Source organism: Somniosus microcephalus, chromosome 15, assembly GCF_052327205.1.
Source record: "Somniosus microcephalus isolate GS21.2 chromosome 15, FLI_Smic_1.0, whole genome shotgun sequence".
Classification (NCBI taxonomy): Eukaryota; Metazoa; Chordata; class Chondrichthyes; order Squaliformes; family Somniosidae; genus Somniosus; species Somniosus microcephalus.
In genome coordinates, this window is record NC_141001.1 from 53,345,677 (window position 1) to 53,416,179 (window position 70,503).

The following is a 70,503-nucleotide window of genomic DNA, read 5'->3' on the forward strand; positions in this document are numbered from 1 at the left end:
TACATACAATACATTTTTCCTGCACGCTTGGATACAGCATAAGAGACTAACAGAGAAATAGGAATAGGAGTAAGCCATTTAGCCCCTCGTGCCTGTTCTGCTATTCAATGAGATCATGGCTGATCTGTGACCTAACTCCATATACCCCCTTTGCCCCATATCCCTTAATACCTTTGGTTAACAAAAATCTATCAATCTCAAATTTAAAATGATCAATTGACCTAGCATCAATTGCCATTTGCGGAAGAGTTCCAAACTTCTACCACCCTTTGTGTGTGGAAATGTTTCCTAACTTCACTCCTGAAAGGCCTGACTCTAATTTTGTACTCTAACAGGAGTACAGTAATTTGCACAGAGTATAATTGATAACCACGGTGTTATATAGAGAAGTGAGTTACACATGAAATATTGGATACATGAAAGAGTTATGCAGAAAATAATGGCCCATATTTTGCACTGGGTAATGATCGCGAACTGTCAGCATTTGCCATCATTACCCCTCTGAAACTGACCGCAACTTCAGGGTTTAGTGGGGCATCTAAACACGGAAATGCTGACGTTGCGGTCAGTCATTCACTGCTCCGACACAGGCTGTGCTGTGAACCGCCCACCAACACGCCCCTCCCCCCACCCATAGCCAGCAATCAGCGGAACTGGTGAAAACTAGAGCTTTTCTGCGCTAATATTGCTGTTACAATCGCAAGATCTCCGTGGACAGTTTTCTTCGAGGTCAGCAGCAATCACCGTCGCATCGCCGCTGACCGCAAATTACGGGTCATTAGATAATTGGGAGCAAGTTACACAGGAAATAATGGACACATGCGAGTTACATAGAAAGTAATAAATAATTGGCAGTGAATTAAACAGAAAATAATGGATACATGAGTTACATAGAAAGTAATAAATTGACAGTGACTTACGTAAGCCCTGAAATTATACCATGGGATGGTAGCACTTGACACATAAATTTGTTGTCTGAAATTATCCTCTCTACTATTTTACAAAAATGTTAAACCTCTTAAAGTAAATGGAATAGAAACATAGAAGATAGGAGCAGGAGTAGGCCATTCGGCCCGTCGAGCCTGCTCTGCCATTTAATGAGATCATGGCTGATCATCCAAATTCAGTACCCTGTCCCTGCTTTATCCCTTTATCCCTTGATCCGTTTAGCCTCAAGAAATATATCCAACTCCTTCTTGAATATATTTAATGAATTGGCCTCTACTGCCTTCTGTGGCAGAGAATTCCACAGGTTCACCGCTCTCTGGGTGAAGAAATTCCTCCTCATCTCAGTCCTAAATGGCTTACCCCTTATCCTTAGACTGTGACCCCTGGTTCTGGACTCCCCTGCCATTGGAAACATCCTTCCTGCATCTTGTCTGTCTAGTCCTGTTAGAATTTTATAAGTTTCAATGAGATCCCCTCTCATTCTTCTAAACTCTAGCGAATATAAGTCTAATCGACCCAATCTCTCCTCATACGTCATTCCTGCCATCCCAGGTATCAGTCTGGTGAATCTTAGCTGCAGTCTCTCCATGGCAAGAATATCCTTCCTCAGATAAGGTGACCAAAACTCCCCATAAAATAGCAAAGAGGGGAAATAATGGCAAACAGGTTAACATACATATGCTGCATCAAATGGTTGCAAGAGAGTGCCTGCCAGGCAGATGGTGTCTGCTTGTTCATTTTTTTAATATAGTGTTCCCCATTTGTTTCCAGAATCATTGTAGTTTGCTGCGTCCTACATAACATCAAAATGAAGAAAGGCCTGTTGCTCCTAGAACCTGAAGATGATGATAATGAAGACAGGGTTGGGGGGAAGGACCTCCTTTATCACAACATGAAGAGGGTGCACAGAAAGGAGAGGACTTCGAACAGGACAGCCAGAAGCCAGAGAAAGGAGAACACAACTTATAGTCCAGTGCTTTTGATGAATAAAATTGGCTCACCAAATAAGATCACTTCACACCTGCCTGCTCTCCCTTCTCACAATGTTCTTTACTGTCAAAGAGTTCAGCCTAATTCAGAAGGCAAAAATCTACTTTCCCCTTGCCATCATCCAGGAAAGCAAGAAAACACAGAAATGAACTCAGAACTCTGTGTGGTCAAACATTATTTACTTTGCACTGAAACATTTAGCAAAATATACCAACAAAAGCATTCAGTATCTATAATTATTTTTTACCACCATGTCTTCTCTTTGTGCCAGCTAACCTATTTGCTGTTGCTCTGAATTTATTACTCCTAGGAGATGCACCCTGAGTGAGATGAGGTTGAATGATGCGCGGCTAAGAAGATACCCTTGGAACCCTAAGAGACCTGAAATGACTCTGGTCTCAGTGAGGCTGCTATTGCAGGGAGATCAGCTGCTGGCAGCCTTTCTTTTGCAATGGCAAGTGGTACTAGTATCCATATCTGAAGCTCTCTCATGTGCAGGCATTGGAGGAATTCTTAAGGAGGCAGATTCATTACCATTCTCTCGAGAGACCGCAACATCTGTAACCACTCCTTGCAGCCCTCTGGTGTTGGGCATATGCTTTGAGCTGCTATTGGTGAGTGTCATCAAATAGTCCCAATAAGTGTTGGTGCCCTGTGAAAGTGATCAATGTATCTATTGCAGCACTGTTCACTCTCTCCAGGGTTTTGATGGTCATGAGAAACTTTCTGCAATGTGTTGCCATATGAATACCTCCCACTTATCCATCATCTCAATTATAGGCATGGAAACCACCTCAACAACCTGCACAAGAGATCATGATCACTGTTTTGAAGACTGGGCCCCTGAGATCTGGGTCTCTAGGGTCCTCAGCCAAAGGTGATCATTTCTCTCATCTCCATGACACTCTTCCCCTATTCCATTCCCGGTCCTCATGTCCACTAGTGCTCATTGCCTCATCTGATGAAAATCCTTCTCACTCACGAACTACTTCCTTCTAAGTGGGTGTCTGTGTTGGTGCTTGTGCAAATAAGATGCCATGACAGAGCTGGTGAAGGAGCAGCAACTGTGGCTCGCCACATGCCAATATATTGCAATCTGGAAGTGCCTGGGTGATCATTGAAGTAGCCAGCCCCTTCCTACAAGGCACTGCCTATGATGTGAGACACAAAAGAGCTTGTTTACCTGTGCAAACTGGCATACCATCTTGAAGGCGCAACCTGTGGTGAGCATTTTCCAGCTTTTACCAACCTTCTCTTGACATCTGACTTCCAACCTTGCCATCTCCCACAGCCTCTCCTGCTTGTCTGCCTCTGATTTCCAGTGCCTCCTGCTCAGGCAGGTTTTCAGCGATGGTGCTCCTCCTATAGTTGCATTTCTCTGGTGCTGATTATGCTTTTTTTGTGGGAAATGAAGACATTGTTAATGACATGAGAGTGGCATGGATATCTTCCCCTATATGTGTGCATGCATGTCATGAGGACAAGAGTTGAAGGTGTATTGCCCTTTAAATGAAGTATCCTTGAAGACTAACAGTAGCACTTGTGGCAGGCTATGTGCGTTAACAGAGTGGTTTTGAATACAGATTGTGCTTGAGTATTTGCAGAGACTACCTTTGCATAAGTGAGTTTCCCTGATACCTAAATGCTGAGAGAGTTAGAATAGAATTGGTAAGGAGCTGAGTGAGATCCCTATCAGTGGTACAGGATATGAATTGGCAATAGAGTCTTGACTTACCTTGGCCACCCTTGTGAGATCATTCAACCTCTTTCTGCATCATGTGGCAGTTCTTAGGGTGGTGGATGTTGCACTAACTGCCTCTGCCCCTACAAACAGCCTGAACATTTCATGGGACTTCCTGCCCTCAGTGCCCAACCATCAAGCTATTCTGACTCTGACCTCAGGCAGCAATACCTCCCCGGATACATTGCAGAATCTGGAAGCCCTTCTCGCTGCAGACCCCTCACCACCAAGGCTCTGCTCCTTGAGACATTCGTGCACTTACATAAGAACATAAGAAATAGGAGCAGGAGTAGGCCAATCGGCCCCTCGAGCCTGCTCCGCCATTCAATAAGATCATGGCTGATCTGATCCTAACCGCCAATCCACTATCACAGAACCATCTCCTGAATCTAACAGAATTAGACACACGAAATAGGAGCAGGATCAGGCTACACGGCCCCTGGGCCCGCTCCGCTACCCACAGGGCCATGTCCGATCCGAACCTAGACTCATGTCCAAATTCCTGCCCACTCCCCGTAACCCTTAATTCCCTTTACTTCTAGGAAACTGTCTATTTCTGTTTTAAATTTATGTAATGATGTAGCTTCTACAGCTTTTTGGGGCAGCATATTCCATGGACCTACCACCCTCTGAGTGAAGTAGTTCCTCCTCATCTCAGTTTTGAAAGAGCAGCCCCTTATTCTAGGACTATGCCCCCTAGTTCTAGTTTCACCCACCATCGGGAACATCTTCCCCGCATCCACCTGATCCAACCCCTTCACAATCTTATATGTTTCAATAAGATCGCCTCTCATTCTTCTGAACTCCAATGAGTAGAGTCCCAATCTACTCAACCTCTCCTCATATGTCCATCCCCTCATCCCCGGGATTAACCGAGTGAACCTTCTTCGTACTGACTCGAGAGCAAGTATGTCCTTTCTTAAGTATGGACACCAAAACTGTACGCAGTATTCCAGGTGCGGTCTCACCAATACCTTGTACAACTGAAGCAATACCGCCCTATTTTTATATTCTATCCCCCTAGCAATGAAAGCCAACATTCCATTGGCCTTCTTAATCACTTGCTGCACCTGCATACTAACCTTTTGAGTTTCGTACACCAGGACCCCCAGATCCCTTTGTACTTCAGTACTTTCCAGTTTCTTGCCATTAAGGTAATAACTTGCTCTACGATTTTTCCTGCCAAAGTGCATAACCTCACACTTTCCAGTATTGTATTCCATCTGCCAAATCTCTGCCCACTTAGCCTGTCATAGAGTCATAGAGTCATAGAGTTATACAGCACGGATAGAGGCCCTTCGGCCCATCGTGTCTGCGCCGGCCATCAAGCCCTGTCTAATCTAATCCCATATTCCAGCATTTGATCCGTAGCCTTGTATGCTGTGGCATTTCAAGTGCTCATCCAAATGCTTCTTAAATGTTGTGAGGGTTCCTGCCTCCACAACCCTTTCAGGCAGTGAGTTCCAGACTCCAACCACCCTCTGGGTGAAAAAGTTCTTTCTCAAATCCCCTCTAAACCTCTCGCCCTTTACCTTGAATCTATGCCCCCTAGTTATTGACCCCTCTACTAAGGGAAAAAGCTCCTCAGCATCCATCCTATCTATGCCCCTCATAATTTTGTACACCTCAATCATGTCCCCCCTCAGCCTCCTCTGCTCCAAGGAAAACAAACCCAATCTGCCCAGTCTCTCTTCATAGCTGAAGCGCTCCAGCCCTGGTAACATCCTGGTGAACCTCCTCTGCACCCTCTCCAACGCGATCACATCCTTCCTGTAGTGTGGCGACAGAACTGCACACAGTATTCCAGCTGTGGCCTAACCAGTGTTTTATACAGCTCCATCATAACCTCCTTGCTCTTATATTCAATGCCTCGGCTAATGAAGGCAAGTATCCCATATGCCTTTTTTACCACCTTATCCACCTGTTCCGCCGCCTTCAGGGATCTGTGTACTTGCACACCCAGATCCCTCTGACCCTCCGTCTTGCCTAGGGTCTTACCATTCATTGTGTATTCCCTTGCCTTGTTAGTCCCCCCAAAGTGCATCACCTCGCACTTTTCCGGGTTAAATTCCATTTGCCACTGTTCCGCCCATCTGACCAACCCATCTATATCGTCCTGCAGACTGAGGCTACCCTCCTCGCTATTTACCACCCTACCAATTTTTGTATCATCCGCGAACTTACTGATCATACCTTTTACATTCATATCCAAGTCATTAATGTAGACCACAAACAGCAAGGGACCCAGCACCGATCCCTGTGGTACCCCACTGGCCACAGGCTTCCAGTCACAAAAACAACCTTCGACCATCACCCTCTGCCTTCTGCCACTAAGCCAGTTTTGTATCCAATGTGCCAAGGCACCCTGGATTCCATGGGCTCTTACCTTCTTGACCAGTCTCCTGTGCGGGACTTTATCGAAGGCCTTACTGAAATCCATGTATACCACATCCACTGCGTTACCCTCATCCACACACCTAGTCACCCCCTCAAAAAATTCAATCAAATTAGTCAGACATGATCTTCCCTTGACAAAGCCATGTTGACTATCCCTGATTAATCCTTGCCTCTCCAAGTGGAGACAAATTTTGTCCCTCAGAATTTTTTCCAATAATTTTCCTACCACTGATGTTAGGCTCACTGGCCTGTAGTTCCCCGGTTTTTCCCTACTTCCCTTCTTGAATAATGGTACTACATTAGCGGTTCTCCAGTCCTCTGGCACATCCCCTGTGGCCAGAGAGGTCCTGAATATATGTGTTAGAGCCCCCGCAATCTCTTCCTTTGCCTCACACAGCAGCCTGGGATACATTTCATCCGGGCCTGGGGATTTATCCATTTTTAGGCCAGCTAAAACTGCCAATACCTCCTCCCTCTCGATGTTAATATGTTCGAGCATATCACAGTCCCCCCGCCCTATTTCTATGTCTACATCGTCCTTCTCCATAGTGAAAACAGATGCAAAAAATTCATTCAGAACCCCTCCTACATCTTCCGGCTCCACACACAGATTGCCACTTTTGTCCCTAATGGGCCCTATTTTTCCCTAGTTATCCTCTTACCCTTAATATACTTATAAAACATCTTAGGATTTTCCTTTATTTTGCTCGCCAGTGTTATTTCATGGCCCCTCCTTGATCTCCTAATTTCTTTTTTAAGTAGCCCCCTGCACTTTTTGTACTCCTCTAGGGCTTCCTCCGTCTTTAGCCTTTTGTATCTGCCAAAAGCCCTCCTTTTTTTCCTAATCCATTCTCGTATATCCCCTGACATCCAAGGTTCCCTGTGGTTTTTGGAACCACCCTTGACCTTTACGGGAATATGCTGCCATTGTAAGATCTCAATCTCCCTTCTGAAAGCCTCCCATTGCTCCGATGCGGATTTTCCTACAAGTAGCTGATCCCAGTCCATTTTGGCCAGATCCTGCCTTATCCTATTAAAATCGGCCTTCCCCCAATTTAGAACCTTTATTTCCGGCCCATCCATGTCCTTTTCCATGACCACCTTAAATCTTACCATATTATGGTCACTGTCACCAAAGTGCTCACCTACTAGCACTTTTTCCACTTGGCCAGCCACATTCCCTAGAATTAGGTCCAGTACCGCCCCCTCTCTTGTAGGACTTTCTACATGCTGGCTCAAAAAGCTCTCCTGGATGCACTTTAAGAATTCTACACCCTCTGAGCCTTTCACACTCTGACTATCCCAGTTAATATTGGGGAAGTTGAAATCCCCCATTATTATTACCCTATTATTTGCACATTTCTCTGAGATTTGCCTACATATCTGTTCCTCTATCTCCCCCTGACTGTTTGGAGGCCTATAGTACACTCCCAGCAAAGTGCTTGCCCCCTTTTTGTTTTTAAGCTCCACCCATATGGCCTCATTAGAGGAACCTGCTAATATATCATCCCTCCTTACTGCAGTAATTGACTCCTTAATTAATATTGCGACACCCCCTCCTCTTATACCTCCCCCTCTGTCTCGCCTGAAGATTCTGTACCCCGGAATATTGAGCTGCCAGTCTTGCCCCTTCCTCAACCATGTCTCCGTGATAGCAACAATATCATACTCCCATTTGTTTATCAACACCTTCAGTTCATCCACCTTATTTGCAAGACTCCTTGCATTAAAATAGATGCCATCCAGCCTTGCCCTTATATGTTTGCCCTGTCTACCAAGCTGACTTGTTTTTTTCTCTATAATTGGCAGCACATCACCCCCTATTTCAGCTCCCCTCTGTATCCCATCCCCCTGCCAAGTTAGTTTAAACCCCCCCCAACAGTGCTAGCAAACCTCCCCGCAAGGATATTTGTCCCGCTCTGGTTCAGGTGCAACCCGTCCAACTTGTACAAGTCCCACCTTTCCCAGAAGCAGGCCCAGTGATCCAGGAAAGTAAAACCCTCCCCCCTACACCAACTCCTTAGCCACGCATTCATCTGCTCTATCCTCCCATTCCTATACTCACTAGCACGTGGCACTGGGAGTAATCCAGAGATTACAACCTTTGAGGTCCTGCTCTTTAATCTGTTACCTAGCTCCCTAAATTCTAGATGCAGGACCTCATCTCCCTTCCTTCCTATGTCGTTGGTCCCAATGTGGACCACGACCTCTGCCTGCTCACCCTCCCCCTTAAGAATGCCCTGCAGCCGCTCAGTGACATCCCTGACCCTGGCCCCAGGGAGGCAACAAACCATCCTGGAGTCACTTTTGCGGCCACAGAAACGCCTATCTGTTCCCCTTACGATAGAATCCCCTACCACTATTGCTCTCCCACTCTTTTTCCTCCCTTCCTGAGCAGCAGAAGCTTCCCTGGTGCCAGGAAGCTGGCTGCTGCTGCCTTCCCCTGGTAAGTCATACCCCTCAACAGTATCCAACTTGGTATACTTGTTTGAAAGGGGGATGTCCGCAGGGGTTCCCTGCACTACCTGCCTGCCTTTGTTGCTCTGCCTGATGGTCACCCCCTGTGCAGCCCTACCCTGAGGCGTGAACAACTCGCTAAACGAGCTATCCACGAGCCTCTCAGCATCGCTTATGCTCCAAAATTCATCCACCCGCAGCTCGAGCGCCGTAATGCGGTCTACAAGTAGCTGCAGCTGGATGCATTTCCCGCACACATGGTCGTCAGGGACACTGGCAGCGTCCCTGACTTCCCATATGGAGCAAGAGGAGCAGAACACGGGTCTGAACTCTCCTGCCATGACTTACTCCTTTAATTAATTTAAAAATTTATTCAATACCCCAGTTACAAGTATGCTCTAGGGCGCTTTATTTACCAACTGTCCCCACTACACCAGAGACCCAAGAAATTTAACACCACAGAAGTCAAGCTTGTATTGAAAAGAGAGAAATACTCACCAACCAATCAACCAATGTCGATGTCCCCTTGCAGGTTTTTTATGTCCTCCTCACTCACTACTTTCCCTCCCATCTTAGTATCATCTGCAAACTTTGATATGTTACACTTGGTCCCCTCCTCCAAATCGTTAATATAGATTGTAAAGAGTTGGGGACCCAGCACTGACCCCTGTGGAACACCACTAGTTACTGATTGCCAGTCTGAGAATTAACCATTTATCCCAACTCTCTGCCTTCTGTTAGATAGCCAATCCTCTATCCATGCCAGAATATTACCCCCAATCCCGTGATTTTTTATCTTAAATAATAATCTTTTGTGTGGCACCTTGTCAAATGCCTTTTGGAAGTCTAAATACACTACGTCCACTGGTTCCCCTTTATCCACCCTATACGTTACTTCCTCAAAGAACTCCAGCAAATTTGTCAAACATGACTTCCCCTTCATAAAACCATGCTGACTTTGTCCTATTAAATTATGATTATCCAAATGTCCTGTTACTGTCTCCTTAATAATGGACTGCAAAATTTTACCTACCACAGATGTTAGGCTAACCGGTCTATAGTTTCCAGCCTTCTGTCTACTGCCCTTTTTAAATAAGGGTGTTACATTAGCAGTTTTCCAGTCTGCCGGGACCTTTGCCGAGTCCAGGGAGTTTTGGAAAATTATTACCAATGCATCCACAATCCCTACTGCCACTTCCCTCAAGACCCTAGGGTGTAAGCCATCAGGTCCAGGTGATTTATCCGCCTTGAGTCCCATTATTTTACCGAGTACCACTTCCTTAGTGATTTTGATCGTGTTTAGCTCCTCCCCCCCTTTAGCCCCCTGTTTGTCCAGTGTTGGGATATTCTTAGTGTCTTCTACTGTAAAGACTGATGTAAAATATTCATTCAGTGTTTTTGCCATCTCCATATTTCCCACCATTAATTTCCCGGTCTCATCCTCTAAGGGACCAACATTTACTTTAGCCACCCTTTTTCTTTTTATATAACTATAAAAACTCTTACTATCTGTTTTTATATTTTTTGCTAATTTACTTTCATAATCTATCTTCCCTTTCTTAATCAATCTTTTTGTTATTTTTTGCTGTCTTTTAAAGTTTTCCCAATCCTCTATCCTCCCACTAGATTTGGCCACCTTATATGCCCTTGTTTTTAGTCGAATACTATCCTTAATTTCTTTACTTAGCCACGGATGGCTGTCTTTTCTTTTACACCCTTTTCTTAGTGGAATATTTTTTTTTTGGAAGTTGTAAAATAACTCCTTAAATGTACACCACTGATCATGTATCGTCTTACCCTTTAATCTATTTTCCCAATCCACTCTACTCAATTCCGCTCTCATACCTTCATAGTCTCCTTTATTCAAGCTTAGCACGCTTGTTTGAGATCCAACCTTCTCACCCTCTAATTGAATATGGAATTCAACCATGTTATGGTCACTCATTCCAAGGGGATCCTTTACTAGGACATTTTTAATTAATCCCATCTCGTTACACAGGGCCAGATCTAAGGTTGCTTGCCCCCTGGTCGGTTCAGTTACATACTGCTCAAGAAACCCATCCCTAATACACTCAATGAACTCATCCTCAAGGCAGCCCTGCCCAATTTGATTTGTCCAATTAATATGATAGTTAAAATCCCCCATAATTATAGATGTTCCCTTATTACAAGCCTCAACTATTTCCTGATTGATACTCCATCCAACAGAGTTGCCACTGTTCGGAGGCCTATAGACTACGCCCACTAGTGTTTTTTTCCCCTTATTATTCCTTACCTCCACCCAAACTGTTTCATTATCCTGATCTTTTGACCCAATATCATTTCTCTGTATTACAGTGATTCCTTCCTTTATTAACATAGCCACCCCACCTCCCCTTCCTTCCTGCCTGTCCTTCCTGATCGTTAAATAACCTGGTATGTTTAATTCCCAGGCATTGTCACCCTGCAGCCATGTTTCTGTAATGGCCACAAGATCATACCCATATGTAGTTATTTGTGCCATTAACTTGTCTATTTTGTTACGAATGCTACGTGCATTCAGATAGAGAACTTTCAAAGATGTTTTGTGACACTTAGTTCCTGCTTTTGCCCTTTTTATTACTTTACCTTTTACTCCATACCTTCTGCCCCTTCCTGACATGCTCTGGTTTTTAATTTCCCCACTGCTACCTAAGTCTATGACCTTCTCTGTTGTCATTTTTATTATTTGCTCTCTAGGAATCTCCCCCCCACTAGTTAGTTTAAAGCCCTCTCTACAGCCCTAGTTATATGATCCGCCAGGACTCTAGTCCCAGCACTGGCCAAGTGAAGCCCGTCCCAACGGAACAGCTCCCTCCTGCCCCAGTACTGGTGCCAGTGTCCCAGGAAGCAAAACCCATTTCTCCCACACCAGTCTTTGAGCCACGCATTTAACTCTCTAATTTTATTTGTCCTAGCCAAATTCGCTCGTGGCTCAGGTAATAATCCAGAGATTATTACCCTTGTGGTTCTGCTTTTTAATTTGGCCCCTAGCTGCTCAAACTCCCTCAGCAGAACCTCCTTCCTTGTCCTATCTATGTCGTTGGTACCAACATGGACCACGACAACTGGATCCTCCCCCTCCCACTCCAAGTTTCTCTCCAGTCCAGAGGAGATGTCCTTAACCCTGGCACCGGGCAGGCAACACAGCCTTCGGGACTCTCGCTCTCGGCTGCAAAGAACTCTATCTATCCCCCTAACGATACTATCCCCTACCACTACAACATTTCTTTTAACTCCCCCCACTTGAATGGCCCCCTGCTCCACGGTGCTGTGGCCAGGTTGCTCATCCTCCCTGCAGTCCCTGCTCCCGTCCCCACAGGGAGTAAGAGCCTCGAACCTGTTGGACAAGTGCAAGGGCTGCGGCTCCTCCAACACTACCTCCTGGATCCCTGTACCTGCCTCACTTCTAGTCACACGATCCTGACCCTGGCCACGGACTACATCTGAATTAATTAATCTAATTGGTGTGACTACCTCGTGATACACAGAGTCCAGGTAACTCTCCCCCTCCCTGATGTGTCTCAGTGTTTGAAGCTCGGACTCCAGCTCTTCAACACGGAGCTGGAGTTCCTCGAGCAGCCAACACTTACTGCAAATGTGATCACTGTGAGCATCAATGGTGTTCACCAGCTCCCACATATTGCAGCAGCAACACATCGCCTGATCTCCCATTCTATGTGATTAATTAAATTTATTAATATTATTCTTAAATATCCTCTGCCTCAACTCTAGATGGTGAATATCACACCTTAGAAACTATAAACCAAAGAGATTTAAGCTTAAAAGGGAGAAATACTTACCAACCAATCACTTACCTGCTTTCTGGTGACGTCACACTTGGATTACTTTTTACCTCTCTCCTTTCAGACTAGAGACTGGAGACTGGTACGCCTTACCTGGTCTCTGGGGACTTTTATAGCCCCGCTCTGACACTCGAGTTTCCCGCCGACGCTGTGAGGCCTTACCTGGTCTCTGGGGACTTTTATAGCCCCGCTCTGACACTCGAGTTTCCCGCCGACGCTGTGAGGCCTTACCTGGTCTCTGGGACTTTTATAGCCCCGCTCTGCCGCTTGAGATTCCCGCCGACGCTGTGAGGTCTTACCTGCTCTCTGGGACTTTTATTGCCCCGCTCTGCCGCTAAGGATTCCCGCCGACATTGTGAGGCCTTACCTGGTCTCTGGGACTTTTATAGCCCCGCTCTGCCGCTCAGGATTCCCACCGATACTGTGAGGCCTTACCTGGTCTCTGGGACTTTTATAGCCCCGCTCTGCCGCTCGAGATTCCCGCCGACTCTGTGAGGCCTTACCTGGTCTCTGGGACTTTTATAGCCCCGCTCTGACACTCGAGTTTCCCGCCGACGCTGTGAGGCCTTACCTGGTCTCTGGGACTTTTATAGCCCCGCTCTGCCGCTCGAGATTCCCGCCGACTCTGTGAGGCCTTACCTGGTCTCTGGGACTTCTATAGCCCCGCTCTGCCGCTCGAGATTCCCGCCGACACTGAGGCCTTACCTGGTCTCTGGGACTTTTATAGCCCCGCTGCTGCCGCTCAGGATTCCCGCCGACGCTGTGAGGCCTTACCTGGTCTCTGGTGCTTTTATAGCCCCGCTCTGACACTCGAGTTTCCCGCCGACGCTGTGAGGCCTTACCTGGTCTCTGGTGCTTTTATAGCCCCGCTCTGCCGCTCGAGTTTCCCGCCGACGCTGTGAGGTCTTACCTGGTCTCTGGGACTTTTATAGCCCCGCTCTGCCGCTCGAGATTCCCGCCGACGCTGTGAGGCCTTACCTGGTCTCTGGGACTTTTATAGCCCCGCTCTGCCGCTTGAGATTCCCGCCGACGCTGTGAGGCCTTACCTGGTCTCTGGGACTTTTATAGCCCCGCTCTGCCGCTCAGGATTCCCACCGACGCTGTGAGGCCTTACCTGGGTCTCTGGGACTTTTATAGCCCCGCTCTGCCGCTCGAGATTCCTGCCGACGCTGTGAGGCCTTACCTGGTCTCTGGAGCCTTTTACAGCCCCGCTCTGCCGCTCGAGATTCCCGCCGACGCTGTGAGGCCTTACCTGGTCTCTGGGACTTTTATAGCCCCGCTCTGCCGCTCGAGATTCCCGCCGACGCTGTGAGGCCTTACCTGGTCTCTGGGACCTTTATAGCCCTGCTCTGCCGCTCGAGATTCCCGCCGACGCTGTGAGGCCTTACCTGGTCTCTGGGACTTTTATAGCCCCGCTCTGCCGCTCAGGATTCCCGCCGACGCTGTGAGGCCTTACCTGGGTCTCTGGGACTTTTATAGCCCCGCTCTGCCGCTCGAGATTCCCGCCGACGCTGTGAGGCCTTACCTGGTCTCTGGAGCCTTTTACAGCCCCGCTCTGCCGCTCGAGATTCCCGCCGACGCTGTGAGGCCTTACCTGGTCTCTGGAGCCTTTTACAGCCCCGCTCTGCCGCTCGAGATTCCCGCCGACGCTGTGAGGCCTTACCTGGTCTCTGGGACCTTTATAGCCCTGCTCTGCCGCTCAGGATTCCCGCCGACGCTGTGAGGCCTTACCTGGTCTCTGGGGCCTTTTATAGCCCCGCTCTGCCGCTCGAGATTCCCGCCGACGCTGTGAGGCCTTACCTGGTCTCTGGAGCCTTTTACAGCCCCGCTCTGCCGCTCGAGATTCCCGCCGATGCTGTGAGGCCTTACCTGGTCTCTGGAGCCTTTTAGAGCCCCGCTCTGCCGCTCGAGATTCCCGCCGACGCTGTGAGGCCTTACCTGGTCTCTGGAGCCTTTTACAGCCCCGCTCTGCCGCTCGAGATTCCCGCCAACGTTGTGAGGCCTTACCTGGTCTCTGGAGCCTTTTATAGCCCCGCTCTGCCGCTCAGGATTCCCGCCGACGCCTGTGCTTCCTGCTGCCAAAAAAACTGAAGTCCCCTTTTAACTGACTGCCAGTGACAGTAAGCCAATAAGGTGTGGTAAACCACTGTATTGTATATTGCCACCTCTGGGTGGCGCTGTGTATGGAGGCATGCCTCAGCTGACTCCACCCACCACTGTGTGGGTTTCGTTCAGACTTGTTCAGTCACTCACGAAGAAGCATGGTCTCTTCTTAGCTAATAAAAGCCTTATTCATCTCTTCTTTCGACTCATCATCTCTTCTTCGACTCATCACCTTTTATGAAGTAATTGATAAGCGTATCAATTTTATTAGCTAAAAGTTAAATGGCGACACCTGAGGAGCAACAACAGCAACGGATACAGCAGACATTGCTGAGAGCCCTCAGACCACCACGCCTGGACCTCGACCCTCAAGATGTGGGTGCATCAGCCAAGTTTGAACACTGGCTGAGCTGCTTTGAATCCTTCCTCGCAATCTCACAGGTTACAGAGGAGGATCACAAACTGAAAATTTTGACCGCCCAGGTGAGCCATCAAGTATATATGCTAATCCGGGACTCTAATACGTACGTGGCGGCCCTCGACCTACTAAAAGGGCAATATACGCGCCCAGTGAACACAATTTACGCCCGACACCTCTTGGGATCCCGCAGGCAGCAACCGGGAGAATCGGTAGGGGCATTTGCACGGGCGCTACTGGCACTCTGCAGAGACTGCGATTGTAAAGCGGTAATGGCTGTGGAGCACGCGCAGGGACTCGCCTGTGATGCCTTCGTCAGGGGCCTCCAGTCAGACCACACCCGGCAGAGACTGCTAGAAAGCAAGGAACCCGACCTGAAGACGGCCATTGCCCTTGCGCTCTCGTTAGAGGAGGCCCACCGAAACCTCGAGGCATACCCCCGTAACGGCGCCGAGACATGGCAATCGAAACCGTGGGACACGGGACCGCCGCCCCCGGCACCAACCGCTGCAGCGACCCAACCGAGACAGCAGCCTCCGGTAAGAACTGCTTCGATGCCCAGTAACCAGGCCCAAAAATGCTATTTCTGTGGCCAGTTAAAACATCCCAGAGCGCACTGCCCAGCTAAGACAGCTACCTGCTCGGGCTGCGGGAAGAAAGGCCATTACGCTAACGCCTGCAAGGGGAAGCCAGCCAGCAGCGCAGCGTGCGGGCCGTGGGAGCAGCCATCTTATCCGCCATTTTGTGTACCCCCGGCCGCATGGCATCCGCCGCCATCGTATCCAACGCACTCAACCGCCATTTCGTCACCGGAACCGACCACCGTCTCGGCGGATGACTATAGTGACTCACTAAGCCACATACTGGCCTCCGTGACGCTGGATCAAGGCCACCCTCACCAACTATCCAGCTCCATGATGGATATCGCGGTAAACGGCCGCGCCACCAGTTGCCTGATCGACAGCGGGAGCACAGAGAGTTTCGTCCACCCCGACACGGTACGTAGCCACTCCCTCACGATTCTGCCAACGCACCATCGCATTTCTATGGCGTCCAAGTCCCAGTCAATGGACATCAGCGGCTACTGTGTGGTGACCCTGTCAGTAGGGGGCACTGAATATCAAAAATTTAAACTGCTAGTCCTGCCCCGTCTTTGCGCTGCCGTCCTGCTAGGGTTGGATTTTCAGTGCCACCTTAAGAGTGTCACACTAGCATACGGTGGACCCCTCCCCCCACTCACAGTCTGCAACCAACAACTTTTAAATCGCCCGCTGCAAACCACCTGCAGCCTTTCCACATTAAAAGTCCCCCCCCCCCCTGTTCGCTAACCTCACCCGCGACTGTAAACCCATCGCTACCAAAAGCAGGCGGTACAGTGCCGGGGACAGAGCTTTTATCAGCTCTGAGGTGGAGCGGCTCTTGAAGGAGGGCATTATCGAAGGTAGCACTAGCCCCTGGCGAGCCCAGGTTGTAGTCGTTAAAACCACTGCAAAACGCCGCATGGTAATCGACTACAGCCAAACCATAAACCGGTACACCCAGCTGGACGCGTACCCCCTCCCTCGCATATCTGATATGGTCAATCAGATTGCGCAATACAAAGTATTCTCCACCATCGACCTTAAGTCAGCGTACCACCAGCTGCCCATCCGCCATGAGGACCGCCAGTATACTGCCTTCGAGGCAAACGGCCGCCTCTACCACTTCCTTAGGGTCCCCTTCGGCGTCACCAACGGGGTTTCGGTCTTCCAAAGGGAGATGGACCGAATGGTTGACCAGAACGCGCTGCGGGCAACCTTCCCCTATTTGGATAACGTCACCATCTGCGGCCACGACCAGCAGGACCACGACGTTAATCTAGCAAATTTCCTCCGTACGGCCCAACGGCTGAACCTAACGTACAATAAGGAAAAATGTATGTTTCACACCAAGCGCCTGGCCATCCTCGGCTGCGTGGTGGAGAACGGAGTCATCGGGCCCGACCCCGACAGAATGCGCCCCCTAATGGAGCTACCCCTTCCCCACTGCCAAAAAGCACTGAAGAGATGCCTGGGGTTTTTCTCCTACTACGCCCAGTGGGTGCCCCTCTATGCAGACAAAGCCAGGCCCCTCATCAAAGCCACCTCCTTCCCCCTGACACCAGAGGCGTGTGCAGCCTTCACTCTTATCAAGAACGATATCGCGAAGGCCGCAATGCACGCGGTGGATGAGTCCATCCCCTTCCAAGTGGAGAGCGATGCCTCCGACTTCGCCCTAGCCGCGACCCTTAACCAGGCGGGCAGACCCGTGGCCTTTTTCTCAAGGACCCTCCAGGGCCCCGAGACGAGACACTCCTCCGTCGAAAAGGAGGCCCAGGCTATTGTAGAAGCGGTGCGTCACTGGAGGCATTACCTGGCCGGGAAACGATTTACCCTGCTCACTGACCAGCGTTCAGTAGCTTTTATGTTTAATAATAAGCAGAGGGGTAAAATCAAGAACGACAAGATCTTGAGGTGGAGAATCGAACTCTCCACCTACAATTATGATATCTTGTATCGGCCAGGGAAACTCAATGAGCCCCCAGATGCCCTATCACGTGGTACATGCGCCAACGCGCAGAGTGATAGGCTGCAGTCCCTCCACAATGACCTCTGCCACCCGGGGGTCACCAGGTTTTTCCATTTTATCAAATCCCGTAACCTGCCCTACTCCATCGAGGAGGTCAGGACCATGACCAAGAGCTGCCAAATCTGCGCCGAGTGCAAACCGCACTTCTATAGGCCGGACAGAGCAAGCCTGATCAAGGCCACCCGCCCCTTCGAACGCCTGAGCGTCGATTTTAAAGGGCCCCTCCCCTCCGCTGACCGCAATGTGTACTTCCTCAACATAGTTGATGAGTACTCCCGTTTCCCCTTTGCCATCCCTTGCCCAGACATGACCAGTACCACGGTCATCAAGTGTCTGAATGACATCTTCGCTCTGTTCGGGTTCCCCAGCTATATACATAGCGACAGGGGCTCATCGTTCATGAGCGACGAACTTCGGCAGTACCTGCTAACAAGAGGTATCGCCACGAGCAGGACCACCAGTTACAACCCCCGGGGGAACGGCCAGGTGGAAAGGGAGAACGCGACGGTTTGGAAGGCAGTCCTCTTAGCACTAAAATCTAAGGGCCTTCCGACCTCCCGCTGGCAGGAGGTCCTCCCTGCAGCGCTTCACTCCATTCGGTCACTGCTTTGTACTGCCACTAATGCGACCCCTCATGAGAAAATGTTCGTTTTCCCCCGGAAGTCTACATCGGGAACCTCGCTACCGGCATGGTTGACTTCTCCTGGGCCCGTCCTACTGCGGAGGCACGTGAGGACGCATAAAACGGACCCCCTGGTCGAGCGGGTGCACCTCCTACACGCCAACCCCCAGTATGCCTGGGTGACATACCCAGACGGGCGGGAGGACACGGTCTCCATACGAGATCTCGCACCCTCGGGTACCCCTGAATTACCACCGTTATCCCCCTTACCACCGTTATCCCCCTTACCACTGTTATCCCCCACCACCCCTCCCAACCCAACCCCTGCAGACGGCATGCCAAAGCCCCAGGAATCTTCGCCAACCACCCAGACACCAGACCCGACGTCGGATGCTGCAACACCACCGCCGCCACCACGACGATCAGGACGTCAGACAAGGCCTCCTGATAGACTTAACTTGTAGTACCCTTCACCCCGCCGGACTTCACATTAAACAAGGGGTGAATGTGGTAAACCACTGTATTGTATATTGCCACCTCTGGGTGGCGCTGTGTATGGAGGCATGCCTCAGCTGACTCCACCCACCACTGTGTGGGTTTCGTTCAGACTTGTTCAGTCACTCACGAAGAAGCATGGTCTCTTCTTAGCTAATAAAAGCCTTATTCATCTCTTCTTTCGACTCATCATCTCTTCTTCGACTCATCACCTTTTATGAAGTAATTGATAAGCGTATCATAAGGAACGGTATTTTTTGATTAATACTGCTAGAGGCAAGCTTGGAGCTGTTATAGCTGTGCCAGGAATGAGAATTCTAGACGCAGAGGAAATTATATTCACAGACAAAACATATTGGCGATGCAAAGGCCTCACATGTGGGAGTCCTCACATTACAGTTACTGACCTCAGTCACAGGGTGATTAGCCCCCAGAACTTCCCTAACTTCCATGACAATGGTTTCACTTATACCCTCAGCTAAAATGCTATTACATCATGTCCTGCATTCCGTAATCTTTACTCTTGGTTTACACTAACTTACATCAGCTCAGCATCTCAAAACTTGTTTTCTAAGGTATCAGTTTCATGGCCTTACTCCTCTACACCTATGGTGGCCTTAAGACAGTAATACAGATAAGCTTATCTGCAAGGATGTTGAAGCTACACAAATTACAGGCAACTATCCTTATGTCTCTAGCTGTACCAGACATAGAGGCCTTGAATGTCTGAGTTAACTTTTGAACATTTTTGCAGCATGCTATTGCCAGCAGATTCTAGAAAAGCTGCCTGCTTGTTACAACATGAAATCTTTAATATAAAATGGATTCTGTAATATAACCTTCCAACTAGAGTTCCTAACAGTATTCCCACTCCAAACCCACCTGCATTGATAATGAGGGCCCTGGGAGGAAACACTGGTGATAGTTCTGCTCCACTGCTAACCCATCAATCAGAGGAAACTCCAGCCCATTGTATCTTGTTTATGGAACGCTACAGTGGCAGTGTAAGAGAAGCTCCAAGGATATTCATGGTCACTAGTTTGAGAAATCTAGAATAATAATCAGTAACTACAAGGCACCTTGGTCCCCTGAACTCACACAGTCCTCTGCAATATTCTGCCAAGTTTGTTCTTATAATGGTGCTCAGATCAAAGGTTGTTTCAAAGAGTTGGTTAACTAACTTGGCAAAATTCGCATGAAGACATTTTCTCTCTGATATTTTTGCTGTTCTTGACCATGACATGGATATGTTTGCAAATTAATTAATTTTGTAGAAAGTAAATACATGTTTGAGGTAAAAAAACGACTGCAAAAAGGTTTTAAATTATTAAATTAGTACAAAATTCCCAAGTCGAGATCATTTATATGTCTATAGAATATAAGAACAGTTCAACCCAGATCCATGTGGAGCAATTTGTACCTCACCTTTCCAGTCATTAAATTGCATTAACCTGACACCTCCTGCTTAATTAGCATTCCCCTGCAGAATCCTAATGACCTAATCTAAACCAAGTGTTAGCCTCTATCACACAGAATACTTTCTAGTAATACAAAGATATTAATACTAGCTTCTGTATTGCAAAGCTATTTTCCTATTATATTATACATTATCCTACAGAGGGCTTCACTGATCTTATTGGTGTCATGCAGATCAGTGGCCATGAAGAGGCAGTGCCCTGTAGTAGCGCACAACTGGATAGCGAATTAACAATGGTGCTCTTTCACAGGGTGCGGGCCCTCAGAAACAAGATTCTTGATAGAATCCAAGGGGGATATCAAAGTACCAGAAGACAGCAAACATATCCATTATTAAAATTTGCTGATGACACCATTGGGGGGACATAACAAATTGTGATGAGGATTGTGATAGACTGCAGGAAGGTAGAGGTAGGCTAGCAGGATGGGAAACATGTGCAGTAATACATTTTAAAAGTAAGGAAAAGGGAATACGCTTTAAATATAGGGGGGGAAAATTGGGTTGATTTGCGCCTCTCGTTAGCGCCCGGGCACGGCACCGCTATCGAAATTCAGCGGGAGGTTAGTGGCGGTGGTAGCCGGTATCGCCCCATGGCGCTGCGCCACCAGCAATGACGTCATCGCTGTGCGCAGTGTCCCGCTTGCGCCCCCCTGACCTATCGCCGGACGATATGTCCGACAGGGTCAGGGGGCATTTTTGCAGCGGCGGCGGCGCTAGTAAAAGGGGCAGATATTGGGCAGCCATTTTTTTGGGGGCCGACTTCCAGCACCTGCCCCCTTTCCCTTTTTTTCTCGGGGTACTGACCACGATCGCTCCACAAGATGGTCGACCACACCATCTTCCTCCAACGCCTCTCCTCTGTTGTCCAGCTGAATGGGACTGCCCTCACTTGGTTCCACTCTTATCTATCTAATTGTACCCAAAGCATTTCCAGCAATGGCTTTGCTTTCCACGCCTTCATCATTAACTCTGGAGTCCCCCAAGGATCTATCCTTGCCTCCCTCCTACTCCTCGTCTACATTCTGACCTCAGTGACATCATCTAATGTCAAGGTGTCAGGTTCCACACATACACTGATGAAACCCAGCTCTACTTCTTCATTACCTATCTCGATCCCGACTCCGCCTCTGTGTTGCTAGCCTGCTTGTCCAACATCCAGTCATGGATGAGTTGTAATTTCCTCCAGTTAAACATTGGGAAGACCATGGTTCCCTCACCTCCAATTCTATCCCCTTCCCTGGCTACAGTCTCAGACTGGAGCGGCCATTCTCAAATCTTCATCCTATTTGACCCCGAGCTGAACTTCTGACCCCATATCCTTTCCATCACAAAGATCACCTACTTCCACCTTTGTAACATCACCCGTTTCCACTCCTGTCTCAGCTTATCTGCTGCTGAAACCCTCGTCCATGCTTTTGTCACCTCCAGACTCAACTATTTCAATGTTCTCCTGGCTATCCTCCATAAACGAGCTCATCCAAAAGACTGCTGCCCATATCCTAACTTGCACCAAGTCCCACTCACCTATCATCCTTGTGCTCACTGACTTACATTGGCTCCAGATTTCCAAATACTACCAATTTAATAGTCTCATTCTTGTGTTCAAATCCCTCTATGGCCTCGCCCCTTCCTATCTCTGTAACTTCCTCCAGTCATGTAAGAACAGGGTGGGCAATTATTTGGGTTGGAGGTCCCTTAACAAGTTTTGGTGAGGGCCGCACACATAAAATGAATTGTGTTAACAACAGCTACCATTAAAATTTGTAATGGCATTTATTGTATAAAGAACCCTTCATATAATTTCCACACTTAATAAAAATAACAACATGCTAACAAACATGAAGGGGTGGAATATGAGACACTCAGGGCTGGATTTTCTCAGCCCCAAGGAGGCGGATATGGAGGTGGGACTGCCACAAAAGTTGCCCCCAACCCACCTCCATGCCCTCTTGCCAGGAGGCGGGAAGACATCCTGCCCCGGGTCCCGTCTCCTTGGAGGCGGGAAGGGATTAAACATAGAAACATAGAAAAATAGGAAAAGGAGTAGGCCATTCAGCCCTTCGAGCCTTCTCCGCCATTCAATATGATCATGGCTGATCCCCTTCTCAATACCATATTCCTGCTCTCTCCCCATACCCCTTGATGTTTTTTGTGTCTAGAAATCTATCTAGCTCCTGCTTAAATATATTCAGTGACTTGGCCTCCACAGCCTTCAGTAGTAGAGAATTCCATAGGTTCACCGCCCTCTGAGTGAAGAAATTTCTCCTCATCTCAGTCCTAAATGTCCTACCCTGTATCCTGAGACTATGACCTCTCATTCTAGATCCCCCAGCCAAGGGAAACATCCTCCCTGCATCCAGTCTGTCTAGCCCTGTCAGAATGTTATACATTTCAATGAGATCCCCTCTCATTCTTCTAAACGCTAGTGAATACAGGCCTAGTCGACCCAATCTCTCCTCATACGACAGTCCTGCCATCCTAGGAATCAGTCTGGTGAACCTTCACTGCGCTCCCTCTATGGCAAGTATATCCTTTCTTAGGTAAGGAGACCAAAACTGCACACAGTACTTACTCCAGGTGTGGTCTCACCAAGGCTCTGTACAACTGTAGTAAGACATCCTTGCTCCTGTACTCAAATCCGCTTGGCATTTGCCTTCCTAACTGCTTGCTGCACCTGCATGTTTGCTTTCAGTGACTGGTGTACAAGGACACCCAGGTCCCTTTGTACATCAACATTTCCCAATCTATCACCATTTAAATAATATTCTACCTTTCTGTTTTTCCTACCGAAGTGGATAACTTCACATTTATCCACGTTATACTGCATCTGCCATGTATTTGCCCACTCACTCAACTTGTCTAAATCACCTTGAAGCCTCTTTGCATCCTCCTCACAACTCACAATCCCACCTAGTTTCGTGTTGTCCGCAAACTTGGAAATATTACATTTGGTTCCCTCATCTAAATCATTGATATATATTGTGAATAGCTGGGGCCCAAGCACTGATCCCTGTGGTACCCCACTAGTCACCGCCTGCCACCCCGAAAAAGACCCATTTATTCCTACTCTCTGTTTCCTGTCTTAAATACATAAAATGTAGTGTAAAATAATAAAATATTCTGTTACTAAATGAATGATCGATCAATTATATGTTGTACTGAAAGTCTACGTGGTTGTTTGGCAGATCGGCCCGAGTCTGCGGGGCCTCTGACGCGAGAGGTGTTCTCTTTTTATTGTGCTGAGTTCGGGAGCCAGAGGCTTGGCAAGGCCTGAACTACAATCACGTGCCATTACCTGGAGTCCTTGTGCTCCAGGATCCATTCCCGTGTCTAAGACGTCGATGAGAACCGCCCCCCCACCGCCCCCCCTCTCCCGCCCCCGCCATTGTACTCTGGGCACCAGAAGAGCAAAGACACAGTTTCCTCGGTAAAAGAGTTATCGAGATGACCAGTCATAACTCAACTCAAACTAATGTGCAGCTTGAGCTCTGGCTCCTGTTCTATTTTTGTTTCATCCAGCGGGCCAGATAGAATGAATTGGCGGGGCTGTATTTTGCCCACCACTGTGTAAGACCCTCCTTAAAACCTACATCTTTGACTTAGCTTTTAGTCACCCTTTCTAATATCTTTCTTTGGCTTGGTGTCAATTTTTGTGGAATTATGCTTCTGTGCAGAACCTTGGGATATTTCCTTGCATTAAGGGTACTACATAAATGCAAGCTGTTGTTGAGTCAAACTTGCTGTCCAACCAGAGATTTCTGACAAATGATTCTATATTTTCTCTTCTTTTCTAACTACAGTACACTGTTTGAAGTGGCCTTTCACAAATTAAGTAATTAATAAGTGTTTTCGAATAAAGTATTCACTGAAATTTTGCAACACTGTTTCATAATTATTTCTCCGATCTTGACTCATGTAGACTTGACTAGTGGGGTACCGCAGGGATCGGTCCTTGGAGCCCAGCTATTTACAATATATATTAATGATCTAGACAAGGGAACTAGATGTAATATCTCCAAATTTGCAGACGACACAAAGCTGAGTGGGCATGTGTGCTGTGAGGAGGATGCCGAGAAACTCCAGGATGATTTGGACAGGTTGGGTGATTGGGCAAAAGCATGGCAGATGCAATATAACGTGGATATATGTGAGGTTATCCACTTTGGTGGCAAAAACAGGAAGGCAGATTATTATCTGAATGGCAATAGATTGGGAGAAGGGGAAGTGCAACGAGACCTGGGTGTCCTTGTACACGAGTCGCTGAAGGTAAGCATGCAGGTGCAGCAGGCGGTTAAGAAGGCAAATGGTATGTTGGCCTTCGTAGCAAGAGGGTTTGAGTACAGGAACAAGGATGTCTTGCTGCAGTTGTACAGGGCCTTGGTGAGACCACATCTTGAGTATTGTGTGCCGTTTTGGTTGCCTTATCTGAGGAAAGATGTTCTTGCCATGGAAGGAGTTCAGTGAAGATTCACCAGGCTGATAGCTGAGATGTCAGGAATGACGTATGAGGAGAGATTGGGATGATTGGGCTTGTACTCGCTGGAGTTTAGAAGAATGAGAGGGGATCTCATTGAAACTTATAAAATTCTGACAGGACTGGACAGACTAGATGCAGGAAGGCTGTTCCCGATGGTCGGGGAGTCCAGAACCAGGGGTCACAGTCTAAGGATAAGGGGTAGGCCATTTAGGACAGAAATGAGGAGGAATTTCTTCACCCAGAGAGTGGTGAACCTGTGGAATTCTCTACCACAGAAGGCAGTAGAGGCCAATTCATTAAATATATTCAAGAAGGAGTTGGATATATTTCTTAAGGCTAAAGGAATCAATGGGTATGGGGAGAAAGCAGGGACCGGGTACTGAAATTGGATGATCAGCCATGATCACATTGATTGGCGGAGCAGGCTCGAGGGGCCGAATGGCCTACTCCTGCTCCTATCTCCTATGTTTCTATGTTTCTATGTGAAAGCTTTATAAATATGCTGTGCTTCTTTGGCCCATACCATAAACAAAAGTGTTAATTTGTAAATTAACCGAAGCATGGCAGATGCAAAATAACGTGGATAAATGCGAGGTTATCCACTTTGGTGTCAAAAACAGGAAGGCAGATTATTATCTGAATGGCAATAGATTGGGAGAAGGGGAAGTGCAACGAGACCTGGACGTCCTTGTGCACCAGTCGCTGAAGGTAAGCATGCAGGTGCAGCAGGCGGTTAAGAAGGCAAATGCTATGTTGGCCTTCGTAGCAAGAGGGTTTGAGTACAGGAACAAGGATGTCTTGCTGCAGTTGTACAGGGCCTTGGTGAGACCACATCTTGAGTATTGTGTGCAATTTTGGTCGCCTTATCTGAGGAAGGATGTTCTTGCCATGGAAGGAGTGCAGCGAAGATTCACCAGGCTGATACCTGGGATGGCAGGAATGACGTATGAGGAGAGATTGGGTCGATTGGGCTTGTACTCGCTGGAGTTTAGAAGAATGAGAGGGGATCTCATTGAAACTTATAAAATTCTAACAGTACTAGACAGACTAGATGCAGGAAGGATGTTCCCGATGGTCGGGGAGTCCAGAACCAGGGGTCATAGTCTAAGGATAAGGGGTAAGCCATTTAGGACAGAGATGAGGAGGAAGTTCTTCACCCAGAAAGTGGTGAACCTGTGGAATTCTCTACCAAAGAAGACAGTAGAGGCCAATTCATTAAATATATTCAAGAAGGAGTTGGATATATTTCTTAAGGCTAAAGGGATCAAGGGGTATGGGAAGAAGGCAGGAACAGGGTACTGAATTTGGATGATCAGCCATGATCTCATTGAATGGCGGAGCAGGCTCGAGGGGCCGAATGGCCTACTCCTGCTCCTATTTTCTATGTTTCTATGTAAATCACTATCCTTTTTGTCAAACTTTATCGTGGTCCTAAATTGTGAAAATCTTTTTTTCCGTGCTGAGTTTAGGGATGGATGGCTGAATTTTAAACTTTCCGGTGGGTTGAATTTAAACATATTAAGAAATTCTATTTTCTCTGGTTGCTGCGTAGTTTTAGTTTACTCCATGATCCCTTATCGTATGACTAGGCTGAGGCATGTCTTTGCTTTTAAGACAGCTTCAGTGACAAGAAACTGAACAGAATTTGATTTCTGCAACACACTCCTGAAATGTCCAGCAATTGTTTGAATAAACAAATATCCCAGATCTCTGTCATCTGACTGATTCTGTGGACATGAAACAGTATTCAATTCAATTCATTACAGTGACATAAAGGTTCCTCATGACTGTTACTGGCTGCGCTAACCAGATGCAACTTCGCTGACTGCAGGTCATTGGTTGCTTTAATATACTTGCTGATGTAATTGGCTACTTTATACAGCAGGGAGCTGTGATTGGCGTAAGCTTTCGTGAATATGATTGGATATGAATGCCGGTGTTGATTGGAGGAGATTACAATAGCATTTCATTGGCTAACTGTTGCTCCGGATGCGCCTGAATTTTTCCATTGGCTACAGCGGGAGCGTACTTGCCGCTGTCTCGGCGCTCATTGGCCGCCGCATCGTTCCTGGGCTTCGGTATTGGTTTAGCCACGGTGGTCGCTCACCCGACGGGTCTCGGTGCGACCTTGGCGAGCGCGTCCATTGGTTCCGCCATCCCTCTGTCGACCCCCTGCCGCTCCGCTGCCCCGCCCTCCCGATATACACGGCGGCCCGCTGGCACCATGGCAGAGTGCGACCCGACGGCCAAGAGGCAGAAGATGGCGTCTGTGCTGGAGCAGTTAAAGGAGTTTACGGTGGTGGTGGCCGACACCGGGGACTTCAACGGTAAGAGCTGGCCGGGGGTAGTCTCTATGGTAACATCCGGCTGGTGTGGGCCGCTGACCGGCCCCTTTTACCCCTGGCCTGGCCGGTGGGAGGTAGGGTTGGTGGCTGAGGCTGGCTCGGGGCTCTGTTTTGTGATGCAGTTTAACCCGTTTGCAGAGACTGGGGTGGGGGTAAGCTGAGGGATGAGATTCATTATCAAAGAGGGGGCCATCGGAGCAATGGTATAAGATGGCGATACAAGGAAGTGGGTCACCACTTTAAACCGTGAGTGATGCTAGCTCTGCTTTGTGATTGTGAGCTGTTTAGTTACTGAGCTTATTAGTCAAAATAAGTTTCAGACCTTCAGCCTTGAATGTGCAGGTTATGGCTTATGAAGTCTAGGAAACGCTCTGGATGGATTCTCTTACCAGCCCTGCACTGTTAACTCAGGGGTTCCTTAAAGATCCTGCCTCTTTCTGCAGCCCCTTGGCTACATGATGTGGGACCTGCTTCCACATGTACAGGAATGGCACCCAGCTCTACCCCTCCATCACTACTTTCAACCCCTCCACTGCCTCTTGTCAGCTTGCTTGTCTGAAAGCCAGTCGTGGATGAGCCGCAATTTCTTCCAGTTAAACACTGGGAAGATTAATCCATACTCTTCCTCCGCCACTGTCTCAGGCAGGCCTGCCTTGTGTGCGCCTAAACTGATGACAGAATTGAAGATGTATTAACGTAGCTGATGCTTTTAAACCAAAATTAATGATTCTCCGTTCAAATGTGTGTAACTTGCCAGTTTAGTTTGTGAGACTTGGTAAGGAGCAAGTGCATGGCATTGCTGAAAATTTTGCTTCCTGATGTTTTGCCAGAGATGAAGGAAGGGTGTGGCCTAATTCCAGATCAGAGTGTTGGTTTTTACGATACTCCAGTCAACATGTAGACATGATTTGTCTACATTGCAACATGCACCCACCCCTTCACCTCTTGCAATATAACGCACATCCCAGATGTGGCAAGAGACAATGTAGTGCTGCTGCTGTAAATCACTATCCTGTATACTTTGCAGCAAATTCCACTGCAAGAAAAGGCTTGGCTATAATGCTCACCATAGTTTGAGAAAAGGAGTACGTGCATTTATTTTGTGCTTTTTTAAAATATCCTCGGTGTCCTTAATTGCTTGACAGGAAATTAACTATTTTTGCAGTGTCGTCACTTTTATGTGATTAAATGCTGATTTGTTCACAGCAAGGTTCCACAACTAGAAAATATATTTTTGTGGTTGGTTGATGGATAAATGGTGGCCAGGACACTGCTGAACGAATGTTTCTTATACGGCAGTGTTTGAATTAATACTGAGTCAGTAATGTGAATTATTCACATGGCCAATGGGTGTTGCCTGAATGGTCGGATAAAGTGTCGCTGAACAAAAGATAAAGATAAAGATAATGTTGCTACAATACCAGCCTGCCTGAACTAAGTAGGGCGACCTATGTGGTCTGTAAAACAGTAACTATTAAAGTCGATCCAGCAAAACAAGTGGAGCGCTTGTGTATCTGTGCAGAACGAAGATTTGAAAGTGCTTTGCAGGATGAATGTTTGGATGCAAGTTGAATTAAGCTTTATTACACCCTTAAAGACACAATGCAACCACTTCATAATATTCAATCCCTTTTTGTACCAGTACACTGAATTGTAACTGACTGTCTTATTAAAACTGCTCTGGTGTATGATCTGGGTAGTTTATACTGAATGTGTCCTCTGTAAAGCTGGATGATGCAAGAACAACTTCCACATTTCTAAAATTGGGCTGAATCAATGAAATCTATATTGAAATAGAATTTTGATTAAATTACCTTAATTACTTAGTTAATATTAAAATGGTTGTTTGTATGGGGCTTCGAGAAACCAACTGTATCTTGTTTATGGCATTGACCATTTGCCCACTTGTAGGATATAACTCGATACCATTACCCATCTCACTGACTCCCATTGTGTAGAATTCTGAGTAACATAGTTAGATTGTTGTCATTTTTTTTTTACACTGCTTTTCACACTTGTGAAGCATCCTTCTCCTTTGCATGAGTATTGTATTACTATTTCCACCTCCCAAAGTAAACAGAATTAAAGTAAATCTAACACTACTATTGCTCTAACAAAAACAGAAAATGTTGGAAACATTCAGTAGGTCAGTCAGCATTTGTCTTTTTTCTGCTCAATGACTTTATGGGCTGAAATGCTGAAGACATGCACTTGCTGTCAAGGATCACTCGTAATGACCACTTGGGCAAGGTATCTGAGATTGCCCAGTGCTCGAATCTGATTTTAGTCAGGGTGCTGATCCAAGTATAAACTGTCTTTGTCAGGTTAGTTTTAAGATCCAACTTTATTGATCTGTAATAACTATTTAAAAAATACAGTATCTTTCTGTATCTGGTATCTTTAAAGTTAACAAAGTATCTTATTTCCAACATCTGTACCTGCCCCATAATGCTAAATTAGTACAGTGGTGCCCCCAAACCACCTTATATTCTGTGTTGCCTCTTATTTGTAAAAACAAAAATCTAAGAAAACCTCTGTTTTCTGAGTTATTTTGAAGAGGAAAATTTAAATTTGCACTTTGTTAAAGAATGAATACTAGTTCTTGAATGGCTCATGAGTTTATTCAATGCATAACTGAGCCATACAGATGAGGGAGGGTTTGGTTCCATTCCCAGCCTAGCTGTTTGCTTCTGCCCCAGAAGACGAGGTGCTACCATTGAGCTCCCTATATTGGGAAGGGGAACACTGGCCAGTGTACTCACTTCTGATTACTATTCAGTGGCCTCTGCTGGAAATTGATGTTGTGTGAGGACAGGAGAGGATCAGCCTGGTTTGTGACATCCTGCATAATCACTATCGATCTCTTATAATGACCACTTGGGCAAGGTTTTAGTGGGTGCCCAGTGCTCATGGATCTGATTTTAGTGAGGACTACTGGCATAGGGAAAAGGAGAATGGAGAAAGCTGGTGGTTTTGGAGGCGGGGGGGTGTTGCGGTGGAGGGAGGAAAGAAGTTAAGTTTGACATGTAGTTCAGGTTGCAGGAAAATAAATTGTGTGCAGATTTGTACCCAAGCACAAAGAACATTTAAACTGTATCTGTGTAGTTTATATACACTTGAGCTTAACTTGTAATTTAAACCACTTCTGCAATCCTTGAAAAACTTGACCTCGCCTTGTTATTCAAAACCTAGGCAAGGCACAAACTGCTTAGTCACGGTGACTTTGCAGGGAGTAATGATTGCAGAGTTATTAACAATACATCTTGGGTTTTTTGTTGCAATATTATCTAGATACTTGTGCTGTGCTATGGGCAAATACCTGAAACAGGTGTGCTCTTAACTAACAAAAGCAATTTTCTCTTAATCTCGCTCTAGCGCTCGCTCGCTCTCGCGCTGCTTTCCTGGAGATAGCAGGTGCCGTATTTAGTGTTCATTTATTTTCCTTTTTACATATAACATAATACTTATAACCAACGGTTAAATCTGTTGCTTTTCACATACAGCCATTGATGCATACAAACCCCAGGATGCCACAACCAACCCTTCACTCATACTTGCTGCTGCTCAGATGCCAGCCTATGCAAATCTACTGGATGATGCCATTGAATATGGAAAGAGCCATGGCGGGTAAGAAATCTTTTAAGCTCAAACCTTAGTGGTACTGACCGCTTGGAGCTTTTTTAATATAAGTTGTGATCCAAACATGGGAAGAAACCAAATACTAGGCACCTCCTGCTCATGAGATCTACAGGAAACCTCCAAAATATTGTGTGCTTGTAGGAAAGCCTTTTATCTTTTGGAACCAAAAGTCTAAGGTGGTGCACAAGATGGTTTTAACAAATGGGTTACCCTTAAAAGCAGTGCCTTTTGTAGAGAATTTCCAACAGGTTTCCAGCTTATTTACTTTGAAGCAAACAATATTGTAGTAATAAAGCTACTTGGCCATTGAGTGTGTTTTCTGTAATTACCCATGGTTCTAAAGTAAACCTTTCAATGATGGGGGGGGGGGGGTGGGAAATAGATCCTTTCACTTCCATCTGCCTTATAAGGCCTGTTTAAAATTCTGCTGGAGTTGTACCCCAGTTTGTAAAAAAAAAAAAAAAAATTATATAAAATGCTGTTTTTGAAGTTAATTATTGAGCTAATCAAGGTACAGAAGTGCAAAGATGCTCATGTTCAGACATAGTCAGTGACCGTATTATTGAAGAATGATCTACTCCATGGTATTGATGGTCTGATTTCAGCTGAGACAAGCTAACTTTTTATCCTTTGACACGGTTGACCACACCATCCTCCTCCAGCTCCTCTCCTTCATCTGGGTGTGACTGCACTTGCCTGGTTCCATTCTAATCTATCCAGTCGTAGCCAGAGAATAACCTGCAATGGCTTCTCTTCCCACACCGTTACCTCCAAGGATCTATCCTTGGGTCCCCTCCTACTTCTCATCTACGTGCTGCCCCTCAATGACCTCATCCGAAAACACAACGTCCAGTTCCACATGGCTCTACCTCACCACCACATCTCTCGACCCCCTCCACTGTCTCTAAAATTGTCAGATTAGTTGTCCGATTGAAAAAAAATTACCTCCAACTAAATATTGGGAAGACCAAAGCCATTGTCTTTGGTCCCTGCCACTGACTCCATCTCTCTTCTTGGCAGCTGTCTAAGGCTGTACCAGACAGTTCACAACCTTGGTGTCGTATTTGATCCCAGATGAGCTTCTGACCACATATCCGTGGCCTCACCAAGACCGCTTACTTCCTCTCCGTGACATCAGCCTACTCTGCCCCTGCCTCAGCTCATCTGCTGAAACCCTCCTCCACGCCTTCATTACTTCTAGACTATTCTATTCCAACGCTCTCCTGGCCGTCCTCCCATCTTCCACCCTCCACAAACTTGAGCTCATTCAAAACTCTGCCCGTATCCTAACTCGCACCAAGTCCTGTTCAACCATCACCCCTGTGCTCATTGGCATTGGCTCCCAGTCAGTTAATGCCTCAATTTTAAAATTCTCACCCTTGTTTTCAAATTCCTCAGTGGTCTTGCCCCTCCCTATCTCTGTAACCTCCTCCAGCCCTGCAACCGTCAGATCTCTGCACTCCTCCAATTCTGGCCTCTTGATTACCCCTATTTTAATCACTCCACCATTGGAAGCTGTACATTCAGCTGCCTATGTCCTAAACTCTGGAATTCCCTCCATAAACCTCTCTGCCTCCTTATTTAAGTTGCACCATAACCTACCTCCATCTGTCCTAATATCTCCTTATGTGGCTCGGTGTCAAGTTTTGTTTGATAATACTCCTGTGAAGCGCCTTGGGACGTTTTACTATGTTAAAGGCGCTATATGGATGCAAGTTGTTGTATCCCTGTGGAGCACCTACAGATTAATAACCAGAAAATAATCAAAATTGTGGTGCTCGAACCTGCATAAATTCTACCTGCGGAGCCCCTGAAAACTACCTAAAGGGGGAAAAATTGGTGATCGCCAGCAAAGCAGTTGGTACTGCCATTAATGGCTGCCCGAATAGCTGCAGTGCTAACCGACCTAAATTGGTGTGGGGGGCATGGAGATAGGTGGCACAGTGCTAACCTTGGGTGCAACGCCGGCACGAGGGATCCGGGACCAATTTGTAGTCCTGGTGTGGCGTTGCTGCTTCCCTGAGCGTCTGTGTGCGAGGCTGTGAAGCTCTCAATGCATTGTGGGCACTGAGGAGCTCTGAAAATTAAAGGGGCCATGCACATTGAAGCAAGACAAAATAAAATGCACTGGTTCAATACATTTTTCAGCCCTTTGTCTTTTTACAAATATTCAATATTTTAAAAGAAGTTCCAAATGTGATTTAATTCAGCTTTGAGTTGAATACCATCCAAAACTGAACAAATGGGGGGAAAAATGCCTCAACACTAACATAAATGGCTCAGCAAGCCAGGGAAGGGGCACCCAGGGTCTCTCTCACAGCACTCCAGCTTTGTGCAGGGGATCAACACTGCAAGACTGGCCCTCTACCCACAGGGACCAGGAGGCCCTCCAGAAAGAACAATGTGGGAGTACGTTACCAAGGCCGTCACTGCCAGTAGTGTTCCCACCGCCCCCCCCCCCAAACCACCAGGCTCCGGTGCCCAAAGAAGCTTCATAACCTCAGACCACTGGTCAAGGTCAGTGAATACATCTTCAAAAGCCGTCGCCTACAAATTGCACCTCTAGCCTCACGCACTGCTCAGTGCAGGACCCCCAATCACTCACCTACCAACAATCTGTACCAATGACGAGGCACATCTATCATTCCTAGCATCACCTCACCCCCTTGGAGGAGATGATGTTTGCTATTCTTGGCAGGGGCATGGCTGAGCCCTTGGCCAGCAGCGGGGATGAAAGGATACAAGATGCAGGGATCCTCGTATGTTATCCCCCTTCTGGCATGCATCTCTAGGTTTCCTGCCCTCCCATCAGCACAATTCCACCCTCGTGTCTTCCTCATTTCACATGCCCAAGAAATGCAGCCTGCCCTGCCAGTGGGTCAACAAGAGGTAGCCTGCCCAGCCAGTGGGACCGCAGGCAAATGATTCCATCCCGGATATCCTGGCTACGAAGGGGCTGTCTGGGATGCATCCTTCCATCCTCCTCTTCTGCGTCTTCTTGCTCTTCCCTCTGCAAGCAGATGCTGCAAATACTCAGTTGGTCAAGCAGCATGTTGACCTGAGGCGTGAACTCCACAGATGTAGCATGACCTGCTGAGTAAGAACATAAGAAATAGGAGCAGGAATAGGCCATTCGGCCCTTGCAGCCTGCTCCACCATTCAATGAGATCATGGCTGATCTTCTGCCTCAACTCCATTCACCGGCCTTTGATGCCCTTACTAGTCAGAAATCTATCGACTTCTGTTTTGAATATACCCAATGACTGAGCCTCCACAGCCCTCTGAATCCAAAGATTCACCACCCTCTGAAGAAATTTCTTCTCATCTCAGTCCTGAATGGCCTACCCTTTATCTTGAGGCTGTGGCCCCTGGTTCTAGACTCCCCAGCCAAGGGAAACATTCTCCCAGCATCCATCCTATCAACGATAGCAAAATACTGCGGATGCTGGAAATCCGAAATAACAGAAAATGCTGGAAAAACTCAGCAGGCCAGGCAGCATCCGTGGAGAAAGAGTCAACGTTTCGAGTCAAACTCTTGACAAAGAGTTTGACTCGAAACGTTGACTCTATTTCCTCCACGGATGTTGCCTGGCCTGCTGAGTTTTTCCAGCATTTTCTGTTGTTTCCATTCTATCAAGCCCTGTAATAATTTTGTATGCTTCAATGAGATCCCCTCTCAATCTTCTGAATTCAAGAGAATACAGGCCTAGTTCACTCGATCTCTTCTCATATGACAGTCCCGCCATCCCAGGAATCAATCTCGTGAACCTTTGTTGCACTCCCTCTATGGCAAGTATATCCTTCCTTAGGTAAGGAGACCAAAATTGTACACAGTACTCCAGGTGTGGTCTCACCAAAGCCCTATATAATTGGAGTAAGACTTCTTTACAAGAGGATTTGAGTACAGGAGTAATGAAGGCCAGCATACCATTTGCTTTCCTAATGGCTTGCTGCACCTGCACATTCACTTTCAGTGACTCGTGTACAAGGATACCCAGGTCCCTTTGAGCATCTGCATTCCCCAATCTTTCACCGTTTAGGAAACACTCTGCCTTTCTGTTTTTTCTACATTTATCCACATTATATTCCATCTGCCATGTTCTCGCCCACTCACTGAGCTTATCGAGATCCCCTTGAAGCCTCTTTGCAACTGCCACTGCCACCTAGCTTTGTATCATCAGCAAATTTGGAAATGTTACATTTAGTCCTCTCATCCAAATCATTGATATAGATTGTGAATAGCTGGGGCCCAAGCACCGATCCTTGCGGTACCCCACTAGTCACAGCCTGCCATCCTGAAAAGACCCGTTTATCCCTATTCTGTTTTCTGTCTGTTAACCAATTCTCAAGCCATGCTAGTATATTACCCCCAATTCCATGTGCCCTAATTTTGTTCACGAACCTCTTGTGTGGGACCTTATCAAAGGCCTTCTGGAAATCCAGATGCATCACATCTACCGGTTCCCCTTTGTCTACTCCACTAGTTACATCCTCAAAGAACTCCAATAGATTTGTCAAACAGGATTTCCCTTTCATAAATCCATGTTGACTCTGCCCAATCTTACTATTAGTTTCTAAGTGCCCAGTTATTGCATCCTTTATAATAGATTCCAGCATTTTCCCAACTACTGATGTGAGGCTAACAGGTCTGTAGTTCCCCGTTTTCTTCTCTTCCCTCCTTTCTTAAATAGCGGGGTTACATTTGCTATCCTCCAATCTGCAGGAACCGTATAGAAGTTTGGAAGATGACAACCAATGCGTCCACTATTCCAATGGCCACCTCTTTCAAAACCCTAGGATGTAGGTCATCTGGTCCTTGGGATTTATCGACTTTTAGTCCCATTAATTTTGCTAGTACTGTTTTTTTACTAATAATTTCTTTAAGTTCCTCATTCTCGTCACACCCTTGGTTTTCTTGTATTTCTGGAAGGATTTTTGTGTCTTCCTCCATGAAGACAGAAACAAAGTATTTATTTAATTTCTCTGCCATTTTCCTCATTCCCCATTATAAATTCTCCTGTCTCTGACTGTAAAGGACCTACATTTACCTTCGCCAGTCTTTTCCTTTTCACATATCTCTAGAAGCTTTTACAATCCATTTTTATACTTTTTGCTAGTTTGTGCTCGTATTCCATTTTCCCTTTATCAATTTCTTGATCCCCCCTTTGCTGATTTCTGAAGATCCCAATCCTCAAGTTGACTGCTTTTTCTGGCAACTTTATAAGCTTCCTCCTTTGGCTTAATACTAGCTTTAATTTCTTTTGTTAGCCATGGTTGGATCACTTTTCCTTTTGGGTTTTTATGCCCTAGAGGAATATGTTTGTTGCAAATTATGCATTATTTCCTTGAATGTTAGCCATTGTATGTCCACCTTCATACTTTTTAGTGTAGTCTCCCAATCTACCATGGCCAACTTGTCCCTCATACCCTTGTAGTTTCCTGTGCCCTACATTACCATTACTGTTTGGTGGCCTATACACAACTTCCACCAATGTTTTCTGCCCTTTGCTGTTTCTTAGCTCCACCCAAACTGATTCCAGTTCTACGTCACGATCTGCCGAGCCAAGATCTTTTATCTCTACCGTACCGATCTCATCCCTTATTAACAGCGCTACGCCACCTCCTTTTCCTTTTTGTGTGTCCTTCCTAAATGTTGAGTACCCTGGAACATTCAGTTCCCAGCTTTGGTTACCCTGCAAGCATGTCTCTGTAATGGCAATTACATCATACCCATTTACTTCTATTAGTGCCATTAATTCACCCACCTTGTTGCGAATGCTACGTGCATTTAGATAAAGTGCTTTTAAATTTGCCTGTTTAATATTTTTCTGCCCTTTGACCCTCTTTACTGTTGGGCTTTGTTTCTGCTCCCTGCTAGTTTTGCTGACTACTTTTCTAACTTGCACTTCCAGCTTTGTTTCCCTCTGTTCTGGGCCCACACTTAGGTTCCCAGCCCCCTGACAAACTAGTTTAAATCCTTCCCAACAGCAGTAGCAAACCCCCCCTGTGAGGAAGTTGGTCCCGTTTCTCCTGTCCAGCTTGTACAGGTCCCACCTTCCCCAGAATCGGTCCCAATGCCTCAGGAACTTAAATCCCTCCCTCCTGCACCATCTCTCCAGCCACGCATTCATCTGGTCTATTCTCCTATTTCTGCTCTCGCTAGCACGTGGCACTGGGAGTAATCCTGAGATGACTACCTTTTTGAGGTCCTGCTTTTTAATTTATTTCCTAGTATTCCCAGCATGTTCTGTCTTCTCAAAGGCGTTCACTTACCATCCGAGCCCTTGCAAGCGTCCAGCAGCACTCTCAAAACACTTTATATTAAAAAAAAAACTTTTCACATATATTGCAGCAAGCCACCACTTCAATAAAATCCAAAAAACCAAGGCCAAACCCTTCCATTCAAACTTACCTAATTGATGTGTGTGTCCCTTTTTAACAACTGCAGATCTCTCCCCTGTCAGCATCAGCCTGCTTGCATGCCAGGTTAACCTGCTTAGGACCCAGCGCTGAATTGAGTGCTAGGGTTGAAGTTCGTGTAGGTGACATTTAGTCGGTGTGACGTCACCACACCGCCATTTTTTTCCTTTACAGGGCCCGGCAGCGCAAAGGGGCCCACGAATATGGCGGTTGCTGCAGGGACCACCTCCAGTTGGCGCAAGAGCGGCGGCCGCCATTTTTTCGAGAATCGCTGGCGCTAATGGGTGGAGGTAAGTATATGAACTTCTCGTCCAAAGGTTTTAAACGGGTAAAATCAAACAGTGCCTTAGTGGAAATGGAATAGTTAGAGGATTTGGGTAGTGGTATAGACTCCTTTTTTTCCAGTCAAAAATTATGACTGCACATGTTCTGACATAGCCCTGGCTGCCGACGCATGAATATTCAAGGGAAGTGGATTTATTCTGTGGTAAACTTCTTCATTTTGAATATTCATGCATCAGCAGCCAGGGCTCTGTTTAAGGATGCACAGGATTATTTTAGTTGCCCTTAAACTTGACAAACCCATCTGCAATTGTTGACATTATTCAAATGAACATTCTAATCCAATTTGTAGTGGTTAAGCTGGCACTAATGCTACACAAAAGGATGTACTGACTAGTGTCACATTCTCATTACAGTAAATGTTTTTTTTAAATTGCTGTTCTATTTCTTTCCTTGTGCTTTGACAAAGATGGTGTATTGGATTGGAAGAAATCTTTCTAGCAATGTTTTTAGAGTGACTGCTGCCAACGAACTTCTGCGCATAAATGTTAACTTTCATAAGCCGATAGAAACACTAATTCAACTTTTAATTTTTATTTTATTTTCGGCTCAGTTCGGCAGCACAAATGTTAACTTTCATAAGCCGATAAAATGTTGTTCACCTGACACGGCTCAGTTTGGCAGCAGCAATCACTTTCCCCCCCCCCCCCCCCCCCCCCCACTCCCTCCCCTCCTTTTTCCAATCTGTGGGAAGTCCCGCGATAACAACCAAAAAAACCACGAACTGCACATGCGCAACTAACTTATTTGGTTGGCAGCAGTCGTGTCCATGTTTTTAACTAGTTTAAAATTGAAATTCTCTTTTTTTTAAAGGGAGTAACTGATGAAAACTGAATAGGAAGGCTTACTAAGCCTGCTGTGAGCAGCTAGAAGTATTTCTACATAATGTTTTATACCCTGAAATGACATTAATCTTGTATAAAGAAACTGAATTGCACTTGGAATTATCTGGTTGTCTTCAATAAGACCCAGTCAAGTAGGTGTTGCCTTGCATGACTAAGCACCTACACTAGTCTCGCCTATCGTTTCTTACAGATACTGACAGCTGTATATCTCCAGCATTTTAATTTTATTTTTAAAATTCCCTATATAAATGTTGTATCCCTACCCCTTGCCTTCAAGGCTGGTGTAAATAGTTCATGTTTAGGCAGGGTACCCCAAGGGAAAGGCTTTGTTCTGGGGGTTGCCCCTGAATCCTGAGTGCCCTTTTCTGCAGGCACTGCTGTGTTGCCAGTGTGTTTTTTTTTCGTGCCTCCCTTTTGCTAGTCCCCTTTGTAACAATCAATGCAATTGTTTTAACACAGTATATATATATTTTTTCTGTGTTAGCACATGGTACTGATGGTGACACTCCCTCCGTTATATAATTCCTTGCGGGCTCCGTGCGTACCAGGCAGCTAAGTGGCCTTTGCTGATTGGTGCGCTCGGCTCGTTAAGAAAAAAGCATTTCACTGACTGGATTTCACTTGTTGTATTTGGTTATGTGACAAATTAAATTGAAATTTAATTCCCTTTTTTATATAAAGTGTTCTTTGGATTCCAGATTACAAAGTTCAGTTGTCCTCTGAAAAGCTGAATTCAGTTTTTACAATCAAAAGCTTAAAGTAGCTGTGTACTTGCTGAGGATTTAATGTGTAAATGTATCTTTTCCAGATCCGAGGAAGAACAAATGTCCAATGTCATAGACAAGCTGTTTATCAACTTTGGGGTGGAAATTTTGAAGCAAATTCCAGGCAGAGTTTCTACTGAAGTTGATGCAAGGTAAAAGCTGTGAATACAGAAGAACAAAGGCTTATGATAATAAAATTGATGTTTTAAAGCGTATCTGCCACAATCGAATTAGTGGGTTGCCCAATATGCTTTAAATACAGTCCACTCTTCAGTATTTGTACAATGTATTATCACTCATTTTGAAGTCACTTGCTGCCCTCTTGACAGTTAACAATGCTTCCTATCTTTTTGTGTTGTCTGTAAATTGATACTGTGGCCCCTCTGCCCAAGTCCAGATCATTATTTAGTCGGGCAATGGTTCTAAAACTGAGCCCTGGGAGAACACTACTATTTACATCCCTCTAGTCTGAAAATAAAAAAATTGATTTTCTTTTTGCAATTGAACCCACTTAAGAAATTTGGAGAGAACAGAGATTCAGATCTGCCACACTTTTTTTTTTTTTTCTTTCTTTTGTAAGGGGGCACAAGGAGTAGAATTAAGGTGATCAATTTTTGAAGTGTTAAATGTGGTGCCTGACTGGTAATGTTGGGCAGCAGTCACCATTGTGCTTTATTGAAATCCTAGTGACAACTGTGCAAAAAACACTTACATTTACAGTTTAAGATCTATATCTGACACTAGTTGCATTTATAGACTTTGCTTGTTACTAGTAATGCTTTTGTACAACTTAACTACTGTATATTAGAGTAAATATCTTGGGGGTTATAAGACCAATAAAATGGGGAAAGGGGTAGAAAATCGAATCTTCTTTGTGACTGATTGATTAACTGGAGATGATGTGCCTGCTGCTCACTTTTCTTGATCTATGCTAGGTTGTCATTTGACAAAGATGCTATGATCAAAAAGGCCCAGCACCTAATTCAGATGTATAAGGAAGCAGGAATCAAAAAGGAGCGCATTCTCATCAAACTTTCTTCCACATGGGAAGGTATCCAGGCTGGGAAGTAAGTGCTGATTTATAGTTGCATGAACGACTTAAATTGCCAAATATACAAATTCAGTGGACATAAGTACTGTACATTTAATCTGATCTTTCTGATAGGCTGACCAAATCTATTATAATCCCAATTTCTGCTTAAAACCTAGGGGAAATGAAGATATTTTATTCCTTACCCTTAGTGCCTTGTCTGCTTGAAGTTTACTGAGCCTTGGTTAGCTGAATTATAAAGAACTGTTTGGGAATTATTGTGCATGCATTTGGCCTGATTTCATGAACTTTTTAAACCACAAACAATGAAGTGGTGATATTGCAACAATTCTACAGCTCATTTAAAGCTTCTGCACCTGCTAATGCTTCACGTCTGTCTAGAAAAGTCCAAACATCTGAATGGATTCAGTTTGAATGCTGTATTTTGTACTTGACTCTCATCCTAAGGATATCGGTGATATACCTATCAATTCGTCCAATAAAAGCGACGAGTTAGGAACGTAACTAAAGGTTTTTATTGACTAAATAACAGAGCCCACCCTCGTGGGTGATCGGGTCCAACAAGGAGGAATACCAGCCAGTCGACTACCTTTTTATACCTGGGCAGGTAGGTGGAGCCATGGGCAGAGTCGGAGGTGGTCAGCCCAGGTATAACAGCGTGACAAGAGGCGACCTCGTATAGTGATACAACAGTGAGAACAGTGATAACAATACAACAGTGATAACTATAGTGTAACGATAGTGAACGATAAAAGTGGTTTACCACATTCACCCCTTGTTTAGATTTGAGTCCGGCGGGGTGAAGTGTACTACCAGTTCTGGTATGTCAGTCTGTCCGGAGGCCTCGTAAGCCTCTCCGATCGTCGCAGCGGCGGTGCTGCATTATCCGGTGTTAATGCTGGTGTCTGCGTGGTCGGCGAAGGCTCGTGGGGTTCCGGCATGCCGTCTACCTGGGCCGGGGGCGGCGCTGCGAAGGGTATTGCGGTAGGGGTCGGGCCCGAGTCCCAGGGTCGCGAGCAGTACCTGGAAAACGCCTCCTGGTCCTGATGGGCCACCTCTAGGGAGAGAGCAAGGGCTTCAGCTTTGTCCAGGTCGAGGTCTTTAGCTTCAAGCAGTCTTTGCCGTGAGTAGTCGGACCGTAGGCCTTTCACAAAGGCATCGCGGATATTATCTTCCGTATTTTCAACAGCCGTCACCGCTTTAAAGTCACAGTTCCTGCCGAGTGCTCTTAGCGCCTGTAAAAATTCAGCTACAGACTCTCCTGGCTGTTGCGGGCGGGATCTCAGGAGGTGCCTGGTGTACATGTAATTTACCGGGCTCCGGTACTGCTGTTTCAGTAGGTTGATAGCGGCCTCGTATGTAGTCGTGTCCTGGATGAGTGCATATACTCTCGGGCTCGCTTGGGCGTTCAGAACTCTTAGTTTGGATCTCTGAGGGACGCCGGATTCTTCCAGGTAGGATTCGAAGCAGTCCAGCCAGTGTTTGAAGTTGAGGGCTGAGTTTGCTGCCTGTGGGTTTAGATCCAGGTACGGTGGTTTGAGGGCTTGCAGCCAAGCCGGCTGGTGTAGCCCGGTGTCTGAAAGCTGCTGTGGCTGTGCTTCTGGGAGGGCTTCTGGCTGGCCAGTAATAGACATCTTTAAAATTTAGTCAATAAAATTGATATACCTATCAAGTCGTCCAATAAAAGCGACGAGTTAGGAACGTAACTAAAGGTTTTTATTGACTAAATAACAGAGCCCACCCTCGTGGGTGATCGGGTCCAACAAGGAGGAATACCAGCCAATCGACTACCTTTATACCTGGGCAGGTAGGTGGAGCCATGGGCGGAGTCTGAGGTGGTCAGCCCAGGTATAACAGCGCGACAAGAGGCGACCTCGTATAGTGATACAACAGTGAGAACAGTGATAACAATACAACAGTGATAACTATAGTGTAACGATAGTGAACGATAAAAGTGGTTTACCACAATCGGTATTTCAATATTCATATTTCACATGTTCCTAGAGGTTTGCCATGACATAGGAACCGGAGGAGGCCAATCATGGTTGATCTGCGACCTAACTCCATATACCTGCCTTTGGTCCATATCCCTTAATACCTTTGGCTAACAAAAAGCTATCAATCTCAGATTTAAAATTAACAATTGATCTAGCATCAATTGCTGTTGGAAGAGAGTTCTAAACTTCTACCACCCTTTGTGTGTAGAAGTGTTTCCTAATTTTACTCCTGAAAGGTCTGGCTCTAATTTTTAGACTATGCCCCCTAGTCCTAGAATCCCCAACCAGCGGGAATAGTTTCTCTCTCTCTCTACCCTATCTGTTTCCCTTGATATCTTAAACTTCGATTAGATCATCCCTTAAACTTCTTCTTAATTCCAGGCAAATAAAACCCTAATTTGTGTAATCTCTCCTCGTAACTTAACCCTTGAAGTTGGCTGTCATTCTGGTAAACCTATGCTGCACTCCCTCAAGTCAATATATCTTTCCTAAGTGTGGTGCCCAGAACTGATCGCAGTACTCCAGGTGTGGTCTAACAGGGTTTTGTATAGCTGCAGCATAACTTCTACCCCCTTGTATTCTAGTCCTCCAGATATAAAGGCCAGCATTCCATTAGCCTTTTTGATTATTTTCTGTACCTGTTCATGACATTTTAATGATCTATGTACCTGGACCCCCAAGTCTCTTTGGACATCCACTGTTTTTAGCTTTTCACCATTTAGAAAGTAACCTGTTTTTTAGGCCCAAACTGGATGACCTTGCATTGAAATCCATTTACCACAGTTTTTGCCCATTCACTTAATCTATCAATAACCCTTTGTAATTTTATGCTTTCATCTACAGTACAATGCTGCCTATCTTTGTGTCATAGGCAAATTTGGATATATGACTTTCTATGCCATCATCTAAGTTGTTAATAAAAAATAGTGAATAGTTGTGGCCCCAACACAGATCCCTGCAGGACACCATTGGTCACATCCTGCCAATTTGAGCACCTACCCATTATCCCCACTCTGTCTCCTGCCACTCAGCCAATTTCCCAACCAAGTCAATAATTTGCCCTCAATTCCATGGCTTCTACCTTTTAGATAATAGCCTCTTATGTGGGACTTTATCAAATGCCTTCTGGAAGTCAATATAAATAACATCCATAGACATTCCCCTGTCCACTACTTTAGTCCACTTCAAAAAATTCAATCAAGCTTGTCAGGCATGACCTACCTTTTACAAATCTATGTTGGCTCTCTGATCAACTGAAAATTTTCAAAGTGTTCTGTCACCCCTATCCATAATTATGGACTCTAGCAATTTCCTGACAACAGATGTTGGGTTAAATGGTCTATAAATTCCCTGGTTTCCCTCTCTCCATTCTTAAATAGCTGAGTGACGTGTAATTTTCCAATCTAAAGGAATGGTTCCTGAATCGAGAGAACTTTGGAAGATTATAGTTGGGGTATTCTGTAATGTGCTGACCCTACTTCCTTTAAAACCCTGGGATGGTCCTGTGGATTTGTCGCTCTTTACTGCCATTATTTTCTTCATTACTGTTATTTTACTTAGGTTAATTTTCTGAGTCCCTGTCCCTGATTCAATATTGGTTTCCTTGGGATTTCCGGCATGCTATCCTCTACCTCTACTGTAAATACTGACGCAGAGTAACTATTCAACATTTCTGCCATTTCCTTTTTATCATTGACAACATCACCACTTTGTTTTTAAAGGGCCAACATTGCTCCTGACTACCCTCTTTTTCCTAATGTAATTGTAAAAATTCTTTATTGATTTTGATACCCCTTGCAAATTTCTCTTCATACACCCTTTTTGTAGCTCTTACTATCTGTTTTGTGACCATTTGCTGTTCTGTTCTTTGTATCTTTCCCATTCGCTCTATTTTTTGCATTTTTTGTATGCTTTTTCTTTTAGTTTTATGCTGTCCCTCACCTTTAGTCGTCCGTGGCTGTGTTTTTTTTTTTTTTGCCAAGTAGAGCTCTTGCCCCTCGGATATAAACTGATTATGTATCACATTAAATTCTTTTTAAAGATCTCCCACTGATCTTCAAAAGCAAAATACCGCATTTGCTGGCAATCTGAAATAAAAATGGAAATGCTGGAAATACTCAGCGGGTCAGGTAGCATCTGTACAGAGAGAAACCAAGTTGAAGGGTGCGATCTTGCCCAGCCCTGGGAGGCGGGACTGCTGGGAAAATGGCAGAATTTGGGGGCGGGTGCCCAACCCGCCCTCCATGCCATCTTGCCAGGAGACGGGTAGCTGTCCTGCGCCGGGTCCCGTCTCCTTGGAGGTGGGAAGGGATTAAAGCCAATTAACTGCCTGTTAACAAGCAGAAAATAGGGTTATCACCATTTTCCCCATACAAATGCGGGCTCCGAATCCTGCCGGTCACCAAGGCGAGCAGTGGGGTCGGGGTGGGAGTGCAAAAGTGTGCTGTGAAGGTAAGTGATGGGTGCAAGTGTGGAGAGGTGAGTATCTGAGGTAAGTGGAAAGTGTTAGAAAAAGTATACTTACCTTTTTCTTCCTGCAGGCTTCAGTCGGTGTGTATGCGGAGAGTCTCGCACCTCCGTGGTAGAGATGACAGATGGCCGTTGCATTCTCCAATGCAACAACCATCTCATTTTTGCAAAGGAAAGAGGTTTCTACAGAGAATGTAACTGTTTGACAGCTTCACATAGCTGTCAAATGATGACAATTCAGCTGTCAAAAACTTTTGACAGATGAAACGTCATACGTTGACGTTCTCTGCAACCGGCTTTCCCTTAATTGGCCTGCTAAGCCCGCTGGGTGGACTTAACAAGGTCAATCAAGGGAAAATGGCATGGGTTGGCCAGAAGCTGATGGAGGCGGGACTGAAACCCGACAAGTGGGAGTCCTGCCTCCAAAAGCTCCCCATTGGCAAAATCACCCCCCCCCCCCCCCCCCCAAAAGTTTCAGGTCGCTGACCCTTCATCAGAACTGGAAAAAGTTGGAGATGTAACAGGTTTTTAAGCAAGTGTAGGAGGGGAGGGGGGGGGGGGGGGGGGGAAAGAATAAAAGGGAAGGTCTGATAGGATGGAAGGCGGGAGAGATTAAGAGACAAAAGGGATGATGTTGCAAGGCAAAAGGAGATGATAATGGGACAAGTTAAGAAACAAAAGATGACTCTAGAACCATCTTTGTTTCTCTCTCTACAGATGCTGCCTGACCTGAGTATTTCCAGCATTTTCTGTTTTTATCCCACTGATCATCTGTCGTTTTACCCATTAACAGATTTGCCCAGCTTACTGTGGATAGTCTCTGCTTCATCCCATTGAAGTCAGCCTTACCTAAATCTAGAATCTTGGTAGCTGTTTCATAAGAACATAAGAAATGGGAGCAGGAGTAGGCCATTTGGCCCTTCGAGCCTGCTCTGCCATTCAGTAAGATCATGGCTGATCTACCTCATCTCCACTTTCCTGAACTATCCCCATATCCCTTGATTCCCTTAATATTCAAAAATCTATCGATCTCGGTCTTGAATATACTCAACAACTGAGCCTCCACAGCCCTCTGGGGTAGAGAATTCCAAAGATTCACCACCCTCAGTGAAGAAATTTCTCCTCATCTCAGTCCTAAATGGCCGACCCCTTATTCTGAGACTGTGACCTCTGGTTCTAGACTTCCCTCTAATCTGTTTGTCCCTATGCCAATTTGTGCATGGCTCAGGTAACAATCCAGAGATTATTACCTTTTGATGTTCTGCTTTTTAATTTGGATCCTAGCTCCTCAAACTCCCTCAGCAGAACCTCATTCCTAGTTCTACCTATGTCGTTGGTTCCTACGTGGACCACAACAACTGGATCCTCCCACTCCAAGTTCTTCTCCAGCCACAAGGAGACATCTTTAACCCTGGCACCGGGCAGGCAACAAAACTGTCGGAACTCTCGGTAGCAGCTGCAGAGAACAGTATCTATCCCCCTGACTATACTGTCCCCTACCACAACTACATTCCCTTTCACTCCCCCCCCCACTTTTTTTAAAATTTGTTTATGGAATGTGGCCGTCGCTGGCAATGGCAGCATTTATTGCCCATTCCTAATTGCCCTTGAGAAGGTGGTGGTGAGCCACCTTCTTGAACCGCTGCAGTCTGTGTGGTGAAGGTACTCCCACAGTGTTAGGGAGGGAGTTCCAGGATTTTGACCCAGCGATGAAGGATTGGCGATCTACTTCTAAGTCAGGATGGTGTGTGACTTGGAGGGGAACTTGGAGGTGGTGGTGTTCCCATGCGCCTGCTGTCCTTGTCCTTCTATGTGGAAGAGGTCATGGGTTTGGGAGGTGCTGCCGAAGAAGCCTTGGTGAGTTGCTGCAGTACATCTTGTAGATGGTACAAACCAGCCATGGTACACCGGTGGTGGAGGGAGTGAATGTTTAAGGTGGTGGATAGGGTGCCAATCAAACGGGCTGCTTTGTCCTGGATGGTGTCGAGCTTCTTGAATGTTGTTGGAGCAGGCAGGTGGAGAGTATGCCATCACACTCCTTACTTGTGCCTTGTAGATGGTGTAAAGGTTTTGGGGAGTCAGGAGATGACACTCGCTGCAGAATACCTAGCCTCCTGACCTGCTCTTGTTGCCACAGTATTTGTGGCTGGTCCAGTTAAGTTTCTGGTCAATGGTGACCCCCAGGATGTTAATGGTGGGGGATTCATTGATGGTAATGCCGTTGAATGTCAAGAGGTGGTGGTTAGACTCTCACTTGTTGGAGATAGTCATTGCCTGGCACTTCTGGGGTGTGAATGTTTTCAGCCCAAGCCTGAATGTCGTCCAGGTCTTGTTGCATGCAGGCATGGACTGCTTCATTATCTGAGGCATGTGAATGGCACTGAACACTGCAGTCATCAGTGAACATCCCCATTTCTGACCTTATGTTGGAGGGAAGGTCATTGATGAAGCAGCTGAAGATGGTTGGGCCTAGGACACTGTCCTGAGGAACTCTTGCAGCGATGTCCTAGGGCAGTGATGATTGACCTTCAACCACCACAACCATCTTCCTTTGTGCTAGGTATGACTCCAGCCAGTGGAGAGTTTTCCCCCGATTCCCACTTGAATGGCCTCCTGCACCATGGTGCCATGGTCAGCTTGCTCATCGATCCTACAGGCTTTTCCCTCATCCACACAGGCAGCAAGAACCTCATAGCTGTTGGACAAGGGCAAAGGCTGAGGCTCCTCCAGCACAACACTTGGCAACTCGGGCAGGTAAGGGGACCCCATCACACCCTCCTGTCCCTGACCACTAACCAGACCTGTGCCACTACCGACCCTAAAATGTGACTGCCTCCTGGATCAAAGTGTCCAGGTAACTCTCCCCATCCCTGATGCCCTGCAATGTCTGCACCTCAGACTCCAGCTCAAAAACTCGGAGCTGAAGTTCCTCAATATGCAGGCATGTGGTTGTCCAAGATCACAATGCTCTCCACAAACTCCCACATGCTGCAGTTGCGCTACATCGCCTGCACTGCCATCCCTATATGACCTTGATTTTATTTAATTAATTTTTATTTAGCTAACTTGGTTTACAGTGTAATTTCCTGACTACTTACTTGATCTAGATTAAGTTAAGGGTACTGAAATTAAATATCTACCTGTAACACCGAGCACTGCAAGTAGTGTAGGCAAAAATCAACAACTCCTTCCCCCCTCCTCCAAATTCACACTCTTTCTAAATACCCAACCAAAGCACTCTGTTTAAGTCCACGCCGTTTAATCCCGCTCTGTGCAGACCGCATTTCTCCCTTTCAAACGCTATGTTGAACTCTTATCATGTTATGATCGCTATTGGATAAATGTTCACGCACAGTTAGGCTGTTAACTAAATCTGGCTCATTACTCATTACTAAATCTAATATGGCTTTCCCTCTTGTTGCCTCTGGGACATATTGTTGTAGAAAACTATCCCGAACACACTCAAGAAATTCACTACCTTTCTGACTGGTGCTAGTCTGCTTATCCCAATCCATACGAAAGTTAAAATCCACCATTAAAACCACTCTACCTTTGCTACATGCTTGTCGAATCTGTACATTTATACAATCTAGCACTTCACAGCTGCGAGCAGGGGGCCTATACATAACTCCCACTGCAGTCTTGAATCCTTTCCTATTTCTTAATTCTACCCATAGAGTCTCCACTTCCTGCTTATCTCCCTTTATATCCTCTCTTATCATTGAAATGATTTCATCCTTAATCACTAAGGCTACTCCTCCCCCTCTACCATCTTCCCTATTTTTCCTGTAGACCTTATAACCTGGTATATTTAATTCCCAGTTCTGACTGTCTTGCAGCCATGTCTCAGTAATGGCTACAATGTCATACCCTCCAATTTGAATTTGCGCCTTCATTCAATTTATTCCTTATACTCCGTGCATTTGTATAAAGATCTCTTATTTGGGCCACGCACCCTGGCCTGTCCTTCAGCTCTAATGTTTTACTTACATGTTTCTTATTTCTCTCTCCTGGTTTAATCACTCTACACATTTTAGTTTACCCCTTAACCTGAAGTGCCTAAAGCACAATTTCTGACTGTTACTCCACTCACTTCCCTTTCGTTTGTTTTTGAACTCTTTTTACTATAATTTCCACCTGAGCCCTTCACGCCCCCCCCCCCCCCCCCCCACCTCCTATTTACTAGTTTAAAGTCCTTGTGACCGCCCTATTTATCTTTTCCACTAGGACCCTGGTGCCAGACTGGTTCAAGTGGAGCCCGTCCCAATGGTACAGTTCATTTCTGTCCCAATACTGGTGCCAGTGCCCCATGAAATGGAACCCCTCTTTCCCACACCATTCCTTCAGTCACGTGTTCACTTCCCTAATCAGCTTATCCCTATGCCAATTTGCACGTGGTTCAGGTAATAACCCAGATAAAACCGAGGTCCTGTTCTTTTAATTTAGTTCCTAGTACTCTTGTAGTTATGCAAGTTATCCTAGAGTATTACTGCAAAACATGACATTTGACAAGGTTTGTGTAAAGAATGAAGCTTTGTGTCTGTGTATTAGCTGTATTTAAACACTGACTAGTCAGTTCCCCCTCCAGTTTAATATTAACCTCCTATGTTTGCTACAGCTATCCTGACTCTCTCTCAGCAAAATGGATCCAAACATTCCAGTGAGCTTAAGACTTGGAAAGTTTGGGAATAAGAGAAAGGAAAGTGGGAGTGGGTGGGATGGAGAAAGAGTCTAATTCTGACCTATTGAGGGGCAGGAGAATGAGTTACTTGAAATGTAGAACTGGTGCTGGGGATTTTTTTCTTTTTTCAAAAGCAGTCTAAACTCTAAATCTTGGTTATTTGGTTTAATGCTCAGAATAAAAGCCAACGACCTCTGACATGTGAACCACTTTTTTTCACTTCCCTCCCTATTTTGGTGCACACACAATCCTTGAGCTGCAATGATCAGTTTACTGTTCCAATTGGGCATAGTTCAACCTGAATAACTGTCTGTTTTAGGATCCTTGAAGAACAGTGTGGCATCCACTGCAACATGACTCTGCTTTTCTCATTTGCTCAGGCAGTTGCCTGTGCAGAGGCTGGGGCAACACTAATTTCCCCTTTTGTGGGTCGTATTCTGGACTGGCATGTGGCCAACACGGATCAGAAAAGCTTCAAACCGTCGGCAGACCCAGGTACATTCATCTAACCATTGAATTCTGTATTAACCCAAGGACCAATAGCAAACATTAGCTGTGACTTTTTTTGACTGGAAACTATTGAGATTGTCCGAACTCTTTACTTGGGAGGACTTTCTAGCTGACCTTGATGACTATTTTGTCTGTAACATCCTCCATCCCATTTACTATAAAACTATGAAATAGTGTCCCATGCCACTGATTCTATCCCTCTCCCTGGCAACTGCCTGAGGCTGAACCAAACTTGGTGTCGTATTTGACCCCGAGACGAGCTTCTGACCACATATCCGCGCCATCACTGAGACCGCCTATTTCCACTCCTGTAACTTCGCCCAACTCTGCCCCTGCTTCAGCTCATCTGCTGCTGAAACCCTCATCCATGCCTTTGTTACCTCTAGACTTGTCTATTCCAACGCACTCCTGGCTGACCTCCCATCTTCCACCGTCCGTAAACTTGAGGTCATCCAAAACTGCTGCCTGTGTCCTAACTCGCACCAAGTCCCATTCACCCATCACCTTTGTGCTTGCTGACCTACATTGGCTCCTGGTTAAGCAACGCCTTGACTTTTAAAATTCTCATCCTTGTTTTCAAATCCCTCAATGGCCTTGCCCCTCCCTATCTCTGTAACCTTCAGCCCTACAACCCTCCAAGCTATCTGCGCTCCTCCAATTCTGGTCTCTTGAGCATCCCTGATTTTTTTTTTTTTTTTTTTTTTAAATCGCTCCACTATTCGCGGCTGTGCCTTCAGCTGCCAAGGCCCTGAACTCTGGAATTCCTTCCCTGAACCTCTCCACCTCTTTCCTCCTTTAAGACGCTCTTTAAAACCATCTCTTTGACCAAGCTTTTGGCCATCTGCCCTAACACTACTTTATGCGGCTGGGTGTCAAATTTTGTTTGATAATGCTCCTGTGAAGTGCCTCGGGAAGTTTTACTACACTTAAGGCGCTATATAAATACAAATTGCTGCTGTTGTAGTAGTAAAGGCCCTGCTGTTGGTGCTTGAAATATTGGTCCAGTTTTTGAGGCACTCTTCACTGAATAGCATTTTCCCAAGTACTTGGTCGTCATTCAGTTGTGTTGAAATATTGGGATTATTCTGCACAGGAAACTTTGGTTTATCCAGAGGTTAACTGTCCGGAATGCTTGAGCCACTGGCAAAATTCAGGAGTCGGTTCAGTAAGTTTTTTTTCTTTTCGTTGCTTTTTTTTCACCAGTCAGGCTCTGCAAGGTCTAGCTAAAGCTGTTGCTAAGCTACAGAGATGCTTGCAAGCTACGGTCGACTGTTTAGAAGCTGTTGCAACAGGGTTTGTTGCTAGATACGGAGCTCAAAAGCTTCCGTATGTTTAACATTAGCGCTGGTTTGTCCGGCAGTTTTGATGGGACGGCAACAGCTCGGTCCCGTCGGTGCCGAATATCACAGTTTCCTGTACTATGGTGCATTACATATCATGTAAACCACATTCTTTCTTTTTTGCATAAGTCATGCTTTGACTCTGTCCTTCTACAACACACAGTGCCATGTGCACCAACACAGGACTGATTGTGATTGGAAGTGTTTTAAAATATTACATTTTATTTAGGGTTCTTGCTGTCGCTTACTAGGAAGTGGTGAGTGTGCTGATAAACTGGTATCTAGCTGTTTACCTGAACTGTAACACACACAGTTCTGTGCAATGGCCAACTGCAACCTCCTATCATTGGCTTTTTTAACTAATTCGCAAACTATCGAGCCTGACAAGTCACACTGCTCCTTTTGCCTTTTTTAGTTTTTTTTCCTTTTGCTTTTGGCAAACCTTTTGTGGGATCTCTTTCTTTTGAATTGCACATCTAAAACATATTTGGCTCTTGGTTTTCAAATTTTGGTTGAGCTGGTAAAATGAACTGGATTGTGAGATTGTTGGAATGTAGCAATAGACTATTTTCTTTTCTTTTTTTTTCCTTTTCTTCCACTTCCCCCCTTCCCCCCCCCCCCCCCAAAAAAAAAAAAACAGCCATTTATTTTTTGATGCATGTATATCCATACTCTGGGCATTTCTTATTATACAAGGGCTTACCTCTCTTTGAATGGGACCAATTTTTAGATGGAAGAGGAAAGCCATTCAGTCTCTTCTCACTTAATACCTTCTGATTTACAGACTATTGCAACATTAATTATATACCCGATTTGGCTCTAGGTGTACAGAGTGTAACAAAGATCTACAACTATTACAAGAAGTTTGGGTACAAGACTATTGTCATGGGGGCATCTTTCCGTAACACTGGAGAAATCAAGGCGTTGGCTGGCTGTGACTATCTCACAATATCTCCAAAACTGCTGGAAGAACTTAACAAAGATGTTGAGCATCTAACCCCTGCCTTGAGTGCTAAAGGAGGTAAGTTTTCTTTCAACTGAATTATGAAACCAACAGGGCACTCTAGCTTCAGTTAATATTGGTAGTGTAGGCTTGAGGGTGTAATGCATATGTCGATCGGCAACCTGCTCGGCTTGTTAAGTAATTGAGAGACCTCAGGTTACCATTGTTTGTGAATCTAAAGTAGACTAAATGTTTTGAGAGGAAAGCTGCTTCTACTTAACCTAGATTGCGCATCTGTGGAAACATAGTCAGAGTATATGCAGTATATAGCCGACAGAACTGGAAGAGTACAAATATGCACAACTTCACTGTACCCTCTTGTAAATGGCATAAGACAATGTGCAACTACTACAATATGTAAACCAATGTATGATCTTAAAGTCAAGACCTTTTTTTATCTTTTCCAGTTGGATTTGTAATAATTGGCTTCATGAAAAGTTTTGGAAAAAAGCTGATTAATACCTTAAATATTATCACATACTTTTGTCTGAAGCTCCTGTTTGTGTGAAAGGCCACTTACTTTGTAAAAGCAAGGCTATTGGATGCAGCGGTGCAGTGCTGCGCATAGTTTGATTATTCTTAAGAGGTACATAGCTATGATCAATAATGGGTTGCGAATTTGGTATTTACAACATGAGTCAATATATGGCTGCTTAAATATCTAGATCTCCTGATGAAAGATGCATAACTGGCAATGTACCCTACTTTAATGTTCTTCCCAGTTGAAAAACTGAATTCTTAACAGTATAACAAAAGTAAAACACTGTGGATGCTGGAAATCTGAAATAAAAACTGAAAATGCTGGAAAACGCTCAGCAGATCCAGCAGCATCTGTGGGGAGAGAAACCGAGTTAACGTTTCAGGTTGATGACCTTTCATCAGAACAGTATAAACTGATATAATCTGTTGAGTTTCTGCTGCTTGAGCTGTTTTTGTGACCTGTTGACTTTTGAAGTGGAATGTTCCATAGCTGTGTCCTCCATCTCCATTTCTGCCTGAATTTCTTGTTTTTGTTGGGATCCTAGTTCCAATGAAAACCTGTGGTTGTCTAAGGTGTGTCAAAGTAGCTTCTGAATTTCTATCTTTTCTCCCTTTCATTTTTATTAGTATGGAAGATACATTACTTCATTGTACAAGGAGTTAAGACCAAGTGTAGTTTTCAAGAAGTGGAATTCGAGGGCTAGGGATAATTCTGGAACAGGGTGCGGACCACAATTTATGCCAATTACGTTTATTTTCTTTGGTACAATGAATGCATCCCCTTTGGTGCAGAATCCTAGCTTTTTGTCTTCACTGTTGGCATGCTTTGGACTAGTTTTACTCTGGACCCATTCTTCTGGGGTGAGGGAGGTTGTGCTCATTGGGCAGTAGAGCCTTCAATGTAGGCACATGAACATGAACATTGATTTGGGGGGAGGGAGGAGAGAGGGTGCACTGACCTTTGGAGAAAACTGGCTCCAAATCAGTTTAGTTGTTCCCACCTTCAGAATGGGTGGTGAGAGCCTCTGCAGAAAGAAAAAAGTAAAGTCAAGTATTGGGTAGGCAAAATTGAAAGTAAAGTCAAGTTTTAACTAGCATTTTAAATCTGTGTCTTGTAGTTTAGGGTTATTATTGTAATTAAGCAGCTCTTGGTGTGTTAAAGGTTTTTTTTGTGCACTTTCTTAACCTTGCAAAATCATGTAACCCGAGATCATCAATTTCCCTGTATCAGCTGGCTGTCTAAAAGTTGAGATTTCTGGTTTCCACAAACTCAGTTGTCGTTCAGCTATCATTCAGCAATCAACTTTTGTCAATGCAAATAATTTACAAACATCCTAAAAGTTCTCCCCTACTTGTGTGCAGCCCAAGCGCTTGACCTACAAAAAGTTGAAATGAATGAGCAGGCATTTCGTTGGAGTCACAATGAGGACCAGATGGCTGTAGAAAAATTGTCTGATGGGATCCGCAAGTTTTCAGCTGATGCTGTTAAGCTAGAAAACATGCTAAAGGTATGTATGTTTGAAAGCCTATGGCCTCCCAAGTAGGGTGCTGGTTTTGTACGTCAACTAGGCAGAGTTTAGGTGCTTATCCTCTCCTCTTCTCTCTTTCCCTCCCCCCCCCCCCCCCCCCCAAAAAAAAAACTTGGAAGCTGCCATCTTTAGTTATTCTAGTGTATGTGGGTGTCTGATGAAAAACAAATTATCTTGCCTTTCTTTTAGATCAAGAAAACGTACAAGGAGGAAGGAAACTAGTTGCAACGCATCTGTGGGAAATGTAATCCATTTTTAAACCAGTTTTGCAAAATGCATAGCCACCAGGAAAACTAATAGCATTTAACCTTTCACCTGAGGCACTGCCTGATAACCAATCAAAAAGGCTACATTGGCATGTTGAATTCAAGATTAGCTGCTTCACAATGCAATCACTTGCAATTAACTGTTACTGCAGTTTAGTTTGGAATGTGTATGATTTTAAACACTTAAGAATACCATAAATGGTACATGGGATAAACAAAGAACTAAATAAACTGGTAGGAATGGACTAGTTTCTGCAGCTTGTGCATATTTTGGTTCTTAAATACATATTTTGGTTCTGTCTTCACAAAGGAGGACACAAATAACCTCCCAGAAATGTCAGAGAACATAGGGTCTGATGAAAGGGAGGAACTGAAAGAAATCAGTATTTGTAGGGAAATGGTGTTCGGGAAATTGATGGGATTGAAGGCCGATAAATCCCCAGGGCCTGATAATCTACATCCTAGGGTACTTAAGGAAGTGGCCCTAGAAATAGTAGATGCATTGCTGATCATCTTCCAACATTCGATGGAATCTGGAACAGTACCCATGGATTGGAGGGTAGCTAATGTTACCCCACTATTCAAAAAAGGTGGTAGAGAGAAAACGGGGAATTACAAACCGGTAAGCCTGACATCGGTAGTGGGGAAAATGCTACAGTCCATTATAAAAGATGTAATAGCAGAGCACTTGGAAAACAGTGACAGGATCGGACAAAGTCGACATGGATTTACAAAAGGTAAATTGTGCTTGACTAATCTACTGGAATATTTTGAGGATGTAACTGGTAGACTAGATAAGGGAGAACCAGTGGATGTGGTGTATTTGGACTTTCAGAAGGCTTTCGATAAAGTTCCGCATAAGAGATTAGCGTGTAAAGTTAAGGCACATGGGATTGGGGGCAAGGTATTGACTTGGATGGAGAACTGGTTGGCAGATAGATAGAAAGCAAAGAGTTGGAATAAACGGGTCTTTTTCCGAGTGGCAGGCTGTAACTAGGGTACAGCAGGGATCGGTCCTTGGACCCCAGCTATTCACAATATATATTAATGATCTAGACAAGGGAACTAGATGTAATATCTCCAAATTTGCAGACGACACAAAGCTGTGTGTGCTGTGAGGAGGATGCAGAGAAACTACAGGATGATTTGGACAGGTTGGGTGGTTGGGCAGAAGCATGGCAGATGCAATATAACATGGATAAATGTGAGGTTATCCACTTTGGTGTCAAAAACAGGAAGGCAGATTATTATCTGAATGGCAATAGATTGGGAGAAGGGGAAGTGCAACGAGACCTGGGTGTCCTTGTGCACCAGTCGCTGAAGGTAAGCATGCAGGTGCAGCAGGCGGTTAAGAAGGCAAATGGTATGTTGGCCTTCATAGCGAGAGGGTTTGAGTACAGGAACAAGGATGTCTTGCTGCAGTTGTACAGGGCCTTGGTGAGACCACATCTTGAATATTGTGTGCAGTTTTGGTCGTCTTATCTGAGGAAGGCTATTCTTGCCATGAAAGGAGTTCAGCAAAGATTCACCAGGCTGATACCGGGGATGGCAGGAATGACTTATGAAGAGAGATTGGGTCGATTAGGCTTATATTCACTAGAGTTTAGAAGAATGAGAGGGGATCTCATTGAAACTTATAAAATTCTGGCAGGACTGGACAGACTAGATGCAGGGAGGATGTTCCCGATGGTCAGGGAATCCAGAACCAGGGGTCACAGTCTAAGGATAAGGGGTAAGCCTTTTAGGACAGAAATGAGGAGGAATTTCTTCACCCGGAGAGTGGTGAACCTGTGGAATTCTCTACCACAGAAGGCAGTAGAGGCCAATTCATTAAATATATTCAAGGAGTTGGATATATTTCTTAAGGCTAAAGGGATCAAGGGCTATGGAGAGAAAGCAGGGACCGGGTACTGAACTTGGATGATCAGCCATGATCGCATTGAATGGCGGAGCAGGCTCGAGGGGCCGAATGGCCTACTCCTGCTCCTATCTTCTATGTTTTCTATGTTTGTACCCCGACAATAGTTTTCAGAGTTCTGAAAGGAGGACATGAGCAGTTGCTCTTGTACAAGGGGTTGGCATATATGATCAAAACTGTTTTGTCATATAGCTAACACTTCTATACGTCTTGACCGGTGTCTTTTTTTCTTTTGCAGGAACGGCTTTTTGGTGCCAAGAATGGATGCTAGGAATCTCTTAACTTTCATAATTTGAATCACGTGGTTTGATAGCTGAATGTTTGTTTGTTTTATTTTCACTTTGACCAACTTTGTAAAAAGGAACACCATATGTTGCGTCATTGGTGTATCCATTATTGAGCATTATTGCTGGCTTGTGCAGTTTGGTCCACCTGTTTCTAATAAATGCATAAACCTACTAACGTGTTGTCTTTGCTGTGAAATTTCTACTCTTCTTTCCCAGTCTAGTTTTATTGGCTCTTTATGTACATTAAACAGAGTGGGAGCGAAGTGTAGCATTGTGTGGGTGCAAGGAACTGAAAGAAATAATGCGTGTTAAATAGATAAAACTGATGTGGAAAGAGATGTGGGTTATTAATGACTAAGCTACAGTAAAAGACAAATAAGATACTGAGTTGCATGAGCTGAGAGGGATATAGTGCAAATCACAAGTTGTTTAATGTTGTGTAAGGAATTGGTCAAATCTCTTTTTAGAATACTGTCTGGATCTGGTTACCCATCCGATCATTACTGTCCAAAGGTTAGTAACCACCATAGCTTGAGGGATCAGGAATTTGTGTTATGGAGAGGTTTAAGGAAATTGAGCTTGTTCTTGTGGCGAAAATAGAATTAAAATTGTGAAGAGTATAATTGAGATGGACAAAAGTTAATGAAGGGAAATTGTTCGTTACGGTGAATAGCAGGGGGCAGCAGTTTATAAAAAAAAAAAAAAAAAAAATAGGGGGTTGGGAATAAAAAGGGAAGTCCGAGAGAACTTTCACCTGACGTACAATAGATTGATGGCATGTTACCAGGTAAAGTAACTGGACTGTACAGTACAAATTCGGTAACCAGGGCCCAGAAATGTGTCTTGGGCGGTATCGGATCGGCTACCCGTTCTATGCAGTGCCTGAGATTCAGTTCCATTGCAGTCAATGGAATTGAATATCGGATGCTGCATATAACAGGCTACATATAATAGCCGTTTACTATTCCTACACATTCTTGTGTTTAATCTAGTCTAAAAACCATAGTTTAATTATGAACTGTAGTTTATTATTGCATTTAAAGTAAATGTTTTGTATGAATTCTCTGATCCCATGATTTCTACAAGCTCAACTGAATTACAGGTAGACTACCTGTATATCTGAATACCGAAAACCGAAAGTTTTTTGTGGAGCGTAAGTCGTGCGCACGACATGACCCGACACGGCCGATGCTTTTCTGACCTGATTTGCGGGCCAGCTTAGCGTAGGAGTCAGCCGATATCCGGCTTTCCCACAACTGGCAGCGGCAGTCCAGCCCCAGACCCCCGCTAAGTCAAGGAATTCAGATACGGAGCAGGGGGAGCTGTAAATAGACTGAGTGGCAGCACAGAGAAGCAGGAAGGGGAATGAGACACGGAACAGTCGCAAGAGGTAGCCTGAACTTTTAAAATTTTATATTAAATACAAATACTAATTACCAAATTAATTTAATGTTCAGAGTTTCCCAGTCTGAAATAATACCTTCTGAAATCCGAAAATTTCCGAAAACCAAAACACAGCTGGTCCCAAGGTTTTCGGATAAGGGATAGTCAACCTGTATAGAAAGATAGCAAAATACTGCAGATGCTGGAAATCCGAAATAACAGAAAATGCTGGAAAAACTCAGCAAATGCTGAGTTTTGTAATGTGTAATGTTGGCTTGCCTTGATCATTGCCACTTTTTGTACCACAAGGTGGAGACAATGACTACCATTGCTGCTAACTTTCCACAGTTAAGAACATCAAATATATTTAAGCATTTGTTTGTAAGACTTTCTAAGTTGTTGTCCTGGGGGGGTGGGATTACTTCCATTTCTAACACTATTATCTATGATTAAACCAATTGAATTATTTTGATCTCAACCAAGTGTGGGAGCATTGAAATTCTTTAGATCACACTTTAGAAGCCACCCCATACATTTCCTAATGGGAAGAGTGCCTTGGATCATGCCCTATCCTGTCCCATTAAACTCCCACTGCCTTATTCTGTCAGCTACATAAATTATATTTCTATAATGCTCTTCACATACAAAGACCGTAAGAAACTTCTCAGTGCTGTTTGGGATACAGAACAATGTGTGGTATGATAGAGTGAAGTTAGCCGGCAACACCATAGTTGTAGAGAAGAAGCTTTTGAAAACTGAGTGTGATGATGAGATAGAATTACTGTCTGAGTTCCAGAGAGTCGCAGTGTAATGGTTGAAGGAGTAGAGGTCAATGGTAGAGTGGAAGGAGCAAGGAACAAATAGAACGTTGGTGTTTGAAGTGTGTGAAGGAATCACTGACTTGAGTTGATAACTTTGTCTTTTGAGTCCTCCTTCACAAAGCAATTTCAGTATTAATATTTTCTAGTGTTTTTTTGCTTTCTCTTAACTTGCACCACACTCTGGGACAAGAACACAGATCATGCCAGGCTCCTTCCAGATTTGGTTCAACTGGGACCTTGGATGGAAGAGTGTCTACAGACCCATGCAGCTCGGCTGCCCCGAGTAACACTTACAGTTCCAGACAAGTTTGTGGGTGGTTGTTCATACATCTTCTTTAACTAGCTTGTATGAGCCAGAAGCAAACATGAAGGTTGTCCGCACGATTGCAATTGGTCCTTTCCTGAGAGTTTTCATGCAGTGTTAATGGTTGTTGGTGGTAGGCTGATTCAGTGGGTAACACGTTAGCAGCTATCATTCTAAGTGGAAGATATTTTTGTGGAGTCATGGCAGTCACTGAAATGACAGCTAAAATAAGTTTTCTGGGGTAGACTAATGTCTCAATCAGAAGATAATTTGTTGACTATTGCAAGTTTTGTACAGGATTCTAAGTGGGAATAGATCATTTGAATGAATTTCTATTTATTAGGAAATTCCTAAGTAGAACTAGAGTGAAGAATTGCCATTACCACTGGCTTTCCAGAACATGATCAAAGTGGGTTAGAAGGTTGATGGGTGATCTAATCGAGGTATTTAAATGATTAAGGGATTCGATAAGGTCGATACAGAGGAACGATTTCCTCTGGTGGGGGGAAATCCAGAACAAGGTGGGAACAATCTTCAAATTAGAGCTAGGCCATTTAGGAATGAAATTAAGAGCATTTTTTCATAAAGGGTAGTGGAAATCTGGGACTTGCTCCTCCAAAGGTAGGTAAATAGAGTTGAGGTACATTTCAGCCATGATCTAATTGAACGGCCTACTCCTGTTCCTAGCAGCTATGCAAGATCATCATCATAGCTTGTCACTCCAAACCGCAGAGGGCCGTTTATGCTGATGTCTACGTCTTCTATTGCGGTCTTGGTGTGTGTTGTCAGATTTGGTCTCTCCCATAGCTAGCTGCAATGAGAGATTAACGGAGATCACCACGTAAACTGATCTTCGACAAGGTAAATAAGGAAGAAATGATTAGGTGATACTAAGCTCTAGTTTTCAAAACCTGTAGACTGTTAAAGAAGGAAAGTCTGAGGATCATAGAATTCCACAGTTTTGAGTTCCTGGGAAAGAGTGTAAGTGATGAGTCTTAATTTGAGTCTTGATTTCAATACAACAAAGAGAAAGACCATGTAAGAGGCTTATTTGCAGCTTATGAGCAACTGCAGAGGACCAGCTACAGCCCTTTTTAAGGCAGGGTTTAGAATGAAAATTAATGTATGCTGGAGAAAATTTACTTACAACAGAGCTGCACATAAGCAATTAACTATGGGCCTATTTGTAATGTAAAATGATATAATTTCCAGTAAATATTGAATTGCTCTGCCTCCTCTGCTTCCCCTGTATAAAGGATTCTGAGCAAAAAAAAAATCTAACTTGACCAAGGCACGACCCTAGAAACAGACATCGTCAGCATTTCAAACATAGTGCAAGAGAAATCTCTTTTCCATTACATGCTAGCTTTTAAATACCACTGCAATATGTTCAACTAAAACAATGTCCATGACAAATTAACCCTGTAAATACTGTATTGCTTTCAAAATGTGTTGTGTGTGTGTGTACTGAGAAAATGCAGAAGTAGAGTTTGGGGTTCATGCCTGTAGTTTGCGCATGTGGGATTTCTCATGCGACAGCGTCAAGTTTTGGCGCCAGACCCTTCCTTTTTGGCGCCAGACCCTTCCTCCATTCTCATGAAGGAAAATTCACAAAAGGCTAAAGTCAGCAGTGCAGACACTGGGGAAATGGCATAGCTGATACGAGTAGGGTTGTCAAGTTTGGACTGTCCAAAACCATGACCAGAGGTGAGATAGAAACATAGAAACATAGAAGATAGGAGTAGGCCATTCGGCCCTTCGAGCCTGCTCCGCCATTCAATGTGATCATGGCTGATCATCCAAACTCAGTACCCTGTCCCTGCCTTTTCCCCATATCCCTTGATCCCTTCAGCCTCAAGAAACATATCCAACTCTTTCTTGAATATATTTAATGAACTGGCCTCCACCGCCCTCTGTGGCAGAGAATTCCACAGGTTCACCACTCTCTGGGTGAAGAAATTCCTCCTCATTTCAGTCCTAAATGGCTTACCCCTTATCCTTAGACTATGACCCCTGGTTCTGGACTCCCCGGCCATCAGAAACATCCTTCCTGCATCTAGTCTGTCCAGACCTGACAGAATTTTATAGGTCTCGATGAGATCCCCTCTCAATCTTCTAAACTCCAGTGAGTATAAGCCCAATCGACACAATCTCTCCTCATACGTCATTCCTGCCATCCCAGGTATCAGCCTGGTGAATCTTCGCTGCACTCCCTCCATGGCAAGAACGTCCTTCCTCGGGTATGGTGACCAAAACTGCACACAATACTCAAGGTGCGGTCTCACCAAGGCCCTGTACAACTGTAGCAAGACATCCTTGTTCCTGTACTCGAACCCTCTTGCTACGAAGGCCAACATACCATTTGCCGCCTTAACCGCCTGCTGCACCTGCATGCTTACCTTCAGCGACTGGTGCACAAGGACACCCAGGTCTCTTTGCACTTCCCCTTCTCCCAATCTATTGCTATTCAAATAATAATCTGCCTTCCTGTTTTTGCCACAAGTGCATAACCTCCCATTTATCCACATTATAGTGCATTTGCCATGTTTCTGCCCAATCATCCAACCTGTCCAAATCGTACTGGATATGTACAAAATATGTTAAGCCACAAATAAAGGATTGGTTTAAACAATTTTTTTTAAAATTAACTTCAAACTATGTTTCTTAACCTTGATATGTTGTACAAATATTACATAGTATTTGCAGCACAGAAACAGGAAATTTGGCCCAACAGTGTATATGCTCCACATGAGCCTCCTCCTACATCAGCTCACCCGATCAACATACCCATCTATTCCTTTCTCCCTCATGTACTTATCTCGTTTCCTCTTAAATTAATCTATGCTATTTGCCTCGACCACTCCACGTGTTGCATTCTAACCACGCTGAGCAAAGAATTTTAATATATACATAAACACTAGACTTCACTATATTTCACTATTCCTGTAGGTTTTTTTCTAAAAAAAAAAAAAAAACCTACTGTTAATCGTGAGCAATGACACTCAACTGATGAGGACCCAACTTTTAAAAGGTAAATGCAATGATATTTGCAAACTGGACAATAGTTAAAATATATCTTTTTGTGTAAAAGTAGAGTGCCATGTATTCTGTTTTATCTGTTGCAAAGTCGAGATTTATAAGGTGCACCCACATTTTTAGGTTTGTTGTTATGGAAAACTTGGAAGTTATCAGTTCAATTCATTTTCCTAAATTTAGACGGTATGAGTTATGTATTAGATTTTATAGCAGTTTATTTAACAGGGAAAAAAAAATCATACTTTGTTCAGTTTTATCTCCTAGGCACTTTGATTTATTTCTGTACAGGTTGATATTTGTATGGTTATTGAAATATAAAGGTGCCATAGCGACTGAATTTTATTTCAAATGAAGCTTGTTCAAGCAAAACAAATGGTTGTTGAAGATTCCTAGTTTTATCAAGGACTTTAAATAAAAAATAAAATGAGCATTGTAGTGTAGTAGAGTAGTTATGCATGTGTTTTTGTATTTTTGTACAACAAATAAATGTTAAATATAATTTGAAGTTTCACATCCCTCTATGGTCTCGCCCCTCCCTATCTCTGTAAACTCCTCCAGCCCTACAACCCTCCAAGAATTCTGGTCTCTTCCACAGCCCTGATTTTCATCGCTCAACCATTGGCGGCCGCACCTTCAGTTGCCTAGGGCCTAAGCTCTGGAATTCCTCCCTAAACCTTTCCACCTCTCTACCTCTCCTCTTTTAAGACACTCCTTAAAACCTACCTGTTCAACCAAGCACCTGTCCTAATATCTCCTTATGTAGCTCAGTGTCAAATTTTGTCAATAACACTCCTGTGGAGCACGTTGGGATGTCTTGCTACATTAAAGGTGCTATATAAATGCAATTAGTTGTTAATTCTGTTAAATATTTGTTTAAACCAGAGGGGACAAGGACAGAATCCATTTGGTTAGAGTTGAGGAGCGAAGAGAGTATGATCATGCTATTGGGATATTCTATAGGCCTCCAAATAGTGAGAGGGAGGTAGAGGAGCAAATCTGCAGGGAAATCGCAGAGATATGCAAGAGCTATAGAGTGGTGATATTGGGGGACTTTAATTACCCAAATATCGATTGGGATAATGCTAGGGTAAAGGAGAGTGAGGAATTTCTGAAATGTGTTCAGGAGAATTTCCTTGACCAGCATGTTCTTGGCTCAACTAGGAGGGAGGCATTGCTGGATCTGGTGCTGGGGCATGAGGTGGGCCAGGTCGACTAAGCGTCTGTGGGAGAACACTTGGGTACGAGTGATCATCGTATCATAAGATTTAGATTAGCAATGGAGAGGAGCAAGGAACAATCTAGAGTGGAACTTCTAAACTGGAATAGGGCTACCTTCAATGGGTTGTGAAAGGATCTAGCCAGGGTAAAATGGAACCAAAGACTGACAGGAAAAACTGTAACAGATCAATGGTGATCTTAAGGAAGAGATGTTCCAAGTACAGACTAGGTACATTCCAACAAGAGGGAAGGGTAAGGGAACCAAAGCAAGTGCTCCTTGGATGACAAAGGAGATAGAGAAGATGATGAAACAAAAAAAGGGTGTATAATGCATGTCGGGTGAATTCTTCAAGGGAGAACCAGACCAAATACAATAAGTTGAGAGGGGATGTGAAAATAAAAATAAGATTGGCAAAGAGAGAATATGAGAGTAGAATGGCAGTTAACATGAAAGGGAACTGAAAAATCTTCTGCTGGCATGTAAACAGTAAGCGGGTAGTAAGAGACGGAGTGGGGCCTATTAGTGACAAAGGTGATGATATATGCTTAGAGGCGCAGGGCAAGGCTAGAATACTCAGTGAGTACTTTGTATCGGTGTTTACTAAGGAGGTGGATGCTGACAAAATATTGGTAGTGGAAAAGGTAGAAGCAATGGAAGGGGTGAAAAATTGATGCACTGGAAAGGCTGGCTATGCTTAGAGTGGATAAGTCGCCTGGTCCAGATAGCTTGCATCCCAGATTGCTAAGGGAATTGGGGGAAGAGATGGTGGAAGGGCTTGCCATAATTTTCCAATCTTCCCTAGATTGGAAAGTGGCAAATATGACACCATTGTTCAAGAAAGGGTGTAAGGACAGGCTTAGGCTTAGGCAGTCCCTCGGAAGAGAACAAACTGGTGTAAGGACAATCCTAGTAACTGCAGGCCGGTCAGTTTAACATCAGTGGTGAGTAAACTTTTAGAAACAATAATCAAGGAAAAAATTAACTGGCATTTGGAGAGGTTTAAACTAATTGAGAGCCAACACAGATTTGTAAAAGGCAGATCATGTTTGACTAATTGAATTTTTTGATGAAGTAACGGAGGATCAATGAAGGGAATGTAATGGATGTTGTCTACATGGATTTTCAGAAGGCGTTTGACAAAGTACCACATAGAAGGCTGGTTAACAAAATTGAGGCTCATGGAATAGGTGGGTCAGTGGCAGCTTGGATAAGGAATTGGCTTAAGGACAAAACAGCGAGTTGCGGTAAATGGCTGTTTTTCAGACTGGAGGATGGTAGACAGTGGTGTTCCCCAAGGGTCAGTGAAGGTGCTATTGCCTTTTTTGATGTATATAAATGACCTGGCTATTGGAATACGAAGTAGAATTTCTAAATTTGCCGATTATGTCAAACTTGGGGGTGTGGCAAACAGTGAGGATACCAATCAACTGCAACAGGACATAAAGGCTAGCAGAATGGGCAGACAAGTGGCAGATGGAATTTAATACCGAGAAGTGTGAGGTGATGCATTTTGGCAGAAGGAACAGGGAGAGGCAATATACACTTAATGGCACAGTTTTAAAGAGTGTGCAGGGACAGAAGAATCTGGGAGTTAATGTGCATAGGTCCCTGAAGGTGGCAGGACATATTGAGAGAGTGGTTAACAAAGCATATGGGATCTTGGGCTTCATAAATAGAGGTATTGAGTACAAAAGTAGAGAAGTTATGCTGAACCTTTATAAAGCGCTGGTTAGGCCACAACTGGAGTATTGCGTCCAGTTCTGGTCACCACACTTTAGGAAGGATGTGAAGGCCCTTGAGAGGGTGCAGAATGGTTCTGGGGGTGGGGGATCTTAGCTACAAGGACAGATTGGAGAAGCTGGATTTGTTTTCATTAGAACAAAGGAGGTTGAGGGGTGATTTGCTAGAGGTGTACAAGATTATGACTGGTTTGGATAGGCTAGATGGGGAAAGGCTGTTCCCACTAATTTCTCCTGTCTCAGCCTGTTAGAGACCCACATTTACTTTTGCTTTTTACATACCTATAGAAACTTTTACAATATGTTTTTATGTCTCTCGCTAGTTTACACTCCTATTCTATTTTCCCTTTCTTTATCAATTTCCTGGTCCTCCTTTGTTGAATTCTAAAATCCTCCCAATCCTCAGGCTTACTATTCTTTTTGGCAGCATTATAAGCCTCTTCCTTTGATCTAATACTATCTTTAACTTCTCTTGTTAGCCAAGGTTGGACCACTTTTCCTGTGGGGTTTTTGTGCCTTAAAGGAATGTATATTTGTTGTAAATTATGTATTAATTCTTTAAAAGCTAGCCATTGCTTGTCTACTGTCATACCTTTTAATGTAGTTTCCCAATCTACCTTAGCCAACTCGCCCCTCATACCTACGTAGTTTGCTTTGTTTAGATTTAAGACCCTAGTTTCGGATTTAACTAAATCACTTTCAAACTCAATATAAAATTCTATCATATTATGGTCACTCTTCCCTACAGGCCTCTTTACTATAAGGTTATTAATGAACCCTTTCTCATTGCATAATACTAGACCTAAAATAGCCTGTTCCCCAGTTGGTTCCTCAACGTACTGATCTAGAAAACTATCTTGCATACATTCCGTGAATTCGTCCTCCACACTATTACTGCAAATTTGATTTGCCCAGTCTATATGTAGATTAAATTCCCCCATGATTATTGTATTACCCATGTTACATGCGTGTTTAATTTCCTGATTTATACTCTGCCCTACATTACAACTACTGTTTGGGGGCCTATAAACAACTCCCACCAATGTTTTCTGCCTCTTGCTGTTTCTTAGCTCCATCCAAACTGATTCTACTTCTTGATTTTTGGAACTGATATCCTTTCTCTCTACTGTCTTTATCCCATCCTTTATTATCAGGACTACCCCTCCTCCTTTTCTATTTTGCCTATCTCTTCCAAAAGTTAAGTATCCTGGAATATTTAGTTCCCAACCTTGGCTACATTGCAAACACGTCTCCGTTATGGCTATTAGATCAAACCTATTAATTTCTATCTGCGCTATTAATTCATCTATTTTGTTGCGAATGCTGCGCTCATTCAGATATAGTGCCTTTAGCTTTGACATTTCTATTTTTCCCTGATGTCACCTTAGTCACTGATGCCTTATTACCTTTGTTACTCTCTCTGTCCCTTCCTGACCCACTTTGCTTATTTTTACCCCAAACTCTACTCTGCTCTAGAGCCTTGACATTTCTCTTGCTGCTTTTAAATTTACTCTTTCCTGAATCCTCCCCCCACCCCCCTTCATTAGTTTAAAGCCCTGTCTACTGCGCTAGTTATTCAGTTTGCCAGGACACTGGTCCCAGCCCGGTTTAAATGAAGCCCATCCCAACGGAACAGCTCCCTCTTTCCCCAGTACTAGTACTGCTGCCAGTGCCCCATGAACTGAAACCCCTTCCGCACCACTCTTTGAGCCACGCATTTAAACGTCTAATCTGTTTGTCCCTATGCTAATTTGCACGTGGCTCAGGTAACAATCCAGAGATTATTACCTTTGAGGTTCTGCTTTTTAATTTGGATCCTAGCTCCTCAAACTCCCTCAGCAGAACCTCATTCCTAGTTCTACTTATGTCGTTGGTTCCTACGTGGACTACAACAACTGGATTCTCGCCTTCCCCCTCCAAGTTCTTCTCCAGCCGCGTGGAGGTGTCTTTAACCCGGGCACTGGGCAGGCAACAGAACCTTTGGAACTCTCGGTCGCAGCTGCAGAGAACAGTATCTATTCCCCTGACTATACTGTCCCATACCACAATTACATTCCCTTTCACTCCCGCCACTTGAATGGCCTCCTACACCATGGTGCCATGGTCAGCTTGCTCATCCACCCAGCAGGCTTTTCCCTCATCCATACAGGAGCAAGAACCTCATACCTGTTGGCCAAGGGCAAAGGCTGAGGCTCCTCCAGCACTGCACCTGGGGTCCCCTTACCTGCCTGAGTTGCAGTCACACCCTCCTGTCCCTGACCACTAACCAGACTTGTACCACTACCTAACCCAAGGGGTGTGACTGCCTCCTGGATGAAAGTGATCAGTCAGCCTGTCTGAGAAACAATAGCCCGGAATTTGCGGTCAGCGGCGAAGGAACGACGCATGCTGTTCACCTTGCTAACAGCTGTCCACAAAGTTTTCACAGGCTTTAGAGCACAGACTTCCTCTAATCTGTCATCTGTTTCAGTGTGGCACCCTCTGCAGGGCATATGTGGCATCTGTGAATAGGGCAAGAAACACAGACGCACTTTAACCAATCAAAATGAAGAATCCTCACTGAGACACGCAGACTACAAACCAGGAAGTATAAAGCAGGAAATATAAATTAGATTTAAATGATGTACCGAAAGTGAAATAAAGATTGGAAAATATAGATGGATGAAGGGAGAGAGATAAGAGACAAACAGAAATTTTAAAAAATATGTAATTTTCATATTTTTAAAAAATCTCCAACACTAATTTTCTTCTGAGGGAATGAGACTCCACACTAGTAAAATTAAATTTTCAAGGCCAGTGAAGTCGTTTGACAGTAGTTATCACTTATCACACCATTAAAAACTCACTTACTCCAGAATGCACCAGCCCTAACTTTTTCAGCCATTTTTAGTGTGGAACTAGTGGGCAAGTACAGTAGGTTCACGCCGTTATAGTCATTTCAAGGCCGAGTCTATCAGTGAGGACTGCAATAGTGCACCCTCTAGATGAGCAGGTTATCGCTGACAGCAACTTCTGGATTTCCTTGTTTAACCGCCTATGTGCGGACGCCAGAAGTTGCTGTCTGTTTCACTCCGTAATAACGGTGAGTGCTGATAACCGAGCCACTAACCCTGCTCACCCACAGGCAGAAGAAATCCTCACACTGTGTTTTGATTTTGAATTCTTTTGTTACTAATTTTCCATTATTTTTAGGCAAACTGATTGCTCATCCAAATGAAATTAAGCACATTTCAATTTAGCATCAGTTTCAAATTGACACCAATTCTCATGGAAGATGAGATCAACAGTTTTCATTTATATAGGCTACCTGGGTAAGAAGAGGAACAAAATCTGGGAACAAAATGGATGCTGAACACTGCATGTGATACAGGATAAGATCATTCAAGTTCTCCTGACTAGCAATACCAACCTGGAAAGCAATCCTATTTTTCCAGAAGGTTAAAATAATGCCCACATAAACATGTCACTTAAAAAAAAAAACTCCATACTACTTATGTTCTGATGAAAGATCATCGACCTGAAGTGTTAACTGTTTCTGGATCCACAAATGCTGCCTGACCTGCTGAGTGTTTCCAGCATTTTCTGTTATTATTCCATACCACCTAAGTCTATTGTAACATTTGGGGATTCTTTCAAAAGGTCATTTTAACCAAATAGTACTACATAACTGTTAAACTGAGGCCCCATCTGCCCTCTTAAGTGGAAGTAAAAGATCCCACGGCGCTATTCGAAGATAAGCAGGGGAGTTCTCCCGGTGTTCTGCCCAACATTTATCTCTCAACAAATACCTAAAACAGTTGCTCTTGTCATTTATTACATTGCTGTTTGTGGAACCATTTCACATTTTCTACAAAGTGACTACACTTCAAATGTACTTAATTGGCTGTAAAGATATTTTGGGACATCCTGAGGTCGTGAAAAGTGCTATATAAATGCCAGTCTTTTTTCTAGAATTGTTCACTGGCCACACGGGAATGAAAAGATTTACTAGCCTTCCTCCGATTTCTCATTACATTGTCTTCTCATATACACATGAACTGCTGCATTATTTCAGTCTGCAGGCCCCTATAGCTTATTGTGGCCCATTGATTACTGCTGAACCCACCTCTTTATATGGTATGCCTTTGAGCTGACAGTTTCACTCATATTTCTTTACTTTTATGTATACCATATTTATCAGCTTCTGGTTCTACCGGCTTAACAGAATACAATGCTACATATTGCAGAGTTTCCACTGCAATCATTTGTTTTGATGGCTTTCTTGACTGCACTGAATCTCTCCTACAGCTTCTTGATGCTTTTCAAACCGAACATTCAAACCTGTGATATCCGAGTGGTAAGGTCAGAAACTGAGAGAAGCGAGATATTAGGAACAAAACCCAACTGTTTATTTACACGGTGTAGCAGAGAGACATAGCTCTTACAAGCTGGAGGCAAAGCACACAATTCTTACTGCACGAGCCAAGATGGAGGATGAACCTCTGAGTCATACCCATAATGCAATGCCACATTACCGTATAAACTGGTGTACCAGGACATTGAATACATGACCCATTACCTTAAATACTGGTGAATGTGAACCCTTAATATTTGGATCCATCTGGTGGTTAACTTAAACATTACATCCCAGATTACTATAAAACCCTTCATCATCTCTTCTCAAAGTTGGCAGGCCTTATTTGTTGCGTATCTCACCAACCCAAATGTTGTGGCGAGCTAGAATTTCATCGCAAAGTACAAGGGCAGTGCGGCCAGTAAAATTTGCTGTCCTTGTGCAGGTAGCAGCCATCATCGTCTACATCCCTCTGCTCTCCAAAGCTTCAGCAGCCACAGGTACTTTCAGCACAACTATTAGGGTTATTAAGGTACTAAATAGCTGCCTCACAACTGATTCTTGGCACTAACGCAAAGGGCACAGGAAGTTAAATTAGTGCCCAGTGTAGTGCTCGAGCATTATCTAGGTTGTGCTGCCTGTGGCCACTATTTGGTTTATTAGCTACATTACCAGCAACAACTCCATAAGTGGAAGAATTCACCCATGGAGTAAAATAAATGGTCACTGATATGATCTAGCAGCAGCAACTGAAAATTTACTGATGGCAGTATTTGAAAAAAAGGATCTGTAAAATTAGGAACTCAACCTTTAAAAAGATCACTGTTTAAATGAGTGCAATATTTCATGAGGGTGAAGGCAGAGGTTAAACTAAGGTTACTTTATATAATGCCAACAATATTAAATAGGTAAGCCAAAAGCAAAATACTGCAGATGCTGGAAATGTGAAATAAAAACAGAAAGTGCTGGGAACACTCAGCAGGTCAGGCAGCATCTGTGGAGAGAGAAACCGAGTTAACGTTTCAGGTCGATGACCTTTTGTCAGAACTGGAATATGTTAGAGATGTAACAGGTTTTAAGCAAGTCCAGAGGCAGGGAAAGGGGGAAGGGGAGGAAAGTACAAAAGGGAAGGTCTGTGATAGGGTGGAAGGCAGGAGAGATTAAATGACAAAAGGGATAATGGTGCAAGGCAAGAGGAGATGGTAATGGGACAAGTAAAAATACAA

The 70,503-nt window shown here is 44.7% G+C and overlaps 1 protein-coding gene across 2 annotated transcripts; it reads left to right on the forward strand.

The window, feature by feature from the left end:
* Window positions 1–26,657: 26,657 nt before the first annotated feature.
* On the forward strand, window positions 26,658–56,613 carry taldo1 (transaldolase 1). 2 transcript variants are annotated; one of them, XM_086007785.1, is made up of 9 exons: window positions 26,686–26,883; window positions 30,405–30,528; window positions 38,956–39,063; window positions 39,847–39,978; window positions 49,429–49,604; window positions 51,783–51,980; window positions 53,805–53,950; window positions 54,161–54,215; window positions 56,394–56,613. In XM_086007785.1, exons 1-8 carry the CDS (start codon window positions 26,781–26,783, stop codon window positions 54,191–54,193), a joined length of 1,020 nt encoding a protein of 339 aa, XP_085863911.1. In that variant the 5' UTR covers window positions 26,686–26,780; the 3' UTR covers window positions 54,194–54,215; window positions 56,394–56,613. The 2 variants fall into 2 exon arrangements, with proteins under 2 accessions (XP_085863912.1, XP_085863911.1); XM_086007786.1 differs by lacking the exon at window positions 54,161–54,215 and having other exon boundaries at window positions 26,658–26,883.
* The last annotated feature ends 13,890 nt before the right edge of the window (window positions 56,614–70,503 follow it).

Bases quoted from the DNA above. Each gene is read 5' to 3' on its own strand.
- taldo1 (XM_086007786.1), top strand. From the start codon at position 26,781: ATGGCAGAGTGCGACCCGACGGCCAAGAGGCAGAAGATGGCGTCTGTG. The intron at 26,884-30,404 runs GTAAGAGCTGGC...TTTCACATACAG, and splicing joins CGACACCGGGGACTTCAACG to CCATTGATGCATACAAACCC. The intron at 53,951-56,393 runs GTATGTATGTTT...TTTCTTTTGCAG, and splicing joins AGCTAGAAAACATGCTAAAG to GAACGGCTTTTTGGTGCCAA.